Raw genomic sequence first — 72,089 nt, 5'->3', positions numbered from 1 at the left:
TTCTTCTTCTTCTCCGATTTAATCACACTGTTAACCTCTAAACTAAATATCTGTTCACCTTCATAAACAATACCTATCCATTGATGTCGTTATCACACTCCCTTTCTTTCTTTTTTGCGATAATTTTTAGAGAATTTTTTTTTTTGATCGGTATCATCAGGTTTTATAATTATGAATAAGCTAAGAGAACTGAAAATAAGAGATTGAAAGATTACGATTCCAACGGGTGTAAGTTGTTTTTATTATGGGCTGAGATTTTATGTGTTTCCAATTCTCAACCATTCCACCATTAATGGTCATCAGTCGTTCACCTTCAAAATCCTAAATTCACCCAAATTTGGCAGATTTAATTTTTCTCAACTGCTATGGGTGATTAAATGTGAAGAAAATAAATAAACTAACAATTGATATTGCAATCAGTAATTTTATTTTGGATTTTACGATGTTGGATCCATGGTTTATGAACAAATTTATTGATTTGAATCATGATATAGATTTCTCTTGTCAAAGGTATAATCTTAATCGTAAGTAGTTGATTTTATTCAAAAGGTGTTAAATTTCAACGTATTTCGGTGTTTTTCAGAGATTTTTTTTGGCCTTGAGAATTTACGGCTTGAAGATTTGGTTTAGTGTGAAGTTCAGTCAAGCTGTGTTGTTGCTGGTAGCAACAATAAAGATGGAGTATGGTAGTTGAGAAGAGCCCAAACAAGGTGATGTTGCGATTGACTGGCAGTGATGATTATGGGTTTGAGCTTGGTTGAGTTTGAGAATGGTGATGAAGATTGCTGCCGTGATGATTATGATTAAACGGTGACTGAAGTTTTACAGACGAGGAGAAGCAGTCATGTAAGAATGAGAATTTAGTCATGAACGGACGGTAAGAACCAAAAATAAAAAATTCCCTACAATTCCAAGGGTATTTATGGAAAAATGCAGCATTTGTTAAAACAATTTCTTATAAGTCTAATCGCTGAAATCCAAGTCAAAAATTGATACAATCTATATAAAATATTAATGCTAAACGTATAGCCTGGTATACAAGTTAACATTTGCCCTACAAAATTGAGGAGTCGTAGCTACGGTTGGCAAACCGTCAAAACTAGAAATGGCCGCCATAAGTAGCCCAATAGCCGTCAGAAATATGCATTTATGAGGGAGGACTAACCGTCATGTATGGAGGCGTCACAAATGTTTTTTCTGACGGATTTATTCTATATATTGATGGTTTGTCAACCGCCAAAAATAGATCATCCTATAATTGACGGATTTTTTTCCGCAAGAAATGAATCATTAAACTGATGGAGTTTTTTTGCCGTCAACTGCTAACGACTAACCGTTTTTCTATTTTCAAGGGTTTTGAAACCGTCGCTAGTGTTTAAAATGAAATTAAAATAAAAATTAGTAGGCAGAATGCCTTCCTTTATTTCCTGTCACAACCTGTTACCATACTGCCTCAGAGAACATATTTAACAGGCAATCACCTTAACAAACAAGTTACTAACATTGACACATAAAAGAGATTCACATTAAGATGCTATCATTTCTGTCAAAAGACTCAGAACATTGAAATTCTGGGCAGAAGGTATATCATCATCTTGCCATTGAAAGTAAAGCTATATTAACTAAACCAAAAAAAAAAAGGAACACATCCAAAATGGTTGTGAAGGATTGGAATAAAATCAAAATACACCTGCAAGCGGGAAACCCCAAAAAGAAATGCCACATTCACTTGTATTCAAAAAGACAAACATCTAACCTATGTTGTTTTGACTTGTTAGTAGTTACCCTTATATGCACCACCCCCTTCTATACATTGATTCTTGCTCTCCAAATTAGGTTCGCAGCATATAGCTGATACGAAAGTCCTACAAAATAACATCATTTTGACCATAGAGAAAGATTGTTTAATATGGATTTGGTGAAAGTTGTGGAACAAATAACACCTAGTTAACTTTACAACTGAAATCTTAAGGAAATCAGCTAAGCGCCATTGCGTTAAGAGAATATATTCTTTGTTAGTGTCACATAAAGATGTCATGCCATGCTCAAGGTTTTAGTCAAGAGTAAATGAAAAAAACCTAAAAAAATTACGAATTGCAAGCTTGATTGAAGTAAATTAGTTACCTGAACCATTTTGAGGCTTTCAACTTCTTCCTCCAATTCTGCTATCTTCTTTAAGGCTTATTGAAGAGGCCCATTGGCAGTTGCGATTTCATCACGTTTAACAAGTTGTGCCTCCAATTCAGATATACGTTTCATTGCAGCTTGAAAATCCCCAGTAGTAATCTCCAGTTGTTGTCTAAGGTTCACATTTTCAACATTTAGATCATCGGTAGCTTGAGATGATGATTCCTCACCCCAGTATTTCTTTGGTTTTACAGCATTTCCAAGACAACGAACGCGGCCCTCTTTATCTCGTCCCTTGATTTGTGCAAATGAATCATTTCGTCCTTGTAGCACAATAGGAGAACCTGGTAGGCTTGCTTGGTACTCTACTTCCTCCATTTGCTTCTATAAACATGTCAATTTTCAAATTAATTTCGGGGTCCATTAATACTTCGTCCGTATCTTCTTTTTCCTTTTCCTTGTATGTGTAACACCATAGAGCTCACAACGTTTCGGAGGTCATCCTAGTTCCTTCGCCAACTACAAATAAATATTTAAGCATCTGGTTATATATGCAAATCCCCATAAACATTACAAATATTCGTAAACATAACTGTGAATATACTCTTAATATCTTTTCCATCTTAACTGAACATAAATTTTTACCTCTACTGCATAGTTTGCATGTGGTCTGGAGCCTGTGGTATGTAGATTCTTTTGTTTTGATCTGTTTTGCTTGGTTTTCTCACTTATTTCCGAGAACAATAGAAAGATCTATGTTAAGAATGCTTATTCTAGGCTTATCATTCAAAGAAATTAGTGTCACTTACTTTTTTCTTGGCATCATTTTCCCAAACATCAACTGATACCCTCCCTCCATTGGCTCTCAACAACATTTTTTGGTGGATTAGCAAGACGTTGTTCCGGAGTTGGCCACTTATTATACGCGTCCACTTTAAGAGCATGTTTGTAATTTTTCCACCTTTCATGTATTTCCAATCATGTACTGTCAAACTTGGTTAACCAGGATTTCATATAAAACCATTTTTCCAGCATCAAATGGAACCTCAATTAATATTCTATAATCAAATTGAACTTTCAAAAACTCAACATCAAACATATCCAATTTGATTCAACTATTTAATTCCTACTGGAAGTATGAAACTTCAAAATCAAATCTAAGTTACTAAAATTTCAAATCATAATAAATCAAAAAATTGAAATCCAAACTTGTGATTCTGTAATCTACAGACCCCTTATCATTAGCTTCTAATCTTGTTTCAAAACTTCAGGAAAGATTAAAACTTGAGGTTTGAAATATAAAAGCCCCAAATTTCAAAAACCCTTAAGGTTTGTTCACATAGTAAAACCCCCAAATTTTCAAAAACCCTAACCATATTTCGTTTTTCAACTATGAATCTAGATATAAACCAAAGAAAATTTTCAATCCGTCACAACTGTAAATGGTGTTGACTGAAATTTAGTATTTGCGAGGGTTATCGACGAACCGTCAAGAATAAACACTATTTTTGACGGCCGCTAAACTTGAGCCGTCTTAACAACTCCTCATTTTTGTAGTGCCCTACAACCAAAATTTAAAATATTCTCACAATGTTTCTGATTTTGGAGCTAAATTTAATGAAAAAATGGTATTGAAGCAGTGGTGTTAGTACACGGACTCAATGGAGCGAAGTGCAGGTTGTGACAATTGATACATGGATAGAGAGGCATATATCTAGGTTGGAGTCGTTAGAACGAGGGAGGACACAATTTACTTAAAAATGATTGCGACCTATACGAAGTAACTCATACAGTAAGAGCGACTGCAATGGTACGACTAAACTCAAAGATCAAAGACAAAAAAAAAAGACTAAATATGAGTTTAATCTGTATTGTGACGTTATGGGGAGAAGACCAAATTTGGTCGCGCGTAAAACAATTTTACGCATGAAGACGGGCGGAAGTATTAGTTTTCGTTTCATTTCTGCGCGGAATTATAAATTACGTTTCAAACGGGCGTAAATATAAATCACGTCTGTTATCGAGCGTAAATATAAATTACGTTTCGTATGGGGCGGAATCTTAAATTCCGCCCGTTGATCAGACGGATTCCAAATGACCGCTCGAAGAAACGTAAAAATAAATTCCGCCCGAGTTAAACACGGTCACACATCACGTGTGAGATCAGACGGGCTAACATCTGGTGTCCGCGTGATGAATTGTACGGACGGACATCTGCTGTCCGCGTGATGAATTTGTCAGGCGTAAAATATTTTTACGCCTGAGACGGGCGTATCCAAAATTTCCGCCCATTAGGTTTTCATTAGGGCGTACTCTTCCTGTCCGTCTGATGAAATTGGGCGTACTCTTAAGCAACCGCCCCTTCCACAAATACCGCCTCTCCTTCCCAACCACAACCCATCTCTTCTACACGAGCCATATTCTTCCACAGTTCATATTCTTCCACAGTTCATATTCTTCTTCTCTTCACCGCCCCTCTTCAGTTCATATTCTTCTTCTCCATTCCCATCTACCAACCGCACAAAAACCCTAAAAACTCCACAAAAACCCTAAAAACTCCATTATAAGGTATGTATTTTCTATTTTCTTTATTCAATTTGTGTAATAATAATATCATGTATTGTATTTTTTGTTCGAATTTATTTAGGGTTTTTACGTTGAAAATTGAATCAGACTTTATTACTAATTGGATATTCATATTGGGTTAATCAAATCTTATTAAAATTGGGTTAATCACATCTTAATCCAATAGTATGTTAATGTTAATGTTATTACTTTTGTTACTGTTTCGGAATTTAATTTAATTTTTTGTTTTATTTAATAGTTATAAATATTAATAATTGGATAATTATTTTTTGTTAATTTAGTTTCGTGATTTAATTTAATATATTTTTTTGTTAATTTAATTTCGTAATTTAATTTATTTTTTTGTTAATTATAAATAGTTATAAATAGTTAATTGGATAATTATTTTGTTTTAATTACGTGATTTAATTTTTATCTTTTTGTTAATTTAGTTTCGTAATTTTGAATTTTTTTGTTATTTACAATCGTTCTCCTCTAGTTCTTGGATCTTCTTTTTTTGGTTACTTTCTGTTTATGGAATTTTTTGCTGGTTGACTTTTGTTCGGTTTTTCTGTCTATTATGGTTCGTGGATTTGGGTCTTTTTTTCTGCCTTGTATTTACCCTGTTGTGCGTAGACTGAAACCAGTTTATATCGAGTGTGGAGGGTCCCCAAAGACCAACAAGAGACAAACTCTACCGAAGCTGGATTCAACTTCTCCTACCGGTCAAATTGAGGAGGTCGATGTTCCCGGGTTAGGGAGGTTTCCTATAGTGGAAGATGATAAGCCGCACGCTACTGAAGACATCATTTTCAGACGCACCAACATTTAAGTTTAAACATCGTGGATGTCTGGCATCGGTAATTCATTTATAATTTATTTCAATACATTTTCCTAGAGTTTAAATATTTGATTGAAAAAGCGGGGTGGGAAAAATTGTTGAACATAGAGTGTAGCGCTACCCAACATGCCGTTGTTGATTATATTGTTGAGAGGTTTTGGGATACAACCTACACGTTCCATTTTCCATTTGGTGAGATGGGGTTCACGCCATTAGATTGGGTCATGTTAACTGGACTGAGTATCGGTGATGGTTATGTAGTTCCGTATGATTCGAGCCTATACCAATTTGACTATGTCCGTGAGAAATTTTTCCGGATATCACACAGGGAACAAGAGGCGCGTCGTGGGTATCAAACTCAATTACAATTACATATTTAAGCTCATACTTCAAAGAAGATAAGTGGTGGCGGCTAATGAAGATTCTCTCCTCGCCCATAGAATAGCAATTGCCTTTTTTATGTATGTATTGGGTCAATTTTTCTTTTCTAATGCAAAGAACTATATTGATGCTGGATGGTTAGCTGCTTTCGAAGAAATTGATAAAATACACGACCTTGACTGGGGCGGTAGTGCCTTTTCGAGATTGTATGCAGGTCTCCGACAAGCTTGTAGGAAACAACAGAAGGCACTAAGCGGGCCCTTCCAAATATTAGAGGTATTTTGGTAATCGGTTTTATTTTAATTTTCAACGTAAAGTATATTTTCATTAAAGTTTATTTCCTTGGATATATTAATTTGATTCATTAATTTTATGGACTAGTTTTGGGGGTATGAATACCTAGGCATATGTCGACCAGACATCTCAAACTCGTATCAAAATACCAAGAGATCGTGAGACTGGTGCTGAACTTCTGTGGAACGACTATTTTTCTCCGTATCCAAACCAACCACCTAATGTTTTTCGCAGAAGATTCAGGATGCGTCGACAATTGTTTAACAGAATAGTGGAAGGTGTTACAGCAGCGAAGACAGATATTTTGTGCAAAGGCCCGATGCGTGTGGAGTTTTAGGATTAAACCCTCATCAAAAAGTAACTGCAGCGGTGCGAATGTTAGCTTATGGATGTGCGGCAGATGCAATAGACGAGTACTTACGCATAGGCGAAACCACGGTGTTGGAAGCAACTCGGAGGTTCTGCAAGTCGATTGTCAATGTGTATGGGAAAGAATATTTGCGTGAACCTACGGCTGGTGATGTTGAGTTGTTGCTCAACCAAAACAAAGATAGAGGATTTCCAGGGATGATAGGTAGCCTAGATTGCATGCATTGGAAATGGGATAAATGTCCATCTGCCGAATCAGGGGCTTACACCGCGTATAAAGGGAGCGAAAGTATCGTGTTGGAGGCGGTGGTGTCGTATGATCTATGGTTTTGGCATGCATTTTTTGGTATGCCAGGCTCTAACAACGATATTAATGTGATGAACCGTTCATATGTTTTTCGAAGTCTGGTCACGGGAAAAGCACCACCGGTGAACTATGTGGTAAACGGTCATTCTTATGACATGCCGTATTATCTAGGTGATGGAATATATCCAGAAATTGCTACTATTATTATGGCGTTTAAACATCCGCTTGGTAGGAAAAAAGAGATATTTTCAGCGATGCAAGAGGGTGCAAGAAAAGACGTAGAGCGGGGATTTGGTGTACTTCAACAACAGTTTGGAATCATCAAACAACCTGCTAGAATGTGGAATCCAGATGTGCTTGCCTATATCATGAAAACGTGTATTATCTTACATAATATGATAGTCGAGGATGAGCGTCTACCCGGTGAATGGCCACATGTTTATGATCATCGTAGCAACCCGACACCGGTTAATATATTAAGAGGCAACAGTGAGGAGTTTTCCCAAATTAGAGCTGAGCAACGCCGACGTCATATGCGCAGCAAAGATAGGCATATTCGCTTGCGCGATGACTTAATCGAACATATATGGGCAGAATATGGGAATTAAAAGGTTGGAGACGAGGACAAAATATTGGAATTAAATGTTGTTTCCCATATGAAAAAATTATGTGATTTTATTTTAACGAATAATTTTATTGAAATGTATTAACTCTATTTCATATACTCATCACTTGGTAAATTAAAGTAAGATGTTACAAAATAAGTTAAAGTTGATTAAATTAAATGAAGATAAAATTAAATCCCAATATTACATAATAATACGACTAATGACAAAATTAATACATATTAAAACGTAAATAAACTACTAAAACTATTATCACTTATTATTAGACTTAATACTTAAGGTTCGAACTATCCCGTTTTGACGATTATAATTGGCTCCTTTTGTCCCGTACTATTAAAGCCTTTCGAAGTTCGAAGTACTCCTTTTGTACATGATCCAATTTGGAAAGATCCATCATCATGATGCGAAATTCATCGTCTGCGACCTCCTTGGCTATTTTAGCCGCATGCTCAGCTTGTTTTTGTGCAAACTCGGCCTTTTTTGTTCCATCTTGAATCTTGATTGTTCCCGGTATGAGAATTGAAATTTTCTTGCTGTGTAATAATTATTCCCATCAATTCCTCTTGGCGGTTGGATTTCTCTCGCCCGGTTTTCTTCAGTCGTTTAGCTGCTTTTTTTCCCATCTGACGAAGGTATGTATTCTCTATGTCTCCTTTATCTGTGTCGTTACCGGACTCGACTTGAGTGCCATCTTCCTCGGTATTCACGCTACTATCCAAATCGTGCGTCGTATCAAAAACAAAAGTCGATCGACGATTATATTTTATATTTTCTATGACAATTGGGTAGCACTCTTCGTGCCTAATTTTTCTTCCATGATTGCATTCCTTAAACCGTTTGTTTACTTCTTCGAGCTGTTAATGTTTCTAAAAACAATTAGGTTCATGGGCATCTCAATATTAGAAAATAATTGTTTCAAAACAGAGAGAATACTCACGGTCATTTCCGGACCCCATCCCGTATGGTATTCACCTTCCACTTCCGCCTGTTTTGCCGAAAACAACGCAACTTCTTTACTTATTCCCTGAAATCGTTTTTGCCAGGAACTCCAAGACCGCTCTGGTTTATCCGGTAAATGAACTTCAATATCATCCTTGATACGAGTCCACAACGCAATCTCTGATTGATCGGCTCCAACACCGGGATCTTGAGATATTGATAAATGAATTTTACACATCGTGACATCTTCGATTGTCGTAAAATTTGGACCTCTTGCTATTCGTGGTGGTGCCATTAAAAACGATTCGATGAAAATTTTCAAAATGATTTGAAATATGGAAAACTATTTTTCTTCCTGATACTATTTTTTTTCTTGCCGAATACAACGAATGATATGAAAATGTTAAAGGAATTCATCTGGTATATATAGGTATAAAATAAACCCATTATTAACATTCAATTTCAAACGTTCGAAAAAGATAAATATCTTACCAACGGTCAAAAATCTGCTACGCAATCTCCAACGCCAACGTTCGAAAAATTTATCATTCTAACGTTCGAAAATTTTCATTTCATGTTTCATAATTTTTCTGATAACAGTTACTGGGCGTAAAAAAAAAGTCCGTTTGAGAGGGGCGGAATTTTGGTGTCCGCCCCAGAGAGGCGGAATTTTGGTGTCCGCCTGGCAACGCGCGGAATTCTGCTGTCCGTCTCATCAGGCGTAAATTTATGTTACGCCCGCAACAAACGTAAATTTAAATTCCGCCCCACCAACATACGTAAATTTGGTTTACGCCCGTTAACAAACGCAATTTAAGTTTACGCCTGACAACAAACGGATTTTAAATTTACGCCCGACTATATTAGGATTTGGGATTTGGTCGCGAAATATGGTCTGGGTTTTAATCGTGGGCTGGGTTTTGATCTTTACTCCGTCCCGCTGCGTTAGAAAATCAACCCAAATTTTTAGTCTTCCTCGCCCATTGTGGATGCTCTAAGTAAATAAAAACGAGAGCGTTTTTTTAATGAGTTGCTAATAATTGGTACGATCTTTAACATTTTCCTGCACCACCTAAACATCCCTTTTATTCAACTTCATCCACACTGTTCTCCTTCTTATATTGGACATGTGGGTAACTACAAGGTGTTAAATATAGCCTTATCCAACGAGACACACTTTACAGTTTTGTAGCTATTTAATGATATTGCCTCGCCTAATTTTTGTTGCTAATTAATGATGTTACCTAATTTTTGTTGTTAATTAATAAGGGTTAAGTTTTAGATTTTTCCTAAAATGTTCCTCCATTAATTTGTTAGCTTTTATTGTCAGCCTTAAAGATTTTCCAGAGGTTATTATGCCATTTCGATAAGCCATTTGCTACTGTTTTCATTTCTAGTTTGCAAGTGTTCATCATTGTTCGATTTTGAATATGTGACGGTGCATGTATCAAAGGTTATGAAGTTTCATTGGATATGCATTGCCAGTCTAATGATGACGATCTAGGTCTGCGTTCGCTCCATAAAGGTGAGGAATGGCACTGGGAATTTATGCAATCATTTATTGGCAATACATTTCTGGTGTGATTTTCATTGGTACGACAATCGGGATCCTCGTTGGTATGAAGGTACCTTTGAGGTTTACCATGGAAATGCATGGGCAGACAAATACCATAAAAGATGCCGAAATCACTGCGATTATTCTGTTCGTCGAGATGGACTTTATCTGTTTAACGTTGATAAATATGAGTGGGAGAGAAGAGGTACTTGGCATTGATGCATTGCAGCATGATTCTATTGATAAAATCATCTAAATGTTTCTTATTTCTTGGTAGCTGATAGTAATATGTTTGTCTGGATGATGAAAATAATATATACTATGAATGTTAATTGTTCTTGAAATTGAAATTTGAAATTTGGAGTTGGCACTAGATTTGATCTTTTTTAGATTGGCTAATGAGTCCTATGGCTCAAATTTTTCAAGGCTCAATCTCTGTGCCCCTATAGGAACAAATCAAAGAAAAGAAAAAGGTCGTCATGAAGGAAAGAGAAATGCGACTGGTAGTTACTTCCGAAAGAAATCTCATTTCAAGGATCATTGAATCCATCAAATAATTTCTACCCTAACTTTGGATAGTTTCAGATATCGTGATCTTATGGAACAAAAACGTCACCTTAAAAGGTTACTCCATCAGTCCCCAATATATAGGTGGAGTAGTGGGTTTCTCTTAGAATAAAATCTTTTTTTTTGGTTTCATACATATCCATCATTTTCATGTGTTTATCCTTTGTTCAGTTTCCAACATTAGAAACATTAACGTAATTGTGGTGATAACAACATGTAATAAATAAAGATAATATATGAAAAAACCCATCTTGGAACTGAAACTCCGCCTATTTAATAGGACTACAAATTTCAAACTCCGTCTATATAATAGGACGAAAGGAGTAACTTTTTTTGTCAGTTATTTATAAAACAACCAATGGTTGCACACGGGCTTTCGCGGATGACAATATGCCAATTTAGACTTGGTAAGTCTCGTCGCCCTAGACGGTTCTTTCATTTGTGGTGGGGATACCAATTAGGCCGTTTCCCACGGGGATAACAAATTTCTTCATTTTCCATGGCGGTGGCCTGACAAACTAGCCACCCCATGATGGTAAAACTTTGTAGCGGTAAACATGCTATCGAGCGCCCAAGTTGACATCGTCAATCATAGACTCCTGATCGCTGGCGTGGAGATTCTACCACTCGATCATGATATTGTCGTTAACGAATATTTTCACCCTATTCAATCCTACATAATATGCCCCCTACTCCATCAATTTATTCGCATATATTTTTACATAAATTTTGCATGCACTATTTACCTATTTCTTTTAACTTAATCCTCAATTTTCTTACATATAATTTCATAATGAATTCATTACTTGTTCTGATGAATAGATGTGAATTCATATGTATTTGTTTTAATCACAGTAAAAAAGCATGTTCAGATATTGTAACAACTTGATGATGCGGCATATGAAGATATAGAAACTAACCACCACTATGGTGCTCACACATTCAGGCAACATATATAGAGCTTAATATCCAAACGAAGTATTCACAAGTAGGTATACGTATCGAGGGAGGGATGAATTTTACCATAAGGTAATATATATAGAACTACAATGTCGATTCTGCATGTCCTATTGCTTGATGATAAAGTTTATTGACGATGTTTTCCGGGTCGAACCTAAATTTAATTATCTCCTCGAAGCATTGATTATTAGCGTTATAATCCTGAACAAAAGGTTACTGCGGTCGCAAGGATTATAGGTTATGGGAGACCTACGGAATCGAACTATTAGTACCTTTTTATGGACAAAAAAAAATCTTTCATTGTTCTGCGAAGCACTGATAAATCATTTTGGTCCAACATATTTACCAAAACCAACCAAGGAAGATGCATGTTAGAGAAATATTAAAGGAAAAATAGGATTGTGGATCTCGAGAATGCTAAGTAACAGCCTTGATTGTATGCAGATTGTATGCATTGAATTGGTATGGATGGGCGGATGCCCTACCTATTGGTACGGTAAATGTAATGGCTATTACCCAAAACCAGGATAGAGGATCACTTTGGTCCAATGATTTCTGGCAATAAAAAAACAGGTTAAAAAATTTATAGTTTTAGTTCTGATTGTAAGTCTAGCTATAAAGACTTAAGGGTCAAACCTATGATGAAATTGTTGTGCGATCTCGATCAGAATGACGAAGATGAAAAAAAAGAATTTTGAATACGAAACTCATGTTCAAATTTAAAGGACTATTCACTACCCATAAGAGATTTTAATACGATTGAATGTGGTTTTATAATTAAGTAAAACTTATTAAATTAAGTAGAATGAAGAAATATTTCAAAATTCAAACGAAATACATCAATTATCCAATTAAGAGGTTCTGTTTCATAGAGAGTGCATCATCATCACCAACGGGGTTGTCAAATATCGATTGTTGTTCCATCTCTCTTTGTAACTTATCAAAAGCAAGTTTCCATACATGTTTTTGGTTGTTTTTCTTTGTTTTTGTGTCCTCGTTAAGAATCTTATGCTTGTCATAGTCATGGACAAATTTGTCTTGAGAAAAACTTTTTTTCTTCTCTTTATTCTAAATTTTCGGTCAACCGCCTTTTGAAATTAAACTTCTTATCCTGCTCATTTTTGAGCTAATTTTCTCGAGTGTTGTCCCGTTTCTCCCTAGAAATTTTCTCTTATTGGCATTACTAGGGTATGACTCGTGCCGTAACGGCACGGGTTTTGGATCATTAATGTTGTTCGTTGTTAGAATGTGGACTTGCTAGCTTATTCGGTGTTTTATCAACAATTTCTTATATAATCATAATCAAGGAATTTTTTTTTTTACCGGTGGTATCGGTAAATATGGTTTACACCCTTATTTAGTTTAAGATTTATCTAAATATATACAATAAACTACCACAAATTTTTATGCCGCTGCATATTACTTTTATAAATCTAAATTGGCGTGGTTCTCGTTATAACGAAGAAGGCGGAAATTAAAATTGTTACCTTTGAAAATTAAAAGCGAAGGAAAATGTATCATAATGAATAACTAAGTGAGCCAAAACGCGTTAACCATTGTGAAACTTTTGAGCATAAGAGCATTTCAGCCTCATGTCAAGAAAATATGTTTCCTCCCCTAAGCCAGATCGTTATAGATCATCTCTCTGCAAACTTAAATTACTTCTTTGTCAAATTTTCTTTTTCACCCGACAACATTTCATCATTTTTATTTTAAAAAATGAAAGAAATTTCAAAACATTCGATTGATATTAAGGGAGTTTGGAGTTTGAAATTTCACTTAGAAAAAACCGGTTTAAATTATATCAAACACCATGTAGGAAAATGGGTAATATGTTGGGTGCGGATTGACCCATCACTAAACCCGCGTTTTAGCTGAAGGTATTGTTTCAGTCGATTGTTTCAGTCGAGGTGACTTACTATTTTCTTTTCAAGATACTATTTAACAACTGCATTATTATTTTATTTTTGAAAATATTATTTTAAAAAAGCAACAGAAACACTAATGTTTTTTGTTTTCTGTAAAGAATCGATCTAAAAAATAAATAATTTCCAACAAATTCAGTTTGAGGTTTTGGGATACATCTAATTTTCTATTTAAGGTGCACACCTTGTAAGACTATTTTTTAACACAAAATATAGCACTCCGAAAAAACTGTCTAGATTTGGAGAAAATAAAAATAGCAAATGCAACACTGCAAATATTTAAGAACCATATCCAAGGCATTATATTTAAACCTTAACCGTGGATAAATTGTACTGATTGGGAAACAAACTAAGAAGACTTCTCGAACATTACACATATACAAAGAGCCAAGGATTTACAAACAGTATAACTACAGCTGACATTGATATCCCAATCATCTCCCCTTCAAACTGATCTGATACGTTTGTCGAGGTGCCAACTTCTAGGTTCATGTCCTGCTCAAAGTGTATAACTGGGTTAGATTCTTGTGAAATCCCATTTAATACGATAGGTTTGTCATCCTTTATATACAGTAACTCTAAAGAATAATTTTGCATTTCAATAAAACTCTTTACTTTGACCAGAGTTTCGTATTGATGTTCAAGAAAGTAACACCTTGATGTAGATTTTCATCTGCATTTCTTTTTACAAAAATTCTTGGTGAACCGTGTGAATAAAACCACGCGGAAACCGCTAGACACAACAAACCCAAAAAATGGGACCCCTTCTGTCCTCCGCGGGGCTCACCGGGACCACACAAAAAAAATTGTGAGACATAAAGTGAGATATTGTTTTGGTGTAGTCCAGTTTCTCAGTCTGTTTAGAATCATCCTTCTTTTTAAGTGCTTTACAGACGACCCTCACTGGATGGTACCCATTACTTGACCCCATGCAATTCATCGCCTGCATTCGATTTAGCATTAGCTTTAAAAAGAGACAACAAATGAAAGGGTTACAAAAAGGGTACACAATATAAGTTTCTTACATTTTCGCGACTAACAACGCATCTAAACTGATAACCTTAGTACACTTCCAGTCAATTTCATACCACTTACGGGTGATCCAACCGGGATCTGGCATGGATTCCGTTCGTCAATTTCATGAATTCGGTTGATATTTTAAGCATCATCCAGACCTTGGACATATTCCAATATCACACCAAACAATGCGAACCTTCATAACACAATATCGGAGTTCCCATGAGTTAAATCTGGGGAGAAACAGTCTATATTGCTTCCACAAACAAAGAATAAGAATAAACAATCATATCTTGGTCCATCCCATTATTAAGTATCCAGTCGGAATATTATTATTTCTGCCAATATATTCTTTTCTATATTTAAATGCTCATTAATAAAACCAAAGAATAATTTGGAACTTCAAGCAGCAGAGTCAAAACCAACTCAAGGAAACATACCTTACATCTTATATAAGTAGTCACTACCCATGCCTAAGCTTCTAGTATCACCAATTAGGCTCGTTAAATGAAAAATTATAAATCAAATCCATATTTTAGTGCCAAAAAAAAGATGATTAGCAATGAAATCACAATTTCAAACAGGTGTAATAGAAAATAATTATAATTAAACAGGTGTAAAGGATCACGAGTGATCATAGACACAAAAACCATGGATGTTGTAGGCAATCAGTATTTATCAAACACAGACACCGGATTATGGATAATAAAATTCCTAGTGTATCGACAATCCTAACATTGCACAATATAAATTCCGTAAGGAATGACATTTTCCAATCTCCAACTTTTTTTGACAGACAAATTTACAAATTATCGCTAGTGGTTTTATTTGACCTGACATTAAATTTGACAAACAACTCCATGGGCATGTGCCTGCAAACAATATCTTTCGATTAGCGCAAAAAGCCAATAGCACGAAGAAAATATAGCAAGTGCCAGAGATGCTTATCCATTAAGTTCTGCAAAACAGATCATCGATTTCCCAGGATGTATGTTCCGATTGGACAATAATGATCGTATGAGTAAGAACTTTTGCTTGATAGCGCGTGCAAACTAATAGCGGGTCACTGTGTATAATCCAAAACTAACAACTGGTCACTGTGACGACGGATACAGAAACACAACCCACTTAAGTAGCAATAGATTTCTTAATATATTAATTCCGTTTAGATGTTCGTTTTCATCATTGGGCTTAGACATTATTCAAATTTGGTGAAAGTATTATTCAAACCAAAAGGTAAAATAGCGAAAATAAGAAAAAATATTAGCCACAGGCACATTGTACTATCCATTGAAACCAAAACTGAAAGGGATTTTTTGTTAAATATATCTAGCAATTTTGAGGTAAAAAAAAGGTGAAAAATCTACAAAATCCTATAAACCTATAAGACCTTCTTATTTGGTAGATTAAGAAATTCCAACAACACCCTAAAAAACAAAATTCATAATGGATGAATAAAAAAACGATCCAACTATGAAATATAAATATAAAGTACATACCGTTCATTTTATTAGATCCATTCAAGAGAAGGAAACATATTAAGGAGGGGACTGTAATGTGTACCTGAAATTATGAGAACTTGTATTGCTCCAAATCTTTCCTTCTATAACTCAACAAATTTTCCCTTTTGAAAAGTGAGGAATTCTCTGTCTATCAAAGGAGAAAATTATCAAAACAGTTAGAAATCCGAAAAATGCAAAACAAAATTCAAATAACCTAATACAGTTTGAGTGTAGAATCACAAAAACAAATCTTGGAGCATATATTACTGAAATATGCGCATCACCATAAATAAGGGAAAAAATCAAGATTTATTTTTTCCCAATCAACCAAAATTACCAGGGATTATAGATTTGTATGATGGGTAAGCCTTTGGCTGGTCATTTTTCCTATGAACTAAAATTAAAATTTACATAAATTACTTTCATTGGTATGATTATTGCTGGAAGGAAAAGAGGAAACATCTTTGACTTTGTTAACATTGAATGACCGAAAACGTTACAACTCGGATAAATGTTACTATTCATAGTTCAGAAATTAAAATCCCAAAACGTGACGAAATCTGGACCGCTCTTTATATATCCGAAGTGTAGTTTTTGGTACACATGGAAAAACACACCTTTTATTGGATAGTGTTAAATCTGGATCTTTCTTTATATATCCAAACTATAAATAACCGTCGATTGGTAAAAATACCATTGTCCCTTATAATATTGTTATTGAAATATGTTGGAATTTGGGTTTGCGGTGATACCTGGTGAAGAAATAAGATTTTGTGGACTTGGTGAAAATGGTGAAGAATTTGGTGTTGTAAAAGAAGAAGTATATGGTGATCTGTAAGGTACTTACTAATTATTTTAACAACTCTGGATTATATTTGACCAACACTTTCGAAATATGGACTTTCAAATGCAAATTTTTTTCCATTATTGTGCTGCCAAGTGGTATAACGCTTTCCTTCCATATTAGCATCAACATTACCACTTTCCCGGTTTCGAGTGACTCGCATTACCACAATAACATTTAAGGAAACTTTCCTGTTGATTACAACGAAGCGATCTGACAACCCATTTGTATCGTGATTATTTATGTTCATGATATGTTCTTCGTATTTCCGAAATACGTTTTTCCACATGGTGTTACTTTATTGGTGTGTACTATTGATACAATCTTGGAAAAAATAATTCCGACAGATACATTCGACTTCGGCGATAATAAATTTTGATCCCCTAACATTATTACTTTTGATATATTAAAATTGAGATTGAATATGAGAAGCCATATTACTGAAAACTAGAAAATTACGAAGCGTAGAAAAAGTACGGTTAGTGTTTTTTATTTTAGATCAGAAATAACGCCTGTAAGAGATTGAGAAATGTGTAGGAGGTGCGAGTTGACATGAGTAGGTATTCATAAGGGGTGATTTGTGACCATTAAGTGTCAAGCGACGAAATCATGATAGTTGGTAATGGAAACTACAACAACGGATGAAGTCTCTATCGCTCGATAGAGCACTGCACCCGACTAATTTAGTGAGTTATGCTTCCCACTTTGTTATGCACATAGGGATGCAAATGCAAAAGTGGCAAAACATCCGGTAAACCATGTCCACAAGGAGGCATTATAACATGAATAGCCAACTGCGTACCGGCAAGGAATGTAGGCCTAAGAGAAACTTTGAGTGATTATGGGCCTCTCATAGGCCCTATACTGTTTTAAGGCATGTGCTTAGTGCTCAGCTACATCTGACCAAAGCTTCTTGAATGCATTGCTTTGGAGAAAAAAACTTTCATTTGATAAATTACTAACAATTAGACTTAACTATTATACACATAAATTACATGCTTATCGCTAATTAAACCTATACTGGCACCGCCTCAATTGAAAACGCTGCAGTGTTGTTATGCATATCAAGATCTTTAACACTTTCCATTTGAATTGCTGCACCACCTGAACTTCCCTTTTCTTCAACTTCATTATCCACACTAGTCTCCTTCTTGTATTGATATTTCTTTGATACCCAAAGGTAGGCGCCTAAATTGAGCACAGATATTACCATAAGGAAACCATAATAGTAATCCAAATGAGACTCATTTAAGTTCTTCCCAATCCAGCTTTTCTTTCCATGCCTACTAGTTACTCTGTCCACCATTGTCACTAGAAAGCTGTTCAAAAAATTACCAACACCGATCCCGCTCGTAAAAAAACTTGTTCCAAGACTCTGCATGTTTTCAGGCGACTGATCATAAAAGAATTCTAGCAATCCAATCGCGTTGAATACATCTGCAATGCCTAGTAGTACGTATTGTGGCATCAGCCAAAAAATGCTCATGGGGACGGTGTCTTTTGCAGCAGTTATCCCGTATACCTTTATAATGTGTAACCTCTTAAGTTCCACAGCATACGCTACAAAAATAGCTACAATTTGGATAACAAAACCTGTTCCAAGACGTTGGAGCAGTGTGATTCCTCTAGGATTACCGGTTCTCCGTCTCATCATTGGAACAAAGTACCGGTCGTACATTGGAACCGAGACTAGCATTGAAAACGTCACGAAACTTCCAAGAGATGCAGCAGGGATTTGAATATTCCCTAGGGTTCGGTCAAGAGTTGTTCCTTGCTTGACGAAAAGAGTGTTAATTTGAGCCCAAATGGTGCTAGGAATAAGAGAAACTAGCCAAACAAAAGCCATTCCTAATACTAACTTGGTCCCTTCAACTTGAGTTACAGTACATGGTGGTCTGGTTGATGATGTGTTTCCTACATTCATCCCATCATCTTTTATTGCAGCCTTGTCCAAAAACCTGATCAATCATGAAAAACAGTTGTTAGTTGTTGCATTTTTTTCAGGATACTGTCCTTGAAAGCTGACTTTGTTACAGTTCAAGGAATCTGTGGGTAAATAAGGAGGTTTTCCAAGATGATTGGTTGAAAAGTTTATGGTGGTAGGGTATGAAGTGTGGTGGCAAAAGTGACCTCACTTGCAGCTTTCTGTATTTATGGCCATCCAATTTAGTGATTGTACTGCAAAAATTCAAGGTTAAATTTTGCCCACCAAACAATTGGGAATCAACTTCTTGCCAGATGTAGTCCATGATTCTTCGTAGGGAATTTCTTGATTCCAAAAAGGTTGTGTTAGTCCTATCCTATGTATCATGCACATCATATGGTTGGCAGTGGGGGGACCAACATGGTTGAAATTAGCAAAAAAGAGAGGACAAAACAAGCTTGGTGGGTTGGGAGTTAGCAGTGGAGGCAGGTTAGCTCCTCCGTACTCGGTGGTTGATCAAATTTCAGCAAGTTTTTTTTAGTCTCCACTGTGTAGTTTTTCTTCTCTTGCGTATGGATCGTTGGCTGCGCATCATTGGTTGTCTTTGTGTGGGTTTGTTAGTCATATTTTAGTTTGTTATGCATTTCTTACAATGGAGTAATTTAGCAGACCCAACCAAAAAAAATAAACATCTTACCTGAAAGCCGAAGTGTGAAAAACACGGCGTCTGCGAGTGATGATATAATCTTGTGGGTGAAGCTCAAACAGTTCCGAAGGGTTGCTAGGAAGTTGAAGTTTCCGATTAGCGAAAGCAGCCATTGGGACATAAACCAAGTCCCTAGCAGGACTTTTAGTGTTCCTAACTTTGTGCCTGTATTTAGGTGTCCCAAAATAGAAAATGACAAGTGATACAAGAAGACCCACAGTAGGGATACCATACCCTAAACCCCAACCTAGATTCTCCTGTATATAGACAAGTCCTAGTGTTGCAAATAAAGCACCCAAGAAGGAACTAAACATCCACCAGTTGAAGAATGATACTTTGAGTTGCTTCTCATGTGGATTGAAATCATCAAACTGGTCAGCACCAAATGTTGATATATTTGGTTTGGTCCCACCAGCTCCAACAGCTATGATGTAGAGTGCTGAATAGAAGAAAGCTATTTGTGATGTTGTTGCTTTGCTGCATAGGGCTCCTTTTATGTTGCTGCTGCAAGTTGGTGGTTTCAGTGATTTAAGAGAGACGGCCATTGTCAGCAGCACCATACCCTGATTTTATGCATATGACAACAAAATGATGATGCATGAGAAAAAACCTTATATAATAAAAACCCGCAACAAACTATAAATGTTTGGTTCTATTATTAAGACAGTGTGTCTATCAATCTTGGGGCAATTACCCTTTTGACGTATGCTATCTTTTTGCTAGTTATCTCAGTTGTCAGTTTGTTTGGTTCAAAGTTATTACTAACTATTTCGCAACAGGAAAGCATATTTTTTTTTTGTAAACTCACAGAAACTCACAGTAATACCAAACTCGCACTAATATCAAACTCGCCTTTAAAGTGCTAGAAAATTACACAAAAACTGATCGATGAAGAACGTCAAATCAGTCTACCGGTGGACCATGCATATGTGTGAGGGCATGAATCTATTGGGCAAGATTCACATGGTGTACTTTCACTAATATTGATGGTCCACTATGAGCAACTTGCGAAGGTAATAAGAACATATGTGTACGAACCACACAATTAAAGCTTTAATAAAGCTCAAAAGATATATTATCATGGCCTAACTATTCTAATCACTCAATGATTATCTTTTTTACTTTTGAAGTGAGTGGAATTTAAAAAATTGGATTAACGAACGAAAATATAAACTAAGCTATCAACAATGCTAAACACGTTAAATTTTAATTTACCAGGATGTAAATGAGAGACGAAACAGTAAACGTCCAAAACCGACCGATATAAGAATCAGCGATGTAGGCACCCATGATCGGTGTAATCCATACAGAGCCTGACCAGTTATTCACATTTCTCACTGATGAAACAGTATCTTCATGGAGTTGGGTAGTCAAGTAAACAACCAAATTTGAAGATATTCCGTAGAATGCCATCCTCTCAAATGCTTCATAACCTATCCAAAAAGAGATAACACTCAAAACTAAGAAAAACAAAGATATTAAATTAGACAAAAAGAATTGTAGAGTGTTAGCTACTATTTCTAGTGCTCATATGCTAAACACTTTTCCATTAACAAATTCTTAAAGCGAATTCATATCTATTAAAAACATTTATACTTCTATCGTGATTAAGAAATTCCGTTTTATTTGTTTTGTGGGGGAAAAGATTCGAATTCAAAACTCATCGGCACTTTGAATTACACGTAAAATTAGAACAATTAACTACTAATCTTTTATATAATAACAAAGAAAACATGTTTGATTTTGATTTTTGATTTCTGATTCTGATGTGAAGAGCTAGCAGGTAATTATATTATTTGGATCAATCAATAAAGCTAAGAAATATAAACATGATATGTACCGACTAGATAAGAGCAAGCTTTCCATTTTCCGGTGCCAGAGCTAAGAACAGGACGTCCTTGAAGATCCACGGAGCCATCTTGTGTGTAAAGCTTTTCTTCCCCCATTAAAGAGAAGCGAAATATGTTTAGTATAGAGTTAAAGAGGAAGAGAGCTAAGTATTTGATCAGCTACTAGACTATCTATGTGCATCTATGTGAGTGTCTATATATAGAGAGAGCTGAATGAAGTGGGAAATGGAGAATATATCAGTATTTTTATTTAATTTGTGAAAAGTGATAAAATTTTGAGTTTGATGAGGTTGTGAGAAATAAATGTAATCCTTAGCCATGAGCTGCTGCTTTATTATGTAGGTGAAGCCAAACCAAGATATGACAGATTTATTTTCCAACAATCTAATCTTTAAGGCATTCCACTACATAGGGTGTGTGGGGGGGCCTTTCATCACCTACTAGCAGCAAAACGTGTATAGACCACATATTCATATAAATGTTTTCACGTGGCATCATGGAATCTATGTGAATCACTGATTCCATTTCAATCAATTGGACATGTTTGATAAGTTCGTAAAACGATATATATTTGTGATGGGAAGTTCATGGTCTTAATCTGTTCGAAGGATTAGTCTGTTGTTTCAAGAGGTCCCGTAATTAAATGAAAAGAATAATATACATGAAATTCTAAACACCTAAGAACTATAAATCTTATTAATACACTATAAACAACCAAAAAAGATAATAATTAATAGAGTAAGAGAGGGAAGAAAATGTATGGTTGCATTGGACATCAATTGGTACTAATGGCTATGCCATAGCGTGGTGATATCTATGCTGTGTCACATCGTTATAAGCATTATTACAATTTTTCCATGTTCCTCCATTAGTCTTGTTGCTGTTCTAGTTCAATCCCCACAATGAATGGTACTTGACTACTTAACGGCCAAAATAGTTAGGGGCCGATAAATTTTGAATGAGAAATTTTTAGGATTAAATATGAGTTTACTCAGAAATTGAACAGTCGAAAACACGCAATACATCAGAAGCCAGCAAGAGGCATGATTTATCATTTTTGAAATCAATAGTTTCCAGACATTAACAAACTGAGCGAACCCCGCATTAACAATATCGATCATTTGTGCAGGAAGGAAGGCATCAATGTATCACTGTAAACGTCCATACGAAAATGATTGGACCTTGTCATCATGAGTTGAAATTTTGCCAATAATACGAAAGACTCTTGGTTAACATAAACTGGAGCTAAAATCAATTTGCACATCAATCATCACTCAATTAAAGTTCATATATCTTGACTAGATAATCCATGACCACCATCATATTCATCGGACTCGTCTTAATCACTATATTACGAGGTCAATTATACAGTAGTTTCTTAGCTTTTTATATGCCAGATATATCATTATCCATTTCCGTATCGTCAGTACCACAACTTGCAGATTAATACTGTTCGTTCAATGCGTTCAACAGGCACAAAAACCCCACATGTTGAATAAGTATACATACGTGCACAGCGACAAGAAAGTTAACGATGATCAAGCAAAATGAAATGCGCAATTAACCCCAAAGTTATCAACACATCGACCGTATTCAACACTAACAGCTTTTAAGGTTATCATCGTTAATCTAAACAAGTTGGTATGCCCTTTGATAGGAATGGATCATTAAATGTATCGATGAGATCGATATGACATTGCTGAAGGTAAACTGTCATGCTGCAACAAAACTACGTACCAAGAAATTCAACATTCAGACATGAAACGATTGATTTGGCCTTTCCCATAGCATGAGGGCAAGGGCAATGAGAATGAGAAAAAGCATATTACACATGGTTAATTAACCTATCCACGGCAAAAACATATTCCACATGGTTAATTAACCTAATCACAGCCGATGATCGACTGACTCGTAAACAATATCCTAGCTAGCTAGTAAAGTGGCAGACTGGCAGTACTACAAGAATCCGTAAGTTGATAACAGATAGATATTGATTTCATGTTCTTTAAAAAAAACAAAAAAAAAATGATTTCATGATCTATCATGAAAATGAGAGCTCAAACCAAGTTGTTGGAACAAACAACTATTCTTAACATTAACAACAATGGGCGACTCTGTTTCGAACGTACAATTCTTGGACCCTCTTCTTATCTATCTTTATCAAAAGTTGCCCATACACATTATTGATTGATGAAATACATTAAATGTCAAGACACCAAACTGAACCAACAACAAAAAATGTACTTGGACAAGATATCCCATTGGGTGCTAAAACTGTTGTTTCTCAGATATTTTAGTGAAATAAAATCTGTTTTTTCCAAGATTGTATTTCGAGTGATATTCTTTTTTCTTCGATAGTTACGGAGACTATGTTTCTCTAACAAAATAGTAAAGCCGACCAAGGCTGTTGGCTGATTCCTGGAATGTAATGACCCATCACTACAAAACAGAAGGTCTATAGGGACGGTCAGAAAAACATCCCAACAATCGGAAAGCCGTCCCAAAAAGATATTAGGGACTTTTGTTGCTGCGTCCCCAAATCCACCGTCACTAATACTATTAGGGACGGATTTGCCTTCTAGGAACGGTTCTGAGTGGTCGTGAGTAGTACTAATAGGGACGGCTTCATCTTCTAGGGACGTTTTTTCTTGGCCGCCACAAATACTTCTAGGGACGGCTTTATCTTCTAGTGACGGTTTTGAACGGCCGGAAAAACAAGTTAAAACCGCCCCTAGTGCATCATAGGGATGGTTTAACAATACCGTCCCTAGTATAAACTGGAACAATGGGGACGGTTAATCAACCGTCCCTAATATCTGAATATTACTGAAGCTCCATTTCCCTGCTTTAATTGGCAGAATGCCATCCCTCATACATTCACATACCAGGATTAGATGCCATACATCCACAAAACAGAGATAAATAAAATGCCATACATCCACAGAATAGAGAATCATAGACGAATTCATAGAAGATTATTTTTCTATAGATACTCAAAAACCATGTTATTTGTTTACAAAAGAGACCTCCCATTCTCAAAAAACAAGCAAAAATTTAGGTTCATACACTCTCTACAGTAAATGGTGACTCTGTTTATCATCTGTTAACTACAATCAGTGGCCTGCGGCGTTTGAGTGCTATTTTATCATCTGTTAATATCTGGAAACTAACCCTTCCTGCAGCTTTCCATATCACATATCCTGCAACAAACAGAAATCTACTCAATAGATAATCGATAGTTACATTCTTCTCAGTCAGGAAAAAAAAAAGCTCAACACATTCACAATCAGTTCTGCAGTAATGAACATCTCCGGTTCATTAAAGTGAAATTACCATTTGTTAGTTGGTACATATAGGATGTCAACAGTGGCGCATTGGGAGTGAACGAGTACTAGATAAAGCAGATTACTGTATACAAGTCACATTTAAACTGCACCTGGGAAGAGTTATCAAACTTATAAGTAACCTACATGGGACAAAAACCTATACTCTCCTTGGCTTAAGACATAGTTAATTAGATAACACGGAAGCTCATGCATACCTAAATAACCACTGGGTCTAAGACTAATATTATCAATTCACAATGACTCAAATTCTATGTAAAAAAAAAAAGTGAATGATGCACGATACCTCGAGTCCTTCATTGCTATGGTTTGGTGGTAATACTGCAACTTGAGCCTCCAATTCTGCAACCCTTCGTTTGAGCATTGCATTTTCCTCTTTCAATTGAACAACTCTACTTGATGATGATGACTCGCCCCAAAACTGTTTCGGCTTCACAGTGCTGCCAAAGCAACGAATCCGACCACGCCTATCTGGTCCCATAACAGCTGCAAATGCATCATTTCATCCACCTAAAACGACTCCAGATCCAGGTTGGTTAGCCTGCTTGTGTATTTCCACCATTCGATCCTACAAGTAAATCAATCTCGAAAGTTAGGTCAATTCGAACTATAAATGCAAAAAACAGATGACCCGAAATAAAACTTAAAAAGTATAAAGGTATACGTATTGTTCAGAAGCAACAGGATCCATCACTTCATTTGGATCTGATGTTTTTCTTTTCTTTGTCCTGGTCCTAAGAAATACTTCATGTCGTTCAGGGAATCTTCCTGTTTCAGCTAGCATCTGTAAAATGAAATTTTGTGCTGTTGATTGCATAAAACATACGAAACATCCTCACCAAGATCAAACTAAACAGAAGTTTTACCTCTTTTGCATATTCCATGTGGCTTGGAGCCACCAGTGTGTTGAATTGTTTGTTTGGACCTATTTAGTTTATTTTTAGCCGCCAACTCCTGTTTCTAAAGAAAATAATAACAAACGATGCTTGCTGTGAGCCTTGCGCTAGTGGGTAAATGATAAAAGGGATAATAAGAGCATGGATGACAGAAAATACGTACTTTATCTTTCTTGGTATTCCACACACAGCTCGCAACATGCCCAAAAGGTCATCCCCTGGTCCATCATTATTGTTATTTCCGACCTCAAAACATGTATCCTGTGGTGCGATACTTGATGAGACTGTTGAGCTTAAACTATCACCATGATGAAACCATGTAGTATAATTTCTCATCATACCGTGCAATATCAAGTCACTGAATATTTCACTTCTAACTTTGTAATTAACATTATTGCACTTTTTGAAAGGACATTTCATTTTGTTATCTTCAGTAACAACCCCTTCCTTGAATGCATGGTCCAAGAACATCCTCAAACCATCTTCATACTCTTTACCCGACCGATCCTTGTGAACCCAACTCTTATCCATGGTTTCTACAAACTGACTAAGGAATAAACTTACGATTAACGGAAACCACTAGTCACACATGCACATAAAAGTCCCATACACAACAGAAAGAGGAAAAAACGCAGAACATACCCAAATTAGTAATGAATTACTTGGTGATAGTTACATAAAACTTGACAAATTTAACAATACCATTACTTTATAAGTTAGTAGCGATCGATGATTATGAGCATGCAAGCCAGCGAATGATCCTGCGATGATATGAACCTAATCGCCAACACCAGCAATATGCACCTGGCGGAACACACCTTAAATCAGTGAGTACATTGATAGTAATAAAATAAAATAAGTACAGGCTAGATATGAAGATAGATGTAGTACATTGGACATATATATAATATAGTCGATAGAGCATCGTTAAGAAAAATAAGGTAACGGTAAGGAATCTAGCAGCATATTCTAACTCAGACAAGTGGTACAGTCCATGTGAATACGTGATACTACAATATAACAAGCTAAACAGACATGATAAACAGTAAAGAATATGATAAACACTTTCCTTTTTTCCTAATTTTATCAAATGTGTTCAATGCCCCAGGCAGCACCAACCTAAGAACGGTATCATATCACTAAAGCTATTCATCTCTGCCATTCTTAATTCTTATGATCCAACATAAACATGAGTTTAACACTATACCAAGCAGCAGGGATCAGGATGAACTCAAAAGCTGGCAAATTAAGCAGGCACAATAAAATTAGTGATGAACTACCACCACTAAAGGAATTAGGATGAACTACCATACAGATAAACCTATGCAACCTTTAAAAAATCACAATGAACTCAACCAAATTAAGCAGGGACAATACAACTAGTGGTGGGTCAGCAACGCAATTAGTTGATGGGTCAGCTGCTTTTACTAGTGCAATGACGCTGTTAGATTTAGAAATAACAAGGATGCAATATACATAATCATGGCAATCTTTTAGCTTCCTGATTCCTCTCAGATTTTGCACAAACTCAATATTCAAACCAATTAGCATCCATCCCAGCCCTCTGAACAATCTAGTTTCTTACTCCAAAACGTTCCCAAAATGACCAATTCTTCTTTACAAAATTCTTTTCTTTGTAAGCCGTAAGCACTAGAATTCAAATTTCTTTTCTTTGCAAGCAGTAAGCACGAAAATGCAATGACAGTATTGTACTGCAGGAATTGCAATAAATTTGGAAAACTTAGGTTGTCCCAAGGGCACCTATCACAGAACTTTATTTTCTGTCACTAGCTTTAAGTTGAATGCACAGATTTTATTTTCAAGTTCAAAAAACTAGCAATTATGAATTCAGTTTTCAAGTAGGATACAGGATAAACTACAATCAGTATGTACTTTTTATAGATCTGTATTTTCATTCTTCATCAACTGTAATCTCTGGAAATTAAGACTGTCAGGGGTTTACAAAGATGCCAGGAGACCCTAAGAGGAAAAATACACAACAGCACGAAAGAAAATCCTGAAATGAAACTCCAACTATAACAAAGATGCAGCAAGTTCAAATGGGCTTATTACTATCAGTACCATCGACCCAGTGTACTCATCGCTCACAATGTCTAGCTACTAAACATAGGATTAAAACAACAAAATGATTTATCATCTACATCATGTCTCTAGCTCTATCATCCAATTTTTTCTGATAGTCTTTCAAATTCTCTCCAGCACCATGTAAAATCAGATGATATGTCCTCTACACTTTCATTTAAGTTCAAATTACAACCTAAGTTTTCCAAAATATACCGTCTCATATCCTCAAAAAAAAGATTATACTGCTCAAACTGTAATCATGAAGGAGACTCTTTCCACAGATATCTTAATAAACCCAACCCAAATCGAGAGAATCAGGTTAAATTTTGAATCCAAGAACATCAAAGATGAAATCATGCAAATTAATCAAATAGCAATTCATGTAATCATCACACTCGAAACTGAAATAACAATACTAATAGTTCAACTAAACAAACAATCAATTAGGGCAAACCAAAATTACAATAGAGAGAATTCGATTTGCGCAAAAAAAATTTACAAAAATAAACCCAACGCAAATCGAGAGAATCAGGTTAAATTTTGAATCCAAAAACATCAAAGATGAAATCGTGCAAATTAATCAAATACCAAACCAGATAAATTACAGAGATTCTTACCCTAAGTTTGCATGACGGGCATCTGCTAGATTTGACAGACTTATAGCAGAAGAAAGTGAAGATTTCACTTCTGATGAGTATCACGAAGGAGACGGAGAAGAAAGTGATGACGAATCGCACGAAGGAGAGTTTTAGGGTTTTAGTATAGTCGATGAAAACATGAGCAGAATAGGCGATGAAAACTTGAGAGGAAAAATGAAATAGATTAGTTTCACTATGTTCTAGGGAGTACAGAAGTTAAGTTACCGACGATATAATCACCACCATTGGATGATTCTACTTACTGGGACGGCTAGAAGCTTTTAGGGACGCACGAAAAAATTCGTCCCTACTAGTACACCAGTAGTGACACTCGGATATAGTTCGTCCCTAATAATGGACCAGTTGGGATGGTTTTTTTGGCACCGTCTCAAATACACATGGCTAAGGACGGCTAGACAGGTTCGTCCCAACTTCGGCATTCTGGGATGGTTTATTGAGAATGAGCCGTCCCTAGAAGCCTTCTGTTTTGTAGTGCATTAAAAATAAAAAAAATACTACGCCTAGTTTGCTGATTTAATTCGATGGATAAATGATGAATATATATTTACAAAGATTTGACCCCATGATCTCCTACGTATCATTCCCAGAACACAGGAGTTTATATGAGTGGGTACCAAGCACGGACGGACGGAAGTGGGTGACGGACCGAAGTGGGTGCAAGTTTTGAATCATGGTGGAAAACAGCTTGGGTTTGTTTATAATTTTATGCATTGTGGGTGCAAAAGATAGTGACTTCGGATTTCTACCTGACTCGCGAAGGAGAACGAAAGAAAATAAATCTTGATGAACCTCAGGACGTTATTGGAATGCGAATTTAGGTCCAACAACCATTGTCATTGTGGATAAAGCAAGAGTTATTCAATCATTTTGACATGCAATTGTTGCTTGCTATTGGTATCAACGACACAAATTTGATGCAAAAATTGGTGTATTTATAACGGGATTTATGATGCTATCGCGAAATTTTGCAAATATACCGTGTTGATCTAAAAAAGAATTTGGCGAGCATCAAAACAAAAATATATTCGCCCCATAGCATATATGTCCTAGTTCGTCCCTGGTACTAAGATTAGCCAGGGCGTACCATTTCATATAAGACAAGCAGATCTTAACTGATCCCGAGTCTCGTGAGGAAAATAATAATATTATTTTTGTAGGGTTTATAATTTTTTTAAGGTTTTCTTTCTCGTGGAGAAGTAGTGTAGTACGTATAAGAAGAAAGCAACTCAGAGATTGCTGGTGATGAGAAGGGAAGAAGAGGATGAGAAAACAAAAAAATATTAGGATTTGAAGATGAGAAAGATATGTTGCTCTGAAAAGAGTTGTTTTAACTAACTTGATAATAATGTCTATTACAAAAACGAAATAAGCATGTTTATATAGGCATGAACAAGAACCTAAAAATTGTAAAACAAATAATATTCATTATCACCATGAAATGTGAAAATCTCCTGAACATTGAACACATTAGAGATGTTCCATTCCTTGTGTAGATCAATGACATATGTGTTGTCACTGATTTCTTCAAGATTCTAAAAGGACCGTACTTTTTCATCTTAGTCTTGTTATGGGTACCAATTGGAAATCGTTCTTTGCGCAGATGAATCATGACTAACTCTCCCTCTTGAAAAGTTTTGAATATTTTATGTTTATTAGCAACATCCTTGCATTTAATATTAGACTCCTCAAGTTTTGCTTGGACCTTATTATGTAGTTGAGAAGCTTGCTCCAACATATTATCAGCTTTGACATTGGAATTATGTAACTTAGGAAGTACAACCAAGTCTAATACATGATTAGGGACCTTTGAATAAACAATTTCCAATGGAGTTTTACCTGTGGATCTGTTTACTGAAGTATTGAATGTAAACTCCATGTGAGGTAGCAAAATATCTCATTGTTTGTTGTTATCAATGCATTTGGCCCGAATCAAATATCCCAAAGAACGATTGGCAACTTCAGCATGTCCATCTGTTTGAGGATGCGAAGTAGTGCAAAACTGTAAACTAGTTCCCAAACGAACCCACAATGTCTTCCAGAAATAACTCATAAATTTTGTATCTCTATCATAAGTAATAGACTTCGGAATTCCATGTAATCGAACTATTTCTTTGAAAAATAAAGATGCAACATTAGAAGCATCAGTAGACGTTTTACAAGCTATAAAATGAGTCATCTTGGAATATATGTCCACAACAACCATCATTGATTCATTTCCTGTAGTTGTACGAGGTAAACCAAGAATAAAATCCATACTAATGTCCACCCATGGAGCTTCTGGAATTGGTAAAGGAGTATAAACCCCGGTGTTTTGAATAGTACCCTTAGCTTGTTGACAAACCATGAATCTCATAACATATTTTTGTATATCACGCTTAAGTAAAGGCCAATAATAGCGTTCTTCCATAAGAGAAATAGTTTTATCTCTTCCACCCATAATTTGATCATCGGGTCGTGCTAATTCCATACGAATCAGTATTGAGAATCATGTACCCATCACTCCAGCAATGGCGCCGAAGATGAAATAGAGAGTACCTATATCAGATTCTCTATGAATCAAGACCACTTCACCTATCTTCTTTAGTATCTCTAGATATACGTGAGGCGTGTAATGCATCGCTAGGAAGATGTCGGTCACTATCTGAATGACTAAATAGATACCATCTATAAGACCACCAAGTCCACTTCCATGCAGTTCACGTATTAAATCAAGGCGTAAAGAACCATTAGGAATGCAAAGACGATTACCTTTAAATAAGAAGCCATCTTGAACGAGGAAATCATCAACTCCATGAGCTAAGAATTGCATTGTTCCCAAAGTGATTTAAAATCATCATCCTCAGCATAAATCTCTTTGATATAATCAAAAGCAAAACTCTCATTTCGAATAGTTGCTAAAAGATGTCGACGTCTACTTAGAGCATCTGTAACTTGATTAAGTTTTCCACTTTTGTGTTTAACAGAAAAAGTATACTTGTTAATTGTGGATAACCATTTATCATGCATACGGTTAACCTTAGCTAAGGTCTGAAGATATTTCAACGCATGATTATCAGTATTAATGATAGACTCCCGATGAACTAAATATGTATGCCACTGTTTAAGAGATTGTACAAGTGCAAGCAACTCCAATTCATATGTAGACCACTTTTCTGTGTATCAGAATTCTTTTCACTATGGTAAGCAACTGGATGTACCTCTTAAGATAAAACTGCGCCAATTCTAATAATAGAAGCATCACAGTCTACTTGAAAAGGTTTGGAAAAGTCAGGCATGACAAGAATGGGTGCAGAACATAGTCTTTCTTGAAGAGTATTGAAACTCTTATCAGATTCCTCAGTCCAGACGAACTTTTCCTTCTTCAAAAAATCAGTAAGAGGTGCAACTATGGTGCTGAAATTTCTAACAAAATGCCTAGGGTTTGTAAGAGTCTCCATGACCGTATAAAGACAACATGGGATCAGAAGAGTCTCGAAAAGGAAATAAAGAAAGAAGTTAAGCACTGACTCAGCTGACTTGGAGAAAGGGGAAGCTTAAATGGTATTTGTCGGTCGCTCGGGATCTTCATGCCACTGTATTGTTCTCAGTACAATTGTCAGTCAAGATCCGGAGATAAGAGTAGAATGAGAGATAGATAGAGAGATTTAGACGAAGAAAGATGAAGAAGGACGAATTAGAGACTAAGAAGAAGAAGAATATGTTTCAGATGAACGCAGCCTCAATAAGTATAGAGTTCATTCATTAAGCTTACTCACACTATCTCTCTATTACAACATAAATACTACTAATCAGGTATCCTAGAATCGACCATCCCAAGACAGACACATGGAAACATCTTCTTGGCTCTACTATCAACAAGGGATACAATGTTTAATAATTCTAAAGGAACTAAACATAATACTCAGGGCAACCTAGGTACATAACATTACTCCCGCCTTAGAAGGTATCCTTGTCCTCAAGGATGAGATTTGGGTAATGATCTTGAATGTTCGACTTGTCCTCCCAAGTGGCGTCTTCTGGTGCAGAATTATTCCATTGTATGAGGAGTTGGGTAAATTCCCTCCTTCTTGTAGTAATTGATCTAGTAGCTAAGACCTTCTCTGGCATCATAATCACCTCTCCAGCATGATCAACTACATGCAATATTTATGATGGTATGTGAGTCTTTCCAATATGCTTCTTTAACTGAGATACATGGAATACAAGATGGATTCTAGCACTTGATGGTAATTCTAACTTGTAGGCTAAAGAACAAACTCTCTGCAAAACAGTGAAAGAACCATAGTACTTAGATGATAACTTGAAGTTCTTGCGTAATGAGAATGAATCCTGCCTGTAGGGTTGAAGCTTCAAGTAAACTCTGTCCCCAACTTCAAAACTCCTATCAGTCTTGGTCTTGTCAGCAAATAATTGCATTCTCTCTTGAGCCTTCTGCAAACTCTCCTTAAGCATGTCCAACATGGCATCTCTTTTCTTTAAGTAAGACTCTACTGCTACAACAGAAGTGACTGTTGTGGATGAAAATGCCATATGAGGGGGATTGTGTCCATACAGTGATTTAAATGGACTCATCTTCAGGCTTGTGTGATAATTGGTGTTATACCACCATTCTGCCAGTGCCAGCCACTTAAACCACTTACTAGGTTGATTCCCTGTTACACATCTCAAGTAATTTTCTAAACAGACATTCACCCTTTCTGTCTGCCCATCAGTTTGGGGGTGGTAAGATGTGCTAAGGTTCAGGATTGTACCTAGAACCTTAAAGAGATCTTGTCGGAAATTGCTAGTAAACACTTTATCTATGTCTGAGAAAATTGAAGAAGGGATCCCATGGAGCTTGAAAACTTGATTCAAATAGGCTTTAGCTACTGTAGATGTTGGGAAAGGATGTTGTAACCCAACAAAATGGCTATACTTGGTGAGTCAGTCTACCACCACCAAAATAATACTCTTCCTCTCACCAACAGGGAGCCCTTCTATGAAATCCATAGTCACGTGTTGCCAAACTTGCTCTAGAATGGGAAGTGGTTGGAGCAGTCCATTGGTATACTGATGATCATTTTTATTCCTTTGGGAAACATCACATGAGGATACAAATGATAGAACATCTTTTTTTAAGCCAGGCCAGTAAATATACCTTTTTCCCTGATATAAGAAGCTTGTATACCTGAGTGTCCACCAACTGCAGAAGTATGTATGGACTTCAAGATGGTGCTTCTGACCTGGTTGCTATTTCCCACATAAATCATATCCTTGTACCTCAATACTTCTTCTTTTACTGAGAGTTTATCATTACCAGTAGATGATGCAAGGGTCTGAGCAATGAGTTGTTGTGTCTGGGTATCTTGAGCATAGATGGAGAGGATATCAAGATTTCAATTTGGATTGGAGAGTGCTAGAGAGATGCATGCAGCATGGTTCTCTAGTCTTCTGGAGAGTGCATCAGCTACTACATTCTTTGTTCCCCTTTTGTACTTGATTTCATAATCAAGACCAAGCAGTTTCATTAACCATCTTTGTTGAAGTACAATTGTAATCTTCTGATCCAAGAAATATTTGATACTTTGATGATCTGTCTGTATAATGAATTTACCCACTTGTAAGTACTATCTCGATTTGGTAACAGCCATAACTACAGCAAGAAATTCCTTCTCATATACTGATAATGCTCTTGCTCTTGGACCTAACCCTTTGCTGAAAAAAGAAATTGGCTTTCCCTCTTGAGTCAACACAGCTCCCCCACAAGAATCACTAGCATCAGTTTCTACAGTGAATTGTTTGGAAAAGTCCGGCAAGGCTAGTACTGGTGTTTTAGTCATAGCCTCCTTAAGTTGCTCAAAGGCCCTTGTGGCTGACTCACTCCATAAGAAGGAATTATTCTTCAAAAGCTCAGTGAGAGGCCTACTAATAGCTCCATATCCTTGCACAAATTTTCTGTAATAGCCAGTGAGCCCAAGAAACCCCCTGAGCCCCTTAATATTAGATGGTGTTGGCCATTCCTTCATGCAACAAATCTTGTTTGGGTCTGCCTTCACCCCTTCTGCAGTGATAATGTGACCAAGGTATTCTAGCTCTATCTTCCCAAAGCAACATTTGGATACCCTTGCATATGACTGGTGAGCCCTTAATAGAGAGAAGGTGATTTGGAGAGCTTCAAGTGCTCTTGGAGGGAAGAGCTGTAAACCAAGATATCATCAAAGAAAACTAATATGGATTTCCTCAAGTGCTCTTGGAAAATTTCATTCATGAGTGCCTGGAAGGTTGCAGGAGCATTTGTTAGTCCAAAGGGCATCACGTTGAACTCATAATATCCTTGGTGAGTTCTGAATGTTGTCTTGCAAATATCTGCCACATTAACTCTTACCTGGTGATAACCAGTCCTCAAATCAATTTTGGTGAAGTACATTGCATCATTTAGTTCATCTAGTAACTCTTCAATGACTGGTATTGGAAACTTGTCCTTTATTGTGATGTCATTCAATCTCATATAGTTCACACAGAACCTCCATTTATTATCCTTCTTCTTAACTAGCAAAATGGGAGCAGCAAATGGACTATGACTGGCTTGTATGATGCCTGAATTGAGCATTTCTTTCACAAGTTGTGCAACTATTCCCTTTTGTATGTATGGGAATTTATAAGGCCTTTGGCTAGTGGGTGTTGAATTTGGTTTGAGGGGTATGGAGTGATCCATATTTCTAATGGGTGGTAATTGTTTTGTCTCTTCAATTATATCTTTGAATTCTTGTAATAGTGGTAGTATGGCAGGAGGGGTTGTTGTATATAAGGGTTGAGGAGAGATGGAGAATAGCTGACCTACAATTCCATGAGTATTTTTGTTGAAGTAATTCTCTACAGCCTCACTACTCATCGTTCTCAAACTTGGATGTTCTGGTTCACCAGTGAGTACAACCTTCTTTCCTTGATACCTGAATGAGATGTTCAACTTGGAGAAGTTAAATGTTATGTCACCTAACTTTCTCAGCCAATCTGCTCCTATAACCATGTCACAACCCTCTAAGGGTAACACCCTCAAATCCTTGTGAATTGATGATTCTGCATAGCCCATTGTAGTTGGGTACATATGCCAGTACTTACGGTCTTGTCTCCATTAGAAATAGTTACCAGCATTTGTCCCGTGGGTCTAATGGAGCACTTCAGCTGCCTTGCCAAATCACAATCAATGAAGCTATGAGTGCTTCCAGTGTCTATGATTACTGATACTTTATGCCTCTTAATAGTTCCAGGGATTCTTATAGTGTCACCAGAAGCAGCACCAGTTAGAGCATTTAAGGATATCTCCATGTCAGACTCCACTGGAGATTCTGTAGCTTCTTCATAGACTTCTTCTTCTACCTCTTCAAAAGATTCTGGTTTCTCTACCTGCACCATAAATAGTTGCCGCCTCTTACAAATGTGGCCTGGAGTGTAAAATACATCACATTTGTAGCACAATCCCTTTTCCCTCATAATTCTCATTTGTTAATGTGTTAATCTTTTGATGGGTGGAAGTGGTGGACTGGATTTTGGTGTAGAGTTGCCTGATTTGGGTGTGAAGGGGATAGAAACAATGGTAGTAGTTTGAATAGGTTTAGGAGGAAATGGAGATGATGCAGCCTGATATGGCCTTGTGTTGGAAAATGAGCTTGCGAGTGATCTCTGGAATTGCTTTGAAGTCTTAGATTATTGAATATATTTTTTCTCCTGCATTCTGGCTAATGAGAAGGCTTGTAATAGTGTAGGTGGGTGAAACATCAACATAGAGTTCTTTAATTCATCCTTCAACCAACTAATGAAGCTCATTACAAAGTATTTCTCATTTAAATGGGGATTGCTGCTCAACATAAGAGCCTTAAGGGATTCAAATTGTTCAAATTACTCTTCCACAGTGGTTACTTAACACAATTTATTAAAACTCCCTATAAAATTATCATCCACAGGATTTTCAAATCTAGCACATACACCATCTGCTAGTTCTTCCCAAGATAAGAAGGGTTGCCAATATGAAAATTAAGGAACCATTTATCGGCCTTACCTTCTAAATATATGGAAGCTACACTAACCTTTTGATTTTCTTCAGTATTATGAACATGGAAATACCTCTTACTCTTTTGAACCCAACCACGCAGATTTTCTCCATCAAATCTAGGAAAATCGAGCTTTGGAGTACGCTGATGTCTAGCATAAGATGTTTCTCCTGCAAATTTATGACCAAATTGATTGCTACCTGCTTGTGGTGGTGTAAATCCAGGTGTACCCAAAATTCCTGGATCGCCATTGGTGCGTCTAGAAGCGTGAAGTAGCTCAGCCATTTGACTGGTTTGCAGTTCAAAACTGTTATTCGTCTTCTCTTGAAAAGATTTTGAATCTATTGATTATTAATCGAATTGCTGACTCAACTTCGTTACTTTAGCGTCTAGATCAGTGAATCTCACTAAATTTTGTCTATGGAAATCAGATAGCTCTTTGATTGTATAATTGTTGGTACCCATTATTTGAAGGAACGAACAGCTTTGATGCCAAATGTACTGTTCTTAGTACAATTGTCATTCAAGATCCGGAGATAAGAGTAGAATCAGAGATAGATAGAGAGATTTAGACGAAGAAAGATGAAGAAGGACGAATTAGAGACTAAGAAGAAGAAGAAACTGGTTCAGATGAACGCAGCCTCAAGATGTATAGAGTTCATTCATTAAGCTTACCCACAATATCTCTCTATTACAGCATAAATACTACTAATCAGGTACCCTAGAATCGACCATCCCAAGACAGACACATGGCAACATCTACCTGGCTCTACTAACAACAAGGGATCCAATGTCTAATAATTCTAAAGGAACTCAACATAATACTCAGGGAAACCTAGGTACATAACAGCCACCCTCACAAGCTAGTTGTTGTCCTCCTAGCCCAGGGCATTGGGAGCTTTTTCTTTCTTCTTCTTTTGCTCTTTCCTTTTGTGCATGTGAGAGATATGCAATTTCTTTCTTGATATAGGATATTTGAGAAAAGAAATATCTCTTTTCTATGAGCGTACATGTAATATTTTCCTGATAGAGTAGCATAATTGGTGGATTTTGTAGTACAACTCTGAATATGATTTCTGCCTGGTATGCAACCCTCACGCAAAATCTAAGCGGTAACCCATAATTTAATTATCGACGACCCATATTTTACACGGTGATCTAAAAAATAAAAAATAGCAACAAAATCTCCCTCGTAACTCTACCAAAATGTAACCATGACCTGAAATTTACCACAATGACCAAAGTAATATGGCAGTGCATCTCATCTGCACCAAATTCTTTATTGATCAAAAAGAAAGGTCCATTGATATGTGATCCAAAAATCTGATAGTTAGATGTCAAGTGATCAGGCCTGCACCGTACGGCCCAATAAGGTAAATGTGCTAACAAACTTCTTAAGGCCCAAAAATTAGTGAGTCAGTTCTCTACTTCTTCTCTGTTTCTGGGGAACAGAAAATATCTTCAAAATGGAGAAAGAAAAACTCATCAAATCTTCAGAAACCATCGGAGGTGGAGGCTTAGAATCTTCATTAATACAACTAATCCATGATCATAACCTCACCACCATAAAAACCCGTGAACAAGCAGGTAAATTTGTTAGATTTTTTTTTTCTGATTTGTTTTTTAATTTTTGGGTATTTTTTTCTCAATCAAGAACCCTAGAAGACATTTTTTCATTTTTTTTTTTTTTGTGATTAGATAAGGCAAAGAAGGAAGCATTGAAGAGTGCAGTTCGGGTTTCTGATTTATTAGTTGAAACTGTGAATGGTGGAGTACAGGAAACATATGTTAATCAGAAACGAATTGAGAATGAAATTAGGGCATTAACAGCTTCAACAATAAGGTTTACGAAACAAACTGATCAGTGGCTTTCGGCTTCTCATGCTTTCAATTCTGCTTTAAAGGTAATACTAAGTATCAAATTTCTGGAAATTATTTTCAATTTTTGTTGTCAATTCCTTGATTTGATTGGTGAATATCCTGTATTTCGATAGTGTTTGGATGCGTAACACCTTGTAAATTGATTTGCATTGACACACACTACTGTGGTTTGTGATGAATACTGTAATCGTGGTAGTATGTCATGAATGCAATTTTCTAGCCTGTTTTTGCACCAGTTCTAGGCAAAACGAAGAGCGAGATTAAGTGCGTATGAGCACATCTAACTCTTCCAGTCGTACGTGCCCTGTGTCTTCGGGATTGTTTCCTCTTGTTTGCTTAGTGTTGTTTAAGAGGCTGGTACAGACGACGTTTAGTGTGAAATTGATCCTTACATGCCTTTGCCAAAACAATCTAGTGACCATGATACAAGCTCGTTAATATCCTATTTTTTACGGCACTGTGTTGTTTGAGAGGCAGGTGCAAGCATGGTCTATATGGAGTTATTTCTACACGTCTTGCTTAATCAATTTAGCGACCATGATACAAGCCCACTATTTGACATTGTTTATTTCTATTCTACTCATCTTTGGTGTTTTCTCTAGTGTTGGCTTTAGATGTGTGTGTGTGTGTTTGATTCTTATTGTATTGTATATCAACAGTGTTTGCATGCTTAACAACCTGAAACCCTTTAAAACCATTGATAGTTTGATACCCATTTCTGTGATACATATGAATAATGTAATCATGGTGCAGTTGAGTGCTACTATGAAAAGAAACTGGTTAGTCTCATAGCAAGTCTATAGAGGACTCGAAATGCCCAGTTTGAACAATGGCTTAATGTTTCTCATGCTATTAATTCTGCCTTAAAGGTAACACTGAGTATAAAATATCTGATTCTTATTTTCTTTTTAAATTTTTGTTCTGAATCGGCGTAATTTGATTGGCATAATGAACACATGAAGTTCGATCTACTGATTACTTTGTATGTCGATAGCGTTTGAATAAGTACCTGTTACTGTGATTCGTGATGAATAGTAAATCATGTACGTTTTAGCCTGTATGGAGGAGGATAAATGCAATCTTTTAGCCCGTTTTGCACCAGCTCTAGGAAAAACATAGAGAAGAGAGATCAAAACGTACTAGTGCAACCCACTTTGCCAGTCGTATGTGCCCTGTGTATTTGTGATGACGTGCCCCTGCGTCACTTTGGATTGTATCGTTTTGTTTGCATAGTGTTGATTAAGAGGCTGGTACAAAGAACGTTTAGTGTGAAATTGGTCCTTACATGTCTTTGCCTAAATAATCTACTATGATGCAACATCATCAATATCCAAATTGTTATCCCAAATTAGCGACCATGATCTCACTATTTTAGATTGTATATTCATATTCTACTTGTCTTTCGGGTTTTCTCTAGTTTTGGCTTTTCGTATGTTGTTTATTGATCTGGTTTTTTAATTCTGCTTCTCATGCTATTAATTCTGCCTTAAAGGTACACACATTATCAAAAAATTGTGTGTTTTGTTTTATCTTATAATTGCTTTAGTTTGATTGTATAATGAACATGTGAAGTTTGATTCATATTGTGTATTGTATATCAATAGCGTTTGAATACTTAACAACAAGAAACTCTTGAGAAACCATCAATACGGCAGTCCCCATTTCTGTGATTTGTATGAATATTGTAATCCTGGTGCATTTGTGGTGCTACTATGACAAGAAACTGGTTAGTCTCATGGCGAGTCTATCGAGGAATCGAAATGCTCTGTTTGAACCGGCACTAGACCATCAAGGAATGATATTATTCAAATGCGACCCTGGTTGCCCCTACCTTGAGTTTTTGGGATTGTATCCTCTTGTTTTCCTACCGTTGGTTGGGAGTTCGGTGCAAACATGGTGAGATTGGATAGTCTTACACTTCTTACTTTTAGTAAGTGGGAATGATGTGCGCTTATGTAGTTTTCAGACTATGAGACCACTTCTCCACTTTTTTTCATCTTTATGCTAGTTTGAAGTCCGTAGCTTAAGTAGAGCACACCACGCTAGCAGCCTGCAGCCACATAGGGTCTCGATCCTATGTAAGTGAATTTGCGAAGTTTGTAGCCAAACAAGTAGAGTGTTCAAACACCCAAGCATCTTAATATTGTATAATATGACCTTCACTAAGAGTCGATGCTTGTTAAAATATGATACAAACTCGTCATTTTACGTGGTACGCTACTCAGTTTTAGGTTTCTCCCCAAAATATTAGTGTGTTTCTTCAATTTTTGGTTGTTTTATTTGTATAAACTGACATGCTTTATGTTTTATTCGATGTACAGGAGATTGGTGACTTTGAAAACTGGATGAGGACCATGGATTACGACTGCAAAATCATAAATGCGGCAATCCGCAACATATACAAGCAATAAAGTAAACATCCTTCTGCAAAACTTGTATACTCTTTCTTTTAACAGTTCATTTCTGAAAAGAAACTCGTTAATCTTCCTAGCAAGTATATAGAGGACTCGAAATGTCTGGTTCGAAACATACTTCTATTTACAACCTCACTAACAACAAAAAAAAGAAGAGAATGAACAAGACTGAAATTTTGTCATCTGACAGCAGATGCAACAGTATGGGCCCAATTTCTAAGATGAAATTTCATTTCAATTTCACTGTTTAATTTAGGAACTTGCCAATTGATTAATAGCAGCTCTTCTTCCTTTTTTTTGTTATCTAGCACAGCCCAAGCTTCAGACAAGTAAGGTCTTGCAGACTTATTATTATTATTATTCTCACCTCTGCCTAATTTGCCTTCTTCTTCTTGTGCTTCTGTATTAAGGTTTTCATTCTTTCCTAATCTCTGTAAACCGGGAATTATTAAAACCAAACTTGAATCCCTATCTTCTTCAGAAAATACAAAACCCAAATCCATGAACCCTTTTAATTCTTCAAACTCAAGGTCTGATAGACTTTTATTGCTCTTCATCTTGTTCAATCTTTTACCCTTGAGCATCAATTTATTTGAAGCTTCTCTAGTTTCAGCTGCTGCTGATGATGAATTAAGTTTCTGTTCTTCGTCTTCTGAAGCTTCCTTCTCTGAATTGATTGTTTGTAATTGCTGTGGTCTTAGGACTGAATCAGGAGAAGAAAAAGAAGAAGTAAAACTTGTCAAATCTTCACTCACAGATCGAAGAAGAGATGATTCGATTCGTGTAATCTCTGGTTTGAATGAAAGTAAAGATGGTGTTATGATTGATATATCGTTGTAAAACCAATTAGAATCAAAGAGATTCAATAATTGCTCCTGATCCATTTTTTTGTTGGGAAGTAATGATGAAACCCTGTATATATATATATGTAGTTGACCTAAAGAATCAACCTCAGAGATTCTACTGGATATTACTAGAAATACCTACTCTGAATATTATTAAGCAAGTAAAGAACACGTTTAAATTTAGAATTCCATTCTATTAGTCAACCTCCTCGTGAAACTTGTTAAGAAAGTTGTTTATTCATGTAAACTTGTTGTTTAATAAGTTGTGGTTGATATGCAAGGGGTTTGGAGTAACCACGGGATAAACACGAAATATCGTGGGGGGCACTTCAATCAATGGCAACGTTGGATTGTCAATGATGTATGTACACTGCGAGTTGATCTTTTCATATAGTAATTTCAAGTAATTAACTTTTTTATTTAACAAGGCTGAGTGCTACTTACGTCGCGGTAGTATAGTAAAATTTCCAAAAGTTAATCCTCGATTAATCAATTACTTTGCTAAAATAACAAAATTTTCCTGGTTAATATAACCGTGGGCGCGGAAAAATGAGCTTCTTTCTTTTCTTTTTTTCTGTATTCAAAAAGGATAAAAACAGAACACTCAACGTTTCGTCTCACGCCTGGAAAAATGAGCTAAATTTGTTACTCCCTCTGTATCTATTATATAGGCGGAATATTGCTTTTTCCTTGTACCATTAGATAGGCGGAGTGGCAATTTCAAGATGACTTTTAACCATTTTATCGCTATTTATGTTGTTTGGTTATCTTCACAATTGAGTTTATGTCTCTAACATAGAGAATATAATAAAGGGTAAAACAAGAAAAGTCACAGATATTTATGAAATCAATAAAGAATTCTTAATCTAAGAAAATTTGTCCCTCCGCCTATATATATGTGGTACGGAGGGTGTATTTGACAAATCACTTGAAGGAAATTTTGTGTTTGGAGATGCATAAATGAATAGGTTCTGTGATGATATTATGAGACGAAACGTTGAGTATAAGTCTTGGGCTCGCTTTTTTGGCACCTCTAGTGGCTGTGCTGTTCAGTGACTTCAGTAAAATCCACCAAGTTTGCAGCTAAACAATTAGAGTGTTCAAACACTCGAGCATCTTAATATTTGTACAATGCGACCTTCCTTTTTCCTTATGAAGAATCTAAATAATCTAATCTTAGTCCGGTAGACTCATAAAAGTCAATACTTGTTAAAGTATGATACAAACTGGCAGCGTCATCATGAAAGAAACTCTCTAAATCGGGCAATTAATGAGTTAACTCGTTAAAATCGAAATTCAATCACGAACTTTACTTTCAGTTGATTCAATCAATATTATGATTTCTCTACTTCGTTGCTTTCATCTTTTCTTCATATGTTTTCTATTTTCGATTTCATCTTGATCCCATTAATAGTTGTGGAACTTATCTAATGGAATTTCTCTCAATCTAGAATAGTATTTCTTTGTTATCTTCTTTAATCTGATTTTATCTGTTTAATTTTTGTTATAGTTCTAATGGGTAACTAATTTATTATCTGCAGGTCTCCCGACTGATTTGTGGATCAAGTGGTGGGATACATTTCAAATATGTTGAATCTTCTTGAATCAAAAACAGTGGTGATAACAAATTTGGTTCTCAAGCAGTGGTGCTAGCCATCAAGTCTGTGATGGTCCATATTAGTAGTAACAACCTAGGTTTAAGCTTAGGGCAGAATAAGATAGAATCTAATAGATATTTTCTATCAAACCAGATCCATCAAAGTAGATTTCATCTTCTTCATGAAGTTCAAATTCAAAACTTTTCCCCGTCAAAATTCCTTAGGTTAAGCAGAAAATTAAGGGATAGTTATTTCCTTTCCTTATTCAAAAACTATCTCAAAGCTCATTACAGATTTTCCATTCCGCATATTGAGAGCCATTTACATGACATGCGGTATTCTTTTAACAGAAAAAGGAAAGAAAAATTTCAACCCTAACAAGAATTCTTTGAATATATATTCAGAGATTATTCCTTTAGGAAATTCCCAGTAGTCAAAACAATTTCTCAATTCTATCTCTGAAGTCTTAAACACAATGTCTTAATCTTCAGAGAATCGAATCAATCAACTATCAAAGAAATTGAGAAGAGCAACAATCAATCTTCTTGAGAGAAGAGTTGTTGGTGCACAACAAACTGTAAATGTTGCGGCTAAAGAATGTTTTTTTGGTGTATTAGGTAAAATCTTGTGGAAGCATAAAATAGATATAAGAATCATTATAGAGGAAATCAACGGCTTATGGAGAAGATATTGCAATAAGCAGATAAGAGTTATGGGACATAACCTCATGCTGGTAAGATTAAACTCCGAAGAAGAAAGAGATGAAGTTATTCAAAATGGTCCTTGGCTGATAGGTGAAACTCTCTTTGCTATTCAAAAATACATAAATGGAGTTCCATCTAAAGATTACGACTTCACGGAACAGATTTTCACTCTGCAATTCAAGTACCTAAAATTGGAACACCTAAACAGTCTGGTGGTGGATGAAGCAATTAGTTTTATGGGAAGGAAGATCTCAACTATTCCCTCCAATTGCAGACCAAGATATGGTAACACTGTCAAAGCAAGATTGGTGATTGACTTGAAGAAACCACTTTATCGTGGAGGATGGTGGAACACTGCTTCTGGAGAAAAAGTTTGGATCAGATATCATTGGGAGATGCAGCCAAAGAAAATCTGTGACCAATGTCTTGTCATTCATCATGATGACAACAAATGTTCGAATGGGCCTATCTTCTTTACTTAGATGGTTTATCAGAATCAGAATATGAAGCACATCTTAAAGAAGAAGAACTAGCAGCTGTTGAAGGTAATGCTGATAATGATATGGAACAAAATGACATAAAAGATATGGGTGTTGATGAAGTTAATACAGAAGAAGGAGAAGATGGCAGACAATCCAAAAGGATGAGGAACTCTAACCTGAATAATGAGCCATCAATGAACCCTCATAATATACATGTCCAAGCCCCTAGTGCCCCTGTTACTACAACTACTACTAATATGGTCCATCATGGCAACTCAATGATTGTAAAAAATGATTCAAGCTCCAGCAATATAGAAACCACAAATGCAAAGTCAGGGAGACTCTATGCAGGTATATTTTCAAATCTCTAATAAATCTCTACATTATCAGTTATTTCTTTTTACTTGTTATAGTACTAGAATCTTCTATATTTTCTCTGAGTTTTTCATTATGAGGATTCTTGCATGGAATGTCCAGGGATTAGCTAAAGCTAATACTAGAAACCATCTTACTGTGTTAATTCAATCTCAATCGCCTGATTTTCTGTTCCTCTCTAAAACAAAAATTGATCAAGAAAGAATGATACAACTAGCTAAATCCCTGAGATATTGTAACTATGTATGTATTGATAGAATAGGACTTGCAGGTGGTCTATTGTTAATGTGGAAAGATGGAATCAGATGTGAAGTTCAGGAAGTATCTCATAATATGATACATGTTGTTGCTAATCTGCATATAGCTAAACCTGATGTTTTTAATACATTCATGTATGTCTCTACTTATTTTGACAAGAAAAAAGAGCAATTGGAAATCATGAAAAGAATTAGGGAAAATATAATGCAACCTTGGCTGGTTATTAGAGACCTTAATGTCCATTTACATGTTATTTCTCATTCTTCCAGTGTCTCAATGGAAGATAAATATGTTCAGCATGAAATTAATGAATGTTATCTTATGGATCTAGGCTATATAGGTAGAGATTATACTTGGTCAAGTAATAACATGGGAACAGTAATTAAAAAGTCCAGAATTGATATGGCCTTAGGTAATCTTGATTGGTGTAATGCTTTTCCTAATGCTAAGTTATATCATCTAGCTCAAGATAAATCATATCATTGTCCCATTATTTTACATACTGAGCATGAGAATAGAAAGCTTTGGAGGCCTTTTAAGTTCTTTGTTATGTGGTTAAAACATAGTAATTTCAAGTACCAACTTTCTACTGCTTAGAAAATTGATACTATAGGATCTCCAGCTCACAAACTTAATAGTAAACATCAAGTTACTAGAAAAAGGTTATCCCAGTGGAATAAAGTAGAATTTGGTGACATTGACAGAAATGTAAATAGACTTCAAGCTCAACTTTTGGATGTTCCTCTTCACAACATGATAAGCTCATTGATATAAATAAGAATTTAGACCCCTGGTTTGATATCAAAACTGACTTTTATAAGCAGAAATCTGGAGACATATATTTTAGAGGCTAATAATAACTCTAGATATTTTCATACTCTTGCCAATAGAAGAATGGTTGGGAAAACTATTGATTGTCTTATTGATAGTGCTAATAATTATTTAGACAATCGTGAAGATATATCTGCAGCACTTATTTCTCATTTTAGTTCTGTCAGTTGTGCTTCAAATGTGCATATTCCTGATGAAATTTTTGATATTATTCCAACTGTTATAAGTGATAATGATATGAATTGTTTTAATAGGATTCCAAATGATAAAAAAATCTTTGATATTCTGAAAAATATATCAGCTTGGAGCTCCCCAGGCCCAGATGGCTTCCAAGATGGTTTTTATCAATCCAACTGGAATATAGTAGGAAATGATATAGTAAATGCAGTGCAATCTTTCTTCTCTTCTGAACATATGCCAACTGAGTTTGGTAAAACCTTTCTGTCATGGATTCCTAAAGTTGAAACTGCTAAGTATGTTGTGGATTTTAGACCTATAGGATTATGTAATTCCATTTACAAAGCCATCTCTAAGATCATAGCCAATAGAATTAAACCTCATCTTAAGCACATTATTTCACTAACTCAAGCTGCTTTTGTTCCTGGTATGATTATTCATGATAACATAATCATTGCAAATGAGATGATTCATACAATGAAACACAAGGAGGATTCTAGTGGAACTATGGAATTAAAATTAGATCTTTCTAAGGCATTTGATAGAATAGAATGGCCTTTTCTATTTGGTATGCTTAGAAAGCTAGGTTTTCCATCGAAATTTTGCAATTTGATTGAGCAATGTATTAGCACAACTAGAATTTCTATACTTCTTAATTGTTCTCCTACTAAGGAGTTTTGTGCTACTAGAGGTTTAAGACAAGGGGATCCTCTATCCCTTTATCTTTTCATTATTGCTATGGAATTTCTCTCTAGGCTACTTTTGAATGCTGCTAATAATCATGTGATTTCTGGAGTCAAAGATGCAAGGAATGCTCCAGGTATAACTCATCTACTTTTTGCAGATGATATTCTTATATTCACTAAGGCAGATTTGCATAATGTTACAGGGATTCTGGATGTGCTTGGAAAGTTTGGTATGTTCTCTGGTCAAATACTTAATCTTGCAAAATCTAGTGTTTACTTTAGCAAGAACATTAGTCCTGAAAACAGATTGGTTCTTTCCACTGCTCTAGGTATGACAGAGATGAAAGACTTTGATAAATATCTAGGAGTTACTTTGCTTATAGGAAGAGATAAAACTAAAGATTTTAAGCCTATATTGCAGTCTTTTGGTTCTAGATATAAAAACTGGAAGGGTAAAACTATGAACCATTCAGCTAGGACTATCATGGTTAAGCATGTTTTAAACACTCTTCCTTCTCATCAAATGGGTAGCTTTAGAATCCCTAAAACTATGATATCTCAGATGGACACTTTACAATGACAGTTTTGGTGGGGTAAGGAAAAAGGTCTTTTCTTCATTGATTGGAATAAGATTATGATACCTAAAGCTCTAGGTGGTCTAGGATTTAGAAATATAGAACATTTTAATACTGCTCTTCTCTGTAAACTTCCCTGGAGATATTGTAATGATGAAGAATCTCTTAGTTTTAGTATTCTTAAAGCAAAATATTCAAAAAATTCTAGTTTTCTGCATTTCGACAAACCAAAATATGACTGTTCTTGGCTGTGGAGGAGTCTTTACTCTGGTTTGGAGGTTATAAAGCAACACACAATTTGGGCTGTTACGAGTGGTACTAAAATTAACATGTGGTTAGATTGTTGGGTTATAGGTCTTGATAGCCCACCTCTTCCTATTGTAGGTGCTTCTAGTTTTAATAATTTTACCCTGGTTTGTGATCTTTTCTTACCGAGCACAAGAGAATGGGATATTAATATCATTAATTCTCTCTTTGCTCCAAATTGTGTCGCTCTAATTCTTAATATGCAGATTCCCAACTCAGGAGAAGATTTCATTATTTGGAAACTTGTCAGAAAAGGCTTATTTTCTGTAAAAAGTGCTTACAACACTATTTGTTCAGATGAAGTGAATAGTACCGTCTCTCTGGATACAATTCCTAAAGAGGTTTGGTCTCATTTACGGCATAGTAAAATTCCTCACAGGGTACAACTTTTTATTTAGAAATTTATTAAAAACATAGTCCCAGTTAAATCTAAAATTGCAATCTGTAAGCCTGAAATTAACACTAATTGTTCTCTATGTGATTGTACCACTGAATCTATGAAACACCTGTTCTTTGAGTGTCCCTTTGCTAGATCCATCTGGTTAAGTATGAATATTCACATTGACATTATTGCAGGAAGCTTCGCTACTGTCCAAGATTCGATTCTATCTTGGTTTACTGTGGCTGATAACAGGAATTCAGTTTTTTGCCTAGAGAATGCTAACTATGTTTATAGACTTATGTGTATTATGTGGTATATTTGGAAGGATAGGTGCTCTCTTATCTTTCAGAATGTTAAACCAAATGTGCAAAGTGCTATCTCTAAAATTCATAATCTTGTTAGCGAATGTGTTGATTGTTCTCTTACTATGACTTCTACACTGAACATGTTTCAGATTAAACATTGAATTCCTCCTGATAAAGATTTTGTGAAAATTAACATTGATGGTTCATTCATACCAGTAACTAAAAAAGGAAGCATTGGACTGATAATTCGTAATTTTGCAGGTCTCTGCATAGGTGCTCAAGGTATGAAATTTGATAAAGAGGTAGATGAAGACTATGGAGCAGAACACTTTGAATGTAAGGCATTGGAAGTGGCAGTTAACTGGATAGAAGAGTTGCAGATAGAAAAAGCTGTGTTCGAGATGAATTGTGACAATGTGATAAAGTCTGTCATGAAAGATCAATCGCATGTTCATTGGTTCACCTCAAGCATAGTTGAGAGAATTAAAATTACAAGTAGTAATAATAATAAACTTTGGTTTTTTAATTCAACCATAGACTTGGCAATAATATAGCTCACTCTTTATCTCCTAAAGCAAAAGACGAGGAAGCCAATTTCCTTTATATGTCAAATTTTCCAGAATACATATCTGTACTGGTGAAAAATGATTATAGCTGCAATGCAGCAGATTAATAAAATTCCTATTTAGTATCAAAAATAAAACTCGCAACTTCGTCATCTTATGGTACTCGATTTTAGTTTTTTTCTCCAAGTAGTGACACGGTTCTTCAAATTGGTTTTGGTCGTTTTCTTTGTATAGACGAGACATGCTTTATATTTGATTCTGATGTACAGGAGATTGGAGACTTAGAAACTGGATGAAGACCATGGATTACGATGATTGCAAAATCATAAATGCAGCAATCCGCAAAATGTATAAGCCGTGAAGAGAACATCCTTCTGCCAAAGTTTAGTACTCTCCTTTCCGCGAGTTCATTTTTATCCAGAACTAGTTATCAAGGCTGAATTTGGGGCCGTGAAAAAATAATTGGGGACTCCTAGCTACAGGACAAAAAAAAAGGTCATGAAATAGTAATTGGGAGTTATCCCTTATCCCCAACTTTTTTAAATGGCTAAACTACCCCAAATCATTAGTAGTAATTAAGTTAATTAATTGTTAATTAGTTTAATTAAATTAAAATCAGATTTAGGGATAAAATTTTGATAAAAGAAAAATTGTGTTTTTGTGTTGTGGAGAGGAAGAAGTTGAGTTTTTGGGGGATTCCAGTAAAGGAATCATATTGCTCAAAATGAAGGAACCAATCCTCAAAATGAAGAATCCGAAGCTCAAAATAATCAGGTAAACTTCCAATACTCTTCAAATTGTATGAATGATGCCCCAAGTGATCGATTCATGTACACTATGCAACTGGATTTGATGAATATGTGTGCATTTTGCAATCAATTGCAATTAGATTTGATGTTTCTTTCCTGGCTGCGGATCGTCTGTTACCAAAAACCTCTATTCCACCCAATCCTTGATAGCCACACGTATCTCCTATTATAACTAGCACATTTAACAGAGTTGGATGTGATAGATACTTGACTAATTAAACGGAGATTTTCTAAGAGAAAAATTAAGCGGGAGTAATATTTGATTTACCGTATATCTTTTATCCCCAGTAGCATATACTCCCTAATATCATCTTCTTCTTTAGAAGCGCTAATTAGTTCTGCTTAGCTTTTGAGTTGTGTTTCGTTTTTGTTCATGGAGCATCAGGAGGTAACATTTCTTTTCTGCAAATTTATTTTCTTAACTTCTTGCTTATATTGAATTATGTTTATTGTCCATACATTAAAAAAATATGGGTAGTTTTCGTAATCCAGTTGTGTTCGACCAATTTTTCTTTTTGTAGACCACAATCTCTGAAGATGAATGTGCACATACGTCGTAGATTGGATTTTGACAATGGTATAGATTTAAATGTTTCTACAGAAAAAGACGTATGAAGAGATGAATAATCTTGTAAATTCTAGTGAACCGTGAATCCGTAGCCTTCTTTCCTTCAATCGGCTATAAAGTAAATTTTAATTTATGCAAAGTTTTTTCTTTGTTTCCTAAAACTGCAGCATTACTATAATGCAACTTAGTAGTATACTTGAGGATGCATATTTTGATCCATAACCATGTCTAGTAATCTCAAATTAACAACAAGATATTAATAGGACTTGCAACTCTCACATACATTACAAAGAAGATCCTCGTCCAATGGAAACCAAAAACATCTTTCTCATTATAAAATGAACAATTACACAATGATGATAAGAACTTCCCCATTTCATAACTTAAAAAACAGGGTTTTCACAGACACTATTCATGAACAAAAAATTGGATACAAGCCAGAGATGCATAAAAAACTGAATCAGATAGAGGCGATTCACTTTTTCAAAAGTTACTCCTCACTCCTCAGCAGCACCAGAACCAGAACCCAAGACTGAGAACGTAATCTTGCTTATACATAAATGTATCTACAAATTGTGAGGGAGGATTGAGAGATTTCATAGCTTTTATGTGAGAGGAAAATGTTGGAAAACGATTAATAAAAAAAATAATTTTTTAAAGTTTCAATAAAAAATTATAATTTATTGTTTTATTTTGTGAATGAAACTTTTTAGTCCCACATCTTGGAGTTTCCAATTTTTAGTAGTTTTAAGAAACTATATAAACCTTTTAGTCCCACATCGGGGAGTTTTTCTTCTTAAGTTGTATTTGTCAATTATATAAAGAAATTCACTACTTTTGTAAAATCTATGGGAAAGGGGTTGCTCTATATTTTAGAGGGACCCTTAAGGGAAAATATTTTATAGCGGTTTTTTAAGCATTCGCGATTTTCCTTAACGGTTTTTTCGGAGTTGCCAAGCTCAAGTTGAGCATCTACTACATATGCTAGTAGTAGGTGTATTAGGGTGTTTTATCCTGGAGATATCCGTCCTGTGAGGGCTATAGCATCACTCTTGAGTGTAGCCGGGCGCTAATGTCTTAAGGACAGCGTGTTGAACACGTGACTCACTCTATTTTCCAAAGTTTTTCCTTGTTGCTGTTGCGGAGATACGGGGAGCTTGTTCGTTTCGTCAAAACAATCACTTCCATTATAAAGAAACTAAGTATCAATAACTTTTGATTATTTGATTTTTTCTTTGTTTTTGATTATTGCACCCAACAAGCTTAAGACATTATCATTTGTAATAATCGAAAACGATTGATTGGTTTGTGAATCATGAATGTTAATTGTGGAGTGAAAAACAAAAACGAATTTCTGGTCAGATGTAGAGTTTGAATTTTATCTTTTAATCTAGAAGGAATTTCGATGAACCCTTTTGACACAACGTAGTAGACATTCTTATAATTAACCGCGTAAAATTTCAGAATTTTTAGAGTTGTAAAAGTATTTTTTTGATATTTTACAAAACAGAAAAACGTTTTTGAAAAATTCTGACGAGCAGAAAATTGTTGTTAACTAAATTAATTTTTGTGGGGTAACCATGAGTTTTTTGAAACGCTGATTCAAACGAAGTTTGTATATATAGATGTTATCTTCAAAACTCATATTTTACTTTCTGATTTGGAATTGTGATTTGTGAATAAAGGTGTCATCTCCGAGGGACATGGCTAATAGCCGCATGTGGTTGGAAACAAATCTTCCAAAGATGGCAAAGGTGAGAACATCGAACGCAACTCTAAGCATGGTCTTCATGATAAAGGTATATTTCGTAAACCTGAATCCGGAATTACTTTAGTTAAGGGTGAGTGTTATGTTTGTAAAATTCTGGCCACGCGGCAGTAAATTGTAGACAACATAAAAACCTTAATAAGTAGAAAGTTAATGCTAATTTAGTTGAAACAAACTAGAACGAGTTTGGTGGCATGATGTCGGAAGTTATTTTAATAACCAATGTGAGAGACCAGTAGGTGGACTCTGGAGCCACCAAGAATGTTTGTTGAAACAGAGACCTGTTCACCTCCTATCATAGGATAGGGGATGTCGAGAAACTCTTATTGAGTAACTCATATGCAATAGAGGTTGCATAAAAGGAAAAGGTCGAGCAGAAGCTCATATCTGTAATATTCTCACATTGAATGAAGTTTTCATGTTCCGAGCATATGCGAAAATCTTGTATCTTGTTCTGTTGTAGATGGAAAAATATTTAAGATCTTAATTGAATCTGGAAAACTTGTTGTAACTAGGCAGTGATTTTTTAAGCAAGAGTTATAGGACTTTGGGTCTATATAAGCTTAACGGAAAAACTGATGATGTGAACGTAGTTGATTCTTGTGATATCTTTGTGTGATTGATTGTTTTACGTGGTAGACTTGGAACCGTAAACTTATAAGTCAATGCTTAACTGGCTAGCATAGGCTTCGTACCCAAATTTAGTTTGGATTTTGAACACAAAAGTGAAATCTGTGAAGAATCAAAATATGCTATAAAATCTTTTAGCACAAATGTTCAGAGTAATTCTAAGCCTTTAGAATTAATTCAGTTAGGCCTAGTTGACATGAGTTCAACCCAAAACCACTGTGGTAAAAGATGGTTATAACTTCCGTAGATGATTGTACGAGGTACTATCTTGTATACTTGCTTAGGATAAGGATGACGCCTTAGAAGCCTTAAGATGTATAAACTTGAAGTTGGAAACCAATTAGAAGCCTTGAACATAACAACCGTATCCTTAAGGAGATGATAATTTCCATGTTGATTAGTTCAGGATTACCTGCGGCCTTGTGGGGGGAGGCAGTCCTCTTAACTAGTATATCCTGAATAAAGTACCCTTTTAAGAATCAGATGAAACTCCATATGGTTTATGGAACGGTAGATGACCTTCTTATGAATGTGTCAAAGTGTGGGGGCGTTTGACTAAGATTGTAATTCCTCTTCCTAAAAGAACTAGATTGAAACCAAAAATGTTGATTGTGTTTTCGTATAGGGTATATTGAGTATACTTCTACAAATAGATTTTTGGTTGTGTGTTCTGATTTTTTCTGACATTGGTGTGAATATTATTACGGAATCTAGGGATGCTGAGTTCTTTGAACATGTTTATTCTAAACCTGTACCTCATTAGAGATGTGTTGTTGATCCCCTAGATTTATCTTCAAATAGTCAGAACTTATTTTAAAGGAAGATGAAGTTGATGTTGAGCCTAAGAGAAGTAAAATAATTAGACTTGAGACTTCTTATGAAACCGACTTCATAACATGCCTAGCTTAGTCTGAGCCACAGACTTGTAAAGAAGCCTTAATATCTACTGAAACCCCATTCTGGTAAGAAGCTTCATTTAGTGAAATGGACTCAGTCCGTTGGAACCAGACTTGGGAGCTTGCTAGTTTACCTCCAGGTTGTAAGACCATGGGATGTAAATGAGTCTTTAAGAGGAAACGATAGGTAGATGAAACTGTGGAAAAATATTAAGCTAAGTTGGTAGCTAAAGGCTATAAACTAAAAGAAGGTGTAGATTTCCTTGATTCTAATTCAATTGTGACGGAAATTACTTCCGTTGAGCTAATTGTTATTGCTGCCATAAAGAACGTAGAGATACATCAGATGGATGTTAAGACAGCTTTTTCTAAAACCGTGAATTAGGTAAAGAAATTTACATAGATCAACCTGAAGACTTTGTAGTGAAAGGTTGTGAATACAAAGTTTGTAATTTGAAAAATCTTTGTATGGTTTTCAAATAAGCACGTAAACAGTGACATGGAAAATTTAATCATGTGATGGATAGTGGATTTAAATTAATGAATCTGACAAGTATGTCTACAAGTAACTTGTTAAGGATGTCTGTGTAATTGTATGCTTGTATGTTGATGATATGCTTGATACAAACATAGATGTGATCAATTCCACTAAAAACATGCACTGAATGAGAACATTGACTTGAAAGACTTGGGCCCTTTTGATGTAATCTTAGGGATGAGGATTAGAAGATAATCAAACATTTATAAGTCTTAGTCGTTCTCATTATGTTGAGTTGTGCTTAAGAGATACAATCAGTCTGATTGTAAACCTGCTTGTACTTCGTACGATTATTCTTGTAGTCTCAAGAAAAATAAGGGTAGTGGAGTATCTTAACTTGAATACTCAAAAGTTATAGGATGTCTGATGAATTTAATGAACTGTAAGAGTCCAGACATTGCCTATATTGTGAGTAAGTTAAGTGGATATAATTGTAGTCCAGAGCAAGAGAATTCAGATGCACTGAGTAGAGTATTATGGTACCTAAAATACTCTTTTGATTTATGAAAGGTATCTTGTTGTCCTTGGGACTTTATGATGCAAACTGGATAGTTGACTCAGAGGAGTCTAAGTCTACGAGTGGATATGGTTTCACTCTAACATGTGGGTTTGTTGTTGGAAGATTTCCAAACAAACATATCGCTCAATTCATTATGGAATCTGAGAGTATTGCGTTAGATAAAGCATGAGAGGGGGCCGAGTGCCTAAGATTATTTTTAGAAGACATTCCTCTTTGGCATAGGCATGTGCCAGCTATATCTATACATTGTGTTAGCCAAGCTATAATAGTTAAAGCTAAGAAATAACTAATCTCAATCGGCGTTATTTCCATTGATTGGATAAAGTCCAAGGAAAATATCGCGCAATCTTTGACGAAAGGTTTGTACAAAGAGATAGTTAAAAATGCATCGAGGGGGTTGGGGATTAAGCTCATATATTAAACTTGCCATGAAGGATACTCAACCTTGCTGACTGGAGATCCCATGATCAAGGTTTCGAATGAGACAACTAATTTGTGGTGGGTAAAGGTAAACACTATCAGATATTTTTCATTCTCTGTCCCTTCCCTATGGTGTAGACGTGATAGTGTGACTGCATGTGGAGGATGACTTTTTAATAAGTCTTAATGAGTTCTATAGTTTCAATTTAAGATTGAAGTGGGGTGTAGCAGTAACACTCTTTATGGAAACTGACCTATCTGAATGAGGAAGTGGGTCGCTTCCTGTGAGAATATGAGCTGATTCTCTAGAGCATTCTGAGAAACAGGATACGTCCAGGGCCAAAACGGACAAAACGGCACGAGCTTGGCAGCAATCTTGGAGATATCACCCGTGGTTGTTATCACGAATTACATCAAATGCTAGCAGTTCAAGACATAGTTCACTGTCTCTAGCAAGTAATTCTGGTAATATCTCACTAAGGAAAGGTTCAAGACCTCATGGACACCTCTGCCTAAAATGGTATTTCCTGCGTTTTTTATGTGATTTTCATTTTGATGGTTTTGGTATTACTGGAACTTAGGACCTAAAGGTCACTAAGGGTTCACTAGTTCATGCTTTTTCACTTTGGTGAAAGATACCTATAGTCTCACCATGTGAGAATTAAAGATGAAAGCTCTCAATACTAGTATGATTTATGCAATCCATAGTATGACCCTGGGGTCAACACACTTTTGTGTAAGGGAGAGGACGTAGAAATGACTAGTATGATTTCAACACTTGCACGATCAGTCTGTTTGGATCGTGAGGTTGGGATGTTTATTTACCAAGATCTATCTGTGTTTTCATGTTTTATTGAGTTTTCATTCATGTGGGGGATTGTTGGAAAACGATTAATAAAAAAAATAATTTTTTAAAGTTTTAATAAAAAATTATAATTTATTGTTTTATTTTGTGAATGAAACTTTTTAGTCCCACATCGTGGAGTTTCCAATTTTTAGTAGTTTTAAGAAACTATATAAACCTTTTAGTCCCACATCGGGGAGTTTTTCTTCTTAAGTTGTATTTGTCAATTATATAAAGAAATTCACTACTTTTGTAAAATCTATGGGAAAGGGGTTGCTCTATATTTTAGAGGGACCCCTAAGGAAAAATATTTTATAGCGGTTTTTTAAGCATTCGCGATTTTCCTTAACGGTTTTTTCGGAGTTGCCAAGCTCAAGTTGAGCATCTACTACATATGCTAGTAGTAGGTGTATTAGGGTGTTTTATCCTGGAGATATCCGTCCTGTGAGGGCTATAGCATCACTCTTGAGTGTAGCCGGGCGCTAATGTCTTAAGGACAGCGTGTTGAACACGTGACTCACTCTATTTTCCAAAGTTTTTCCTTGTTGCTGTTGCGGAGATACGGGGAGCTTGTTCGTTTCGTCAAAACAATCACTTCCATTATAAAGAAGCTAAGTATCAATAACTTTTCCTTATTTGATTTTTTCTTTGTTTTTGATTATTGCACCCAACAGAAAAATCATTGTGCTGTTGTTGATGGTATTTGATATTTTTTCTTCCATTGATGGTGGATCATGAAGGTGAACATGAGACCAGATCTGCTTGCTTCCTGCCGCCTTTGATTTTTAGGTTTACGGTTTGTGTTTTTTTTTTCTATTTCACCTCACAGATGATAGGACAGAGGAGGATAAGATTTGTGGAGGAAAAATATTCTACTTATAGGGTTTAGAAAGAGATCCAGCATTCACTTTAGGGAAAAATTGTAATCGTTCATCTGTTTCAGTTTTCACTATTTTACAGCTCACATGTATATTATGACTGACTGTAATTTCTTACATGGCTACGATTCTTTTTTCAAACATATGGAAGGTTTTAACCTTGGATTATTTCGTTATAGATAGCTCCACGGTCCATATAAATTAATGTAAGTCGTGTATAAATCCAGGGAAAGCTTATGTTCTCAAAACCCAGCATATCGCAGAACCGAGTATGAATTTTGCTAAAAGAATATTGAATATATTTAAGAAATCACTAGGAAAATTCAATTATATAGGTTTTCAAGACTAGGGGTTTACAAGAGACCATGCTTAATGTGTCTTTCACAGATGTGCCTAGCAAGTGTTTCCAGAAAGCTTTGAATAATTTCCTATGTGGATTGTCTTCTTCGACCTTCAACCTAAATAATATTGCCCCCGTCCAATCCGTTCTCTGGCAGTGTTATATTTTGATGTTGTTAAAAAGAATATTCCGTCACACTTTTCTATGTCCAGCCGGAATTCTGTGTTATGGCAAAGAAACAAGGTGGCGCATGCTTTGGATTTTCTTAAGGCGATTCCCATTAGTGGTTTAAATCAAAGTTTAGGACCTCGACAATTTAGGTCCGTGTTAAGTTATAGATTGGGCATATCTCTTTTCAGGGAAAATAGTACATGCTCAACTTGTGACAAAAAGATGGATATTTTCGTAGTCCACGCTTTGCATTGCGCTAATGATGTCGGTATCAAATTCCTCCACGACCTTGCGAGGGATGTATTTGCTGACATTTGTTACAAGGCGGTTTTACATGCGAGGAAGGAGGTAGAGCTTGGTTTTTTTTCAGATAACGATGCTTCCTTAAGACCCGCGGATATTCTTGTTCACGGTTGGGAAAATGGTCGGGATGTCTGTTTTGATGTTACTGTTGTTTCACCATTCACTGGCGGGGGAGTTCGTACTTTTATACCCGTTCAATCCATATTTAGAGCTACTACGCGTAAACACAATAAATTCACTCATCCATTCAGAACTTCATAATTCACTCATCCACTCAAGAAATTCATAAACTTCTTCATAGATTCAACTGTATCAACACAACCAGATTCAGATAACACTTCCTATCTACAACTCATATACTAACCTCAATTTCCATATCTATCTCATACCCCCTCAACTGAAATGTAAAACAGCCTCAATGTCATTAGCTTCTCCATCTTGTACACATTTATACATCCACTGCACCTCACAAGCAAATCATACTCATTCCTTGAATCATACTAGTTCAACTCAATTATCATAACATACATTTAAACTTCAATCTAATCAAACCTAAACAACTACACCTTCCTTAACTCAATTCATACACACACATACAATATCCATTAACAACAGTTCCATTTCAGGTCCACCCGTTCATCCCAAAACTTCAACAACATCAATTCATTCAATAGTTATCTCGATCTCAGTTTCAATATATCTTCACTAACATCCATAGTTCATAATTCATTTAGATAAAATTAAAAAGATTTACTGAGACACTAAGAAGTAAATTACCTCAAGAGACTCTCTTCACCAATTGAAATCAACCCCTTACTTAGATTGATTCGGATCAGCTCATTACCATCTAACCCCTAATCCACAGTTTATCACTTCCAACACAACTCAACTTCAATCAACTTCATCTTGAACTTCAGAGTCACTGCTCAAACCCTAACTACCAAATTCAAGTTATTCTTTAACCTCAAATCTAATTCAGATTAAACCCACCTCCAATTAACCTTTTAATCCATCAGTTTCATCTTCTAGTTCTTCATCTGTATTTCCCTCAAACCCTAAGTTCACTGATTTCTCAAATTGAGAACTTCTTTGAAATCAAAACCTCTAAATTGACATCACAAACTTCATCTTCTGGTTATAATCTTCAAACTCATCTTTAATTTCATCTTAAGCATCATCAATCGAAACTCTAGAAATCTTCTGAGAAACCCTAGTTCTTCGAGTCATCACTGAATCAACTTCAAAACTACAATTATTCGTCAACACATTCAATCTTATTCCATTAGGAACTCAATACACAAATCAATTCCACGAACCCCAATCAAACTTCATCTATCAGAATCCCTAACTTCTGTTTCTCTTCGATCCATCGTTTCTTCTTCATCTAAAGTTAAACCAACTTCAACACCATCGGATTATCAACCTACTAATGTTACTTGAATGAGATTCGATATCAAATCCTCTGTTTTAATATCGACGAAGAGAAGAAGAACAAGAAGAAGAGAAGCAGAAAGAGAAAGAAGAAGAATGGAATAGAAGAAGAAATAGAAATGTGCTTATCTGCTCGAACTGGGTCGATAAGAGCATCTCCAACAGAGGATAAATTTATTTATTTTTAGTGATACATAGGATTTTAGACCCCCGTTTGGCATAAATTCATCTCCAACAGTAGGGTCCTACAAGTTAGGAGGGACCAATTATTAAATATGAAGGTGTTCAAGAAAGTGTTATCTGCACCTCCGGTTGCACCTCCACGTAATGTTTTTAACTAATTTTTTTTTAATTCTAAGGGTTGAAATTCTCTCTGTTGGAGATGGTATTTCAGATATGAGGTCCTATATTTACTCTATGTGTAGACCCTATAAATAAGACTTTTTGCACCTTCTCTTGGAGATGCTCTAAGACCAAAGAAAATTATTAAGGCGCCCAAAATGACAATTTTGCCCTTCGTACATATCTGATGATATCATCTTCGTCCAGTGTCCTATTGACACGTTCGAGTAGTCCATCTCACATAACTTTCTCGAGACCTATCCAACGGTACTAGTTTCGTATCTAAATCGTTGTTAGATTAATTTTTATTAATTAACGTTCGTGACCAACTAATCGAGTTATTAGCGGCTAAGATGTCTCTTGACCATCACTAGACCAGTCAAACAGCGTTGACGAGCTTGAGAGTCTTTACAAATCTACATGCACACAACATTTCTGTGGGTGCCCATACATTTAAAATACCCGCACTATTATATTTTATGGGAATTCACGGATTTAAATACACTCGATATATATGGAATGTTATAAACACGTTATATATAAGTAAGTTTTAATACACATGATATATAGTATAATTCATATGCATTCATGGGTACGCATGCACCCATTACATAAATTGTTCACCTTATAAATATATATCCTAATAAAAAAACAATACAGTATAATAATACTGACGCATAATAGTAACTTAAAACATTATTCACCGCACAATTAGTTCATGGGTACACATTTAATGGAAACAATGTTTCATGATTTGTAAAAATATTAGATCTCCTCTAAGGTACTGAAGAAAATATGTGCTCGATAATCATTTTATCTTAGTCAAGTACAACATCTTACATGACATAATCGAGACGGTTAAACGAGTTTTAAAAATATCATGTAAATACCGATTTTGATGACACTCCTACTGGTAAAGTAAATGCATATAATGATTACATGGGCCTAAAGAGGCAAGAGTATATAAAAAGGCAACAACATTTGTTCCAAAACTTTTAATGATATCAACATTTTAAGAAAGAATGCAACGGCATAATTTTTAATCAATTTAAGAAATAGGATTAAGTATTATAGGCTTTGAAAATGTTATGGTTCCGATCAATAATTCTTTTTATAGAAAGTATCTGCATTAATTTTATATTTGTTTGTAAGGTTATCCGCTTATTAGTTTTCTGTTCCATTGATCTTTCGTTTCTAATGATATTAAGTTTTTTCTTTTTTTCTTTTGAGGTTATAAGAATATTAGTTTTCTATTTTAATAATATATTTTTGTTCTAATGATATTAATTTTAAAATGCGGATCTAATAGCTGTAAGAAGCAGACCCGTGCATCGCACGAGTGAAAAACTAGTATGCGTGAATACGAAGTGCACGGATTATTGCCTTTGTCCTCCATCTGGAACGATAGTAACAGTTCATTCATGACCACATTTTATAATGGATGAAAATCAGGAATGGTCCTACCGTTCAGATGCGGCTGAAGTTGGCTTATTAAACGTAAATTACCACCAAATCAACGATGCATTGACACCGGGTGGGCGAAGCGTTACCCACACCAAATAAAAAATGCATGACGGGGCGAAATGCACACCAAATCAAAAATGCAACGCCACGGGTGAGGCGAAGACCCGCGCACACCAAGAATATATTGTGAATCTAAAAATTGGCTCCTGGTCAAATTTTGTACTCAAAATTTACCTACCTACTTCTCATGCTATTTATTCTTCTTTAAATGAAATTCTTTCGCTCTAGATTTAATTTGAGTGACAAATATGAACATGTAAAGTTCAATTTATATATATAGTGTTTGGAAACTGACCACCGATGGAACATAAATACAAGAAGAAGAAAAATGTATCTATTGTGAGCTTCATTCTTTTAATTTGTAACTCCATGAATGTGGAACCTTTGTGAGCGTCGATGAAGTAAAAGCGATGTAGGTAGATATTTTCAGCTGCGAATTACAAATAAGATGCTAGTAATGTGCACTTACAGGAGTGTTGAAATTAGTCTTCCTTCCATTATGATTACTGCTGCGAATCTTAAGATATCACTTACAGGGGTGTTGAAATTTTAGCTATGCGATGAAGAGCAAATATTTCCCTCCCTTCTCTGCGACCCACCATTTCGGCATTTTCATCTGCTCCTGTAAGAAATTGCCTTGAAAAATGACCATAACTCCAATTGTAGAAGGTATATTGGGGAAGCAGACTACGTTCGGATCCACCAGATAAAAAGGGGATCGCCTACCCCCCGCCTCAGGAAAGTTCAGCAGATGCGGCCTGAACTCCAAAGAGCAAACCCTCCGCATTGATCCCTGTTAGGAAATTTTGTCGAGTGGGAGTAACAGGTAGACTTCTAAATGTCAAGAGGTATATGACTTAGCAGCTATTATGCAAAATAGCCAGAACTTGGATACCTAAGAGGGTTGACACAGATAGATTACCTGAATTCATGTCGAACCATGAATTTGATAATGCTAGTCCAGCAAGGTTAGGACTTAGGAGTAGCTAGGAGTAGTAGCTGGAAGATCACCCTGACGGACATTGCTACCACCACTGAAACGCAACGCTTTTGTAGGAGTACCAACTATCAGGAGTACTTTATGTCCAAGTCATGCCACAGGGGCTGATGGATCCTTACGCTAGAGTCCACACTGCAAATACATTCCACTTTCAAAAGGCCATGACCTTGAATAAGCAATAACCCCATTGCTCGCGGCATCATTTAACTGTACTCCAGAACCAGAATGTTGACATGAATTTCATCTGATAATGGAGAGCCATATGTGCGCACTATTCACAAAGTAGCAATAGGGCTGCTGGTGGAGACACTCCCATCTCGGCTCACGGATATATGATCACTTCCAACCCTCAACACAGGACCAATAAGAGAAGGAATTGTACCTCCAGGTTGCATGTACCGGCTAGTGCTAGGATAACCACTACTTTTACCAGTAATATTAGCCAATGATGGTAACGAACCCAGCAGGGAGTTGGATAATGGCTTAAAGTTCGTATGCTGCAGCAGGTGAGTGTAAAATGTTATAACGGCCGGAAGCAAAGCCTGCAGGAGCTGCCAAAATCATATTTAGCTCATTTATCATTCAGGCATTGGACAGTAAAACAAGTAAAAGATACTATACGTGGATTAAGGATTAAGTCACTCACCTACAGCTACTTCAGGCGAAACTACAGGACTTTCATCAAAATCCAGTGTCAAGAATGGTAAGGAAACACAGCACACATCCTGACCTGCCACGAATTTCACTTTATTGCCATGAAGTTGCAGAATGCAATACCAGTTAATGGTCTACTGGAGAAGAAAGTTTAAAGAAACAAACCTCAGGTTAGGGTTCTGACAGTAGTGTTGCAAGAATCAAAGATGCATCAACACCCAAACCCATATTCTGCGCTTCGGGGGAAATCCTCCCACAGTTACCCCAGGAAGAGACAAAGCCACTGAAGAAGTAAGGGCTCTGACTGAGCATTGTGTGTGTTATTTGTAGGATGAAGATGCCTCAAGCACATATGAATCAAATCTGCTTTAGCACGGGATTCCTGCCCTCGTCTATGAGAATCCATAATAACAGCCAGAACAAAAGCTGTCATTGTGCACTGCTCTGGATATGCATCCATGCCGTCTAGAAACCTAATGAAATATTCTTGCCACCATGCTTCACCAGATCTGCCTGACATGACTGATAATCTACACGAGAGAAAAGTAACATAAAGAAATTGACGAGTATTTGATGTAAATGCAGGTAATACACAAAAATCATGTTGTAACTTGTAAAATCCAGTAGTTTTAATAAACAAAAGCTAACATGTCAGGCTTTAAACCTTGCAAAAGCAATTTCATTCAGCATTTTGAGCATTATTTGAGTGTTGAGACATTGCTGAGTCGTCAAAACTTACAAGAATATGCTTCAACTCCACTGCTGTTGTTTGTAGCACTTTGAGAACATATGGAAAGATTCCAACAGATGAGGCCTACAAGACGTCATCACAGGAAGTTAGCTCAGATACAGAAAGCAAAGAATTTCCAGCACTAGGAGAGCAATGAATTACCAGATCAACAGCCTATAACTATAAGGTTCCATATCATGGAATCGACCAAGAAGGACCAGTGCCCGAAACCGATGACACTGAAGACCAGGTCAACATAATTCATTCTCAATCTTCAAGATAAATGCAATCCATGCTCGACTACTGAAGGTTTAAAAAAAAAAAAAAACTTAAATCCAGTTCAAAACTCCTAAACAATGTATTCATACATTACCTACCTGGAACTCCGCATTAGCTTCTTTAACCAATGACGGAAGCTGCAATGGCTGGTTAAAATTCCCAAGAAATCGTCAAAGAACAACAATATTCCGTTAAAAAATTTCAGATACATACCACATATGATGCTGATGAATTGAAGGCAACATAGGATGTGAAATTGGTGAGCAAACGCATTATTCGTTCAGCGAATAAGAAGTTCCTGAACAGGCTAGCAACTAACAAGTCTTGCCTGAACAACCTCTGAAAAAGATCTGCACAAATGCAAATTTTGATGTTTAAACCAACACAGTACTGAGTAGATATTTAAAGAAGTCTAAAATGCAACAGAGATTTCCCTAAGTTTAACAACATAAAAGAAGCTGTTTATATACCTCAAGCTGAAGAGTCCCAGTCTCGGAACCAACAAAAGCTCTTCGAAATGATTCCATGGTGAACTTCCCTTTAAGCAAAGCATAAACATGGCCGTCCCCTGGCATTTTGATGCCTAAGCCAAACTCTCAGAATCCTGCTGCGTGTATACATACATCTATATGCAGAAACATCGATAATGTAGGTTCACTTGCTAAGTATATACAGAAGCAAAGTCGTCTTGTAGACCACAAAAAGGAATAATAAACTATCAGTATATATCCGTTCGAGCCCTGGAGAGTGCGTTTTTTCCAGTCTGAAAAAAGCAACCACAGTTGAACATGACATTATATCAAGCAATAATTAGACCAATCTATTGCAGTAATCAGATACCAAAACTGTATGTCGTCTGAAACACCTAAATACTCTATAATATACTCATAGCAAGTATGCATCTCTAATTCAACCTCAACAAACATAAATAACTAAAAAAACGGATTAAATCCTAATATAGACTTAACAAGAAGAAACTAGTTCTGGTTCACAGAGGATTCTTAATAAGCCAATCGAGCTCTTGAGATGTGGATCGCGACCAATTAGGTTCAATCCAAGTACAGTTCGTCCAGCCCTTCGTGTCAAAAATAAGCCTTGGCAGAATGAGTACTTCCAACTGAATGATAACTACCTGTCTCAAGCGAGTAGTATAAAATCCGTTTGCCGTGCATTCTCGGGAAATAGACTTTGCCCACATAAAAGGTCGTCGTCACACTCCACCAAGAAACTAACATATGCAGCATTAGAGAATCCACGAGGCCATTTGAGAACACTCCAACTCCACTTATGCTCATCAAAAACTCCCAAGGTTCCGTTATAATCTACGCAATAAAAAGCACCCTTGTGAAAAACTGGTTCATTAAAAGTTGGCATGTACGCCTCCAAATCACTATTTTCAAATATAGGAAATCTCCAACTGTCAGCTCCCCTTTTAATGGCATAAATGAAAATCTCTTCTTCATTTTGTTGCGTAATGCCAAAAACTACACAGTCTGAGCAAGTTTGTAAGGAGGAGAATGAAATACCAGAAAATCCATAACCACATTGCGACTCCCGAAGCTGAATGGTCTCTTTGGTAAAGGGTTGTAGAAGAATAAGGTAAACCTACCTTTTGACATCAATAGCCAACCACCCTTTTGACAATGAATTATGGCCAGGGCTGCACAACGGGTAGGGTGGGTAGGATATGGCCTATACACGCCACCCTACCCGTTTACCGGCGGTTAAGAAAATCTTTACCCGCCACCCTACCCGCCAAATAATGGATAGGGTAGGATACGGTTAAAAAACTGGCCGGTAGGGTAGGGTTGGCGGATAGGAGTAGGGTATGTGCACTTCTAGGTAGGGTGGGTAGGATATGGCCTATACCCGCCACCCTACCCGTTTACTGGCGGTTAAGAAAATCTTTACCCGCCACCCTACCCGCCAAATAGTGGATAGGATAGGATACGATTAAAAAACTAGCGGGTAGAGTAGGGTTGACGGGTATGGGTAGGGTATGTGCACCCCTAATTATGGCCCCTGCTAGCAACTCAGGGAGGTTCATGAGGTACTTCTCGTTATTGTGCATTGGGTCTACAAAATTGTAGCGAGTAGCATTTTCCGTGGAAAACAACAGCCATGGAGTTAAACAAGTGCTTCTTATAGACCCTTGAATCTGCTTCATTATTGGAACCTTATTTGCTTTACAAACTGCACGGAAATGTAAGAAATCCACCGGATGAAGATGACTTGCTATCAAGTCCACAATGCCCTCATTAACCATCCAAGGCCTTGGTCCTTCTAGATTTTCCTCGTTCTGTTCTTTCCTCAGATTCAGATTGTCAGATTTACTTATTATTTCTTCCATTTCCTTCGACTTTATCACGTAATCTTCTAGAGTGACATTGCTTGACATATTTTCCAACATTCCTCCTCCGTCGGCGACACTACACATTCAAATAGATTTGTTAGTTCTTATTACAATAAAATCTTCCATTCCTGATCAATCCAGTGGGTTGCATAATAAAGGCAGAGGAAATCAATAAATACTGCAAAGGATACTACTACCTGACGGTTGGTAGAGGAGGCATCATTATCCACCCCGACAAGAACCATGGGGTTGGCAAATTGGAACAAAGCAAGATAGTTGTAGTGCATTTGTCCTCTACATCAAACATGTATAAACATTGATCTTTGGGCAATGTGTAATACAGATAACCCTAGCTGCTGAGCAGCAAGCATTAGTTGTACCGCCAAGAAACAGCACTGTATCACCTAAACTATTGACTTCCTCCCAAGATATCTTAGAGAAATCCAACCTGGACACATTTATTGAGACGACAAAATAACTAACATAACCTCTTCTGTCCAAACACACCATTTCAATCATGTAAATTTCTTCATCCGACTCCAGAAAGTATACTTTACATTGGCTAGAGTATCCTCCTATAAATGGAACCTCTGAATGGATACAACTGACCTCTAACAGTCTAATTTCAATACTAATATCATCGTAATCACCACAACCTAGTTTTTTTTTGTCTCAACAACGATCTGACGATGATAATCACAACATAATACATATAATTTATCTTTGAAGCAAATGAGTGAAACGATTTCAATGTCACCTACAATTCCTTTAGGAATCTATGATTCTCTCCATTTCTCATCACCAACACGACAATACACGATTAAATCAACAGATCCCAAAACAAGGAAATAAACAATTGAATCACTACCATTTTTCAGCGGCGGTGACGACAACACACAACACACAATCCACAATAGAATAATGACCATCTTCAACAAATATATCATCAAGGAATTCTACAAGATTAGGTAATCGAATAGTCTCAAATGACATAGGCTTCCATAAAGAAAAAGCCCCATCATCCCGTCTATCATGTTCATTATGAAAAAAAAAAAAAATTAATTAACCATCCTTGAAATGAGATGGTTTCTGATTAAATAGATTACTACCACTCAATTCAGGTATGGATTTTCTACATGTTTTGTTGTTTGGTTCACAAATGTTATAAAAAGCTTGGTTTTGATTTTTACCTTCTTCTTGAAATGAAATCACTAGCCATGGTGCTGCTGACTTCAGCAATGGTGAGTGTCTCCTCCTCTCACTAATTCTTTCATCCACTGCTAATTTTTCTTCCATCTTTTCTAGTAGTGAACCCTAAGACTGAGAATTTGGGATTTCTTTCTCTATTTCGTAGTACAGTTTTCTTCCCCTTATAAATGATGATTAGATAAAGAATTAGATGTAGCTAGCAAGAGTCGATCTTGTGACCAGCTGAGAATGGCCCTGCCCCCACAAGCCCCTTCTGACTTGGTTTGTTTTTTCATTTTGAACCCGGAATAGGCCCTCCGATGCCATGACACTGTCTAGAAACAAATAAATGAATAGCATGTCTCAATGCTACTCCAGAAGCCGTTTTTTTATCTCTAGAGCAGAAAAGTTAAAAATTTGTTCCGGTATACAATTTAAGAAAGTTTTCGAGAAATAAATAAGTTAATTTTTTATAAAGCAAAAACATTTTGTTTCTGGTTTCTACGACTTGTATTCAGATAAGTTATAAGTTAGTTTAGACGTGCAATTTTAGAATGACTTTTAAAAGCAAAAAATTAAAAAAAATTAAAAAAAATGGTTAATTTTGTAAAACAAATGTTTTAAACTCTGAATGATGGATTGGCCTTTGATTCTGGTATCCGAACACGCTTATGGGATCTCTCGTAATAGAGACCAGGAAATGCTTTTATAAAATAAAGGAAGAGATCAAGGGATAAGGAGATCGACTATTTCTTTTTTGGTATTCCATTTGTTATATATTGATTTTAGATTTACTTTTCGACAAGACGCTTTTCAATGTGGTCGTCTCCGCTCCACTGGTTGCGGTCATATACTCATCCAAAATTTTCAATTTTTACTGGTACACTTCCCTGTAATAATGACCTAAGACCTATTTTTATTGGATACAACCTAATCATACACCAATCTTAATTTTTGTGGTTGATATTCAAAGTGATAAATGAGGTGTTATATGTCTCATTTTATCTTTATTTTCTTACGTGAATGTAGGATTTTATAAAAAGAACAAACATATGACCAAAATATTAGCCTCGAGCTTTTTATAAAATTGATGCAAATCTTTTGAGATTGCATGTGAATAAAATTGTTCATAAATCCTCCCTCTTACTTCATTTCTTTGCATTGTTTTTGAGATTTAAAAGGAATTTTTTTTTTACCGATAAAAAATCTTTGATATGGACAGGTCTTGAACTGAAATTACTAGTATGGTCACCAAATAATTCTACCATTGTAATATTTTGGCATCAGCAATCTTAGTGGCAAAAAATGAAGAGTTAAATTTGGTCTTTTTAAGCTACTTTGACCCTACGTACTATCACTAAGCAACTTCGATATGTGGGTCCTAAATCTAAAGTTTAGGTGCTCCTCAATTCATTAACGCAGTAAACCGTGAAAACTCTATATAATACTATAATAACTAAACCAAACATCACTAATAATAACAAACGAAAAGTAAATAAAATTCATAAGAGACAAAATTTCTATTGATTCAACAATATATATATATATATATGTATATATATTGCATAAATTATCTATATATTTATATATTGTGTCGCACTAACTCGATCCAATGTGACGAAATGGATTACAAAGGTTGAACACCTTAATGGGAGTTCCATCAAATACTTGGTTACAATGTAACAATTATTCGGAACGATTATTTTACCTATCGTTCCTCACCAATTTGCATTCTCCACGAAAACCTAGTTTATTCCAAAAAGATAATACAAAAACCTAACGATCTCTCTACTACTCATAAAGATTTATCTAATCTTATATCCCTAGTTGCGTTTTTCTCTTTGTTTATTGCATTATAGGCTATGACCTTTTTTAAATCTAAAAAATTCATTTTTACGCATTTATCCATGTTAATCATGTCGGAACTACGCATGTCAAAGTGTGAACTTTCAAAAAGACAGAAAAATATAATGTGCACAACCTACATATCTTGAGTCGGTAAACATGACCATGCCCCATATACAAGTTATACAAATTTTATTCATGAACCTATGTTATTCTTCTATTAAGTTTCAAAATCCAATTCTTTTTTTCATCATTTTTAACTCCATGTTTTTTTTTTGAAATTTTTTAAATTTTATGTAAGATACTACTTCCTGCTAGATATGAAGATCGTCAAACATTGAATTAAAGGAAATAGTTAATCACTAAAAAATTGAGATAATTAAGACTTAGGAATCATTTTTATTATGATAGGAAATCTTTTAGAAACTCATGAAACAAACTCACAATTCAATAAAACAATATCATAAAAAAAAGTATTTTGAGTAAAAAAAAATTTTTACGGAAAGTTGTGTAAATGAAGTCCAAAAAATAAAAACCATTTAATCTCTTATAACAGTCTGGGTTTTTCTAATCATTACCATTTGTTAGATTCAGACATAAATCTAGGAAAGTAACTAATCTTCGTCATGTTATGATTTATATAACAATCATAAATCGAGAAAATATATAATAGGATTTCATTTATTAAAACAATAATCAGATCATATTTTCGAGGGCAATTAAGTGGTAACTAAAAGAGGAGGCGGTTTTTCCCTTTTTTTTTTTTTCTTTTTTTTTTCTCAATAGGGATTAAAAGATTTTTAAGGGGTACATCCAAGCAGAACCATACTTATACTTGTATACTTGTAGAGCCCCCTAAGCTAGCAGCTGACTAATCCAAGAGATTAACTAAATAAAGAGGCACTACGAATCTAATTCAAATGCTTAAACATTCAATTAAGAAATCTACTACAAAACTTATCCCAAAACTAACCCCGCTCAGAATATATATACATGAACTTCTCTCAAATGATACATATACAATAGTCAGTTGGTTTACAGATACAATAAACAACATAATAAACATAGCAGAAGTTAACTAATTAACGGAATCAACTCTTGTGGATTTCGCTGCGCAACTCTGATCTGTCTCTGAAAACTGAAAGTGGGAATAATTAACATTTAACTTCTAAGTAATCATAAACAACATTAAGAAAAACAATAATGTTTTTCTCATACATTAAATATTAAATAGTGACCAAGTCACTGAGATACACAAACACGAATATGGACAAGCTCTTTCTTCAAACAATGTATACTATGGTTGTGCAATTCTGAACTCGCAAATCCACACCTAATCGTAAATATGGATGTCGACAATTCCGAACTCGCAAACTGTCGACCGATATAAGCATAAAAGCTGAATTCATGTAGATATAAATGTGAAAGAGCATATCCTCACAGAGATAAACAAACATGTATATGGACAAACTCCTTCTTCAAACAATGTATACTATGGTTGTGCAATTCCGAACTCGCAAATCCACACCTAATCATAAATATGGATGTCGACAATTCCGAACTCGCAGACTGTCGACCAATATATCATAAAAGCTCTAGGTATAAATGTGAAGGAGCATATCCTATATACCACACGTGGAAATTCTTATTTCCCATAACAATTCATATTGACCATAACACGTTACAGGTTCTTTCCAAACCGTGGAAAGATTAACAGAATCAACAGAATTATCGTAAAACAAGTTAAACAACGCATAGAACGCACAAACAGAAATACATGAGTTTGTTAAACATAAACTGTTGTAAAGGAAAATAATAATGGTTACCAAAGAGTCAAATGTATTCCCACATCTTTTGATGACAAGCCACACCTACCTCGAGATTCACTATCCACTGGTTCATCCTTTGAATCGATCGTTGTTAATAACTAACTGTTAATCACACAAGAATTCTAAGATTCTAGCCAAAATGGCTCACACAAGTATTATATAAGTCTTTCTAATGATTTTAGGCCCATTTAAGGTTCTCCATAGTTTATTTATCTATCTTTAGCATAGCTAAGGTATACTAATTGAATTGGGTTGGTTCTAATCCATTATCTAAGTCTTCTGAATATCTACAACTTTGTAGAAGAAGCCAAAGACTAATTCTGACCACAAGGGCCTAATTCATCAAACTAGTTAAACTAGTCCTAAGCCCAAGTTTACTGAACAAGCCCATTACACAAAGCCTGGTCGAACTGGTCAACCAGCGGTTACACAAACGGTCAAGGGTCAACTAACAGTCAACGTCTAAGGTCAAAGTCCAGGGTCAATGGTCAAGTAAGTCAAATAGGGATCGGTCAACAATCCAACTCAGGTCAAGATAGGGAAACTCAGTGAGTTAACTCAGTCTACAAGACTGATTTAGGTTTATACAAACCAAGGCCCTTGTTCAGGCCAACAACATTAAAGCACAACTATGGTGCAACACACCAAGACTCTTAACTATAGTCCAATTCTACCAAACTAAAACTACACATTCATTTAAAGTAAACTTTAATAACTCAATTACAATAGTAAATCGAGTTTACCTTAATCTGCATTGCAGGCTTTCACTAAGGCCACTGCCAAAATAGATTTAACTATTACTGCAACTTGGAATCTCCATTCCTAAATCACCAAGTCGATTACAACCACAGCTCCACTAACATCTACCAATAACAGTTTCAATCCATCTTCCAATCTATCATTATCCACCCTTCCTTGCCTGCAACTCTTGTTCCACACACAATACTCCCAACTCATTTAATTCAAGCAACACAGTCCACTAAACTGAATCACCAAATAAAACACTGCCTAATCAATATCTCAAACTCAAGTCTCTTCTGCCACTCCATTCAAACAGCAATAACAATCTCAACACAACCAAGTAGAACTACCATAGTCCGCAACAACAAATCTTCTCTGCTTGATCCAAGTTCTGCAAACAACCCAACTCTCTAATAACAATTGAACCTAACCATCATCTATATACACTCCCACTCCCTTAGGTTCAACACAGAACAAATCTCAAACACAGTGCCATTTCAGCTTCATCAATACCACCATTACCAGATGAGCAAAGCTCAAATATCATAAACCACCTGCGCCAGTTATCACATCTGCAAATCAGATCAATTAAAACTCCATTCCATTTCATCCTAACACATACATCTAATCCTTGTGAAACAACTTCAATACTCAAACACCCAAGGTCATCAACTCAGAACTGTATCATCACATTCATTCAACCCATCTAAGATCAATCTCAGACTCATCACCATCTTATGCATTTCAACCACAACTACTTGTAATTCCCATCCAATCATAACACAACCACCTA

General features: G+C 35.9%; 3 protein-coding genes and 2 long non-coding RNA genes across 8 annotated transcripts; 1 reads left to right on the top strand and 4 right to left on the bottom strand.

Annotated features, from left to right (window-relative positions):
- Positions 1–13,676: 13,676 nt before the first annotated feature.
- LOC113361764 lies at positions 13,677–16,357 on the bottom strand. The gene is made up of 3 exons (XR_003365315.1): positions 16,037–16,357; positions 14,482–14,669; positions 13,677–14,399 (listed from the first exon to the last, which is right to left on the bottom strand). It is a non-coding gene; the product is annotated as an uncharacterized LOC113361764 (long non-coding RNA).
- Positions 16,358–17,745: 1,388 nt separating this feature from the next.
- Positions 17,746–21,655, bottom strand: LOC113357799 (protein NRT1/ PTR FAMILY 5.1-like). 2 transcript variants are annotated; one of them, XM_026601257.1, is made up of 4 exons: positions 21,290–21,655; positions 20,665–20,882; positions 19,441–20,012; positions 17,746–18,777 (listed from the first exon to the last, which is right to left on the bottom strand). In XM_026601257.1, exons 1-4 carry the CDS (start codon positions 21,393–21,395, stop codon positions 17,835–17,837), a joined length of 1,839 nt encoding a protein of 612 aa, XP_026457042.1. In that variant the 5' UTR covers positions 21,396–21,655; the 3' UTR covers positions 17,746–17,834. The 2 variants fall into 2 exon arrangements, with proteins under 2 accessions (XP_026457042.1, XP_026457043.1); XM_026601258.1 differs by having other exon boundaries at positions 21,294–21,655.
- Positions 21,656–37,742: 16,087 nt separating this feature from the next.
- LOC113357798 (biogenesis of lysosome-related organelles complex 1 subunit 1-like) lies at positions 37,743–41,730 on the top strand. The gene is made up of 4 exons (XM_026601256.1): positions 37,743–37,897; positions 38,009–38,214; positions 40,513–40,603; positions 41,307–41,730. Exons 1-3 carry the CDS (start codon positions 37,777–37,779, stop codon positions 40,600–40,602), a joined length of 417 nt encoding a protein of 138 aa, XP_026457041.1. The 5' UTR covers positions 37,743–37,776; the 3' UTR covers position 40,603; positions 41,307–41,730.
- Positions 40,785–41,489, bottom strand: LOC113360205. Its single transcript, XM_026603740.1, has one exon. The coding sequence runs from the start codon at positions 41,487–41,489 to the stop codon at positions 40,785–40,787; it is 705 nt and encodes a 234-aa protein (XP_026459525.1).
- Positions 41,731–61,585: 19,855 nt separating the features above from the next.
- On the bottom strand, positions 61,586–64,997 carry LOC113361763. Of its 3 annotated transcripts, XR_003365313.1 has the most exons (7): positions 64,950–64,994; positions 63,811–64,662; positions 63,224–63,690; positions 63,071–63,145; positions 62,497–62,861; positions 62,324–62,407; positions 61,586–62,228 (listed from the first exon to the last, which is right to left on the bottom strand). It is a non-coding gene; the product is annotated as an uncharacterized LOC113361763 (long non-coding RNA). The 3 variants fall into 3 exon arrangements; XR_003365312.1 differs by having other exon boundaries at positions 63,811–64,997; XR_003365314.1 differs by having other exon boundaries at positions 62,324–62,402; positions 63,811–64,997.
- Positions 64,998–72,089: the final 7,092 nt, after the last annotated feature.

Source organism: Papaver somniferum, chromosome 3 (genome assembly GCF_003573695.1).
Source record: "Papaver somniferum cultivar HN1 chromosome 3, ASM357369v1, whole genome shotgun sequence".
Taxonomy (NCBI): domain Eukaryota; kingdom Viridiplantae; phylum Streptophyta; class Magnoliopsida; order Ranunculales; family Papaveraceae; genus Papaver; species Papaver somniferum.
This window is presented reverse-complemented; position numbering and strand designations above follow the sequence as displayed.

Excerpts from the sequence above, each read along its gene's own strand:
- LOC113357799 (XM_026601257.1), bottom strand. The coding sequence starts at position 21,395 with ATGGGGGAAGAAAAGCTTTACACACAAGATGGCTCCGTGGATCTTCAA. Across the intron at positions 20,013-20,664 it reads CGTCTCTCATTTACATCCTG|GGTATGGTGCTGCTGACAAT; the intron begins GTAAATTAAAAT and ends GCATAAAATCAG. Across the intron at positions 18,778-19,440 it reads TTTCACACTTCGGCTTTCAG|GTTTTTGGACAAGGCTGCAA; the intron begins GTAAGATGTTTA and ends ATGATTGATCAG.
- LOC113360205 (XM_026603740.1), bottom strand. The coding sequence starts at position 41,489 with ATGGATCAGGAGCAATTATTGAATCTCTTTGATTCTAATTGGTTTTAC.
- LOC113357798 (XM_026601256.1), top strand. The coding sequence starts at position 37,777 with ATGGAGAAAGAAAAACTCATCAAATCTTCAGAAACCATCGGAGGTGGA. Across the intron at positions 37,898-38,008 it reads AAAAACCCGTGAACAAGCAG|ATAAGGCAAAGAAGGAAGCA; the intron begins GTAAATTTGTTA and ends TTTTGTGATTAG. Across the intron at positions 38,215-40,512 it reads CTTTCAATTCTGCTTTAAAG|GAGATTGGTGACTTTGAAAA; the intron begins GTAATACTAAGT and ends TTCGATGTACAG.